At 41.6% G+C, this 57085-nt stretch overlaps 1 protein-coding gene across 2 annotated transcripts; it reads right to left on the minus strand.

Annotated features, from left to right (window-relative positions):
• Positions 1-4764: 4764 nt before the first annotated feature.
• Positions 4765-52502, minus strand: TSNAX (translin associated factor X). Of its 2 annotated transcripts, none has more exons than XM_077175603.1 (6): positions 52377-52502; positions 26595-26702; positions 24415-24529; positions 22640-22770; positions 8145-8272; positions 4765-6552 (listed from the first exon to the last, which is right to left on the minus strand). In XM_077175603.1, the coding sequence occupies exons 2-6, from the start codon at positions 26608-26610 to the stop codon at positions 6178-6180; spliced, it is 765 nt and encodes a 254-aa protein (XP_077031718.1). In that variant the 5' UTR covers positions 26611-26702; positions 52377-52502; the 3' UTR covers positions 4765-6177. The 2 variants fall into 2 exon arrangements, with proteins under 2 accessions (XP_077031718.1, XP_054485237.1); XM_054629262.2 differs by lacking the exon at positions 52377-52502 and adding an exon at positions 28461-28544.
• Positions 52503-57085: the final 4583 nt, after the last annotated feature.

The following is a 57085-nucleotide window of genomic DNA, read 5'->3' on the forward strand; positions in this document are numbered from 1 at the left end:
TGCATTTTCTTGTATAGGCAGCATGATTAGAACATAAATCAAGGAATTTAGGACTTCAGTCTATAAATTTTTATAGACTCCTTCAACGTACTAGTTCAAATAAGAACATTTGTGTAATTCACAAATCTGGTGAATCACATGTCTGCTCAAAGTTTCTCATGGCTTTTTTTTTATTTGTCTTCAAAACACCATATGCGCATATGATGAGATATAAAATAAAAATATGCTATTCTCTGGTATTCCCGGATTTCCAAATAGTAGAATATGCAGAGAGTAAAAATTATTACTATCAGAGACCTACCTCAGTCTAAAAATGAAATTTACACCACATCACTAATTGTGTTTATAAGCAATTAAAGAGAAAACAATAATTAACTTGTAACTCACGGCCAAAAGCTTGAGCACTCCAAAGGCTGGACACTAGGTGGCAGAAAAATTATATGTTCTCCAGTACCTGACAAATACTCATCCTTCTAGTAAGAAGGCAGGCTCATGGAGTTATAGGATGTATCTCAAATAAATTGAAGGTTTATAGCTGTCCTGCTTTTCCTGATCAGTTCAAATGAGCACAGATTCTGTTAGAGTTGAGCTTTTTTGTTCCTGCAAAGCAACATTTCTCCAACAGCCCATCAACCAGGAGCTATTACAGGCAGAGGCTATGCTGGAAAAGCTGGAAAAAAGGCTTGGGAAGGAGGCAAAGGAAACAGGTGTTAGTACACATCCTGCCCATACCCTGCCCTCCTCTTTGTGCCCTCCAGCAAAGATATTGAAACCATAAATAAAATAAATAATAAAAATAAAATAACAGGCATCAGGACTTTATCAAGGCAAGCAGGAGGTTCTACATTGGTGTCTCCAACATCATCCCCTGCTCATTGGGCACATGTAAATGCAGGCCTGTGGCAGGTCACAGACATGCCCGTGTGAGTGACCATGGCATTTTGGTGGTGCAGCTCCGGGCCTTGGCTGGTTCTCAGGAGCAGAAGGAGCTCAGGCTTGCATTGGTGGGTGCAGGGCTGGAGGTTAAATAGTCACACCTTATTGCAGGCTTCTGGCTGATTTACTGAGTTATGGCTTCATCCTACTCATCTTCTCTCGCAGCCCCAGCAGCTGCTGCCTGTCACTTTTACTTCCAGGTACGAGGTGCAAAGTAAAACACACCTGCCAACTGCCCCTGCTGCAAGGAGAGAAACACCCCCCACTCCCTCCTAAAAGGAGACTCCTGGGACTTCATGTTCCCATGACACCCAAACTCCCAGAACTGACTATTCAAGCACATCCTTCGCCATGCTGGGGCCTGTCCCTGAGCACAAAAAAGGTTCATTTTAACAAAAACCTGGGCAACTTCCAGACCAGTATTTTCAGCTTCTTTTGCTGGGATCATCTGAAGAGAGGACCTTAAGGAAGAATTTGAATTTAATGGAACTAATAGGACCCTTCTGGATTAAAAGGGACTTGCAAGCCTGCAGGAAAGCTCAGGGCTGTGGGAGAAGTGCCCAAAGCTAGATGTACCCCAAAACCTACACTGCAACTGTAGCCAAGAAACATTTATGATGGGCTCAAGAAGTCATCTGACCTTTTGTGGCAGTGTGAGTAGAGCACGCACAATAGAGTCTTTCTTTAGGAGGAATGAACATCTGCTGACATGAAAACAACAACACTAAGGAAAGAAAAAAAAGAGGATAAACCCACATGTCACTGGTCTGCAAAATCCAATAGTGGAGGCTCAGAGTTCAGCCCCCCCCCCCGGGTGGCTGAAGGGACACCAGAGCCAGCCTGCCTGGCCTGTGGGAGGAGCTGAGAAAGGAACCATCACATCACTTTTGGCCAGCGTTCAGGGAGGCACCGACTGGCTCCAGAAGAAGTCATCAGCAAGTCTCTTCTGCTGCATTCTGCAAATAGGCCTTTCAAAGTGGTGATGGGTGAGGTAAAAAGAGGTAGAATTTGTGGGAAATCATACTCCTCAAAGACAACCTTCCTCAGAACTGGAGAAGAAACTGCTTTCACCTTTGTAGGCAATTTTCCTTGGCTCGTGATGATTGCAAACCTCAGAATAACCGAGGTTTGCTCACCTGCAAAAGCAACATGAGATCTGCCCACCCACCCACCCATGCTGACACATGGCACCATGGCTGCCGTAGGACATACGCACCAGGCCTTATCCGAATGCAGGAATACCAGACCTCTCCCCTCAGAGTCACAGCACTACTCCCACATTTGGAGGTGTGAGCAGACAACCCTACCTAAGAAACCCATCGATTCCTCTTCCTGCACGGACACATTTTACCCCAGGATTCCAGCTAAACACAGAAAGGACTGAACCATGGGATGGACATGGGCCATGGCTCAAAAGAACAGTACAGCCTGAGAAAGGATAAGTAAAGAAAGGGAAGAAACAGAGAGGGGTTTGAAGCAGCAATGCCAGCGAAATGGACACGTAAACAGCACACAAGGGGAACTGTGGTCACCGTAAGCATTCCTTTATGTTAAAAACTGTATCTAACCATGTCTCTAACAGCTGCAGATGATGGCAGTTCAAAAGCCAAGGTTTGTGGTTACCAGTGTGGGAGTGAAGGTAATATAAAGTGGGAAGTTGGGTCATATGGGAACTGAGCTTGTTGATTAGTGACAGCACGACTGGAAGCCTGCAAACCCTGCTCAGTCCAGGACCTGCAGGTTCTCAGCTGCTCAGGAAATCAAGTTCCCTTTATTTATGGCCCAAGGCTAGATCAATGCATTGGGGACCTTGTGGTAATTTTAAATTCAGTTCCTTTGGTCAACTCCAAGTCGCTCTTATAGCTGAGTCACTTGGTTTCAAAGTGTTGTTTCCAACTTCTTGCAGGGCTGTCTTCCTGTCCCACGTCCTCCCCAGTCCCACCCTCCTTGCATGTGCACCCGCTGTCCCGTGGCTCAGCCTGCTCTTCCTCCATGCTGTCCCACTCCTTGCCACTCTTCCCCCCTTTGTCTCTACCTCACTTCCTTCCATTTTGCCTCTCCACTGCCTTCACCCTTCCCAACTAACCCTTTACTGTCACACTGCAGACTTCCATAAGTTTGGACAAGTTTCTTTTCCAAAAAGGGAAATGGTAAACCAACCTACTACTACACACTGTCTTCTGGTAAAAATCCTGTCACTTTATCCCCTCCCCTTTCTCCCATCTTCCTTTTGTTTGTCTTGGCTGACCTTTTGCCTACTCTTAAACTGCAAACTCTTTGAGGGCAGTGCCAGAATCTGGTCTGGATTCTATAAAGCACCTAATATGCTAAATATTATAAAAGGTGTGGTTTATTTTCTTTCTTTTTCTTTTGATTTTCAGTAAACTCACTGAACATCCAAGTAAGCAGGAGTTTAAGTGGACAGACATATGTGTCTTATCAACAGGAAGTTTCTCTTGCATAACTTCTCTGGCAGTTCTGGAAAGCTAAACGCGGGTGCGTTTTCCTCACTGAAAATTAACACTCAGGGAAAAAAGTGAACCCGTAAAGAAAAATCATTTCTGAGAAAGGAGATTCCAGAAAAAGAGATGATTTTTAGCATGCAGAGCTGCCCTTGTGAAACATCTGCTATGACGTAGTCCTGTTCTGGCTGCAGACCAAGCGTATCAATAGCTCCATAGAGTAATGGGATAAGAAATGGGAAAATTGCCATTGCTTGTTTAGCAGCTTGTTTTGCTGATAAATGTCTGTCACTTTTCAAATAGCTACAGTGCAATTGTTTTTTGGGGAAAATATTTCCTTTAGCAGGAGGTTTTCAGGCCATTAGCTACTTCCCATCTGTGCTGGTGTTTTAATACACCGCACATACACTTTGCTTCTTATTAGAAATTATTCACAGCTTTTGATTATGGCCAGGCAGCCTGAAGTTTAGAAATCATGCCTGCCATTAAAAAAATTTCTATTGCCTTACCAAAAATTTAAATCTCAAAATCATTAGAGCCAGTGTGTACTTGTTGAAAGAGCATCTACTTCTAAACATTGCTGGGGGGAAAAAGTACTCTTTTTAGACATCTGTAGTTTTAAAATTATGAATGACTGTATAAAAGCAGGAGCTGACTAAAGTGGTGGCCACTGTGTGCTCATTCCATGGCTAGAGGCAGAATGTCACTGAGCCAAGCAGTGCAATGTGCTGAAACTCATCTCATCCGTTTCAAACTGTGCCATGAACATTTTTTAGTTCCCCCTGATAGCTGCTAGGACAGACAAGAGACAGATCTCTGCTTAATATCACACACTATGTCTAACAGTATCTGCTTTCACTTTGCACACTTACACTAAACAAGCAATGACCTGCAGTAAATTTAGTGTGCCAAAAGAGGCACAACCGCACCGTAGCTGCACCAACTGAAATCCTAGATGTATGCATCTCAGGGAGAGGGTGACACCCCAAAACTATTCCTTTTTAGCAACTAGCCTTCTTTCTTTCCCCTCCTCTCATCAGGAAAAAAAAAGCAGAAAACAAAGGTAAGATGTAGAAACATGGGTACTGTTTCTAGAGCTTTGTTCCAGAGATATACTTGCTTTGTCATCTGAATCCTTTGCATTTTTTTCATTCAAAAGATTCACATGAAGTTTCTATACAAACAAGTTATCAGACATTGCAGAATAAAGTTAAGGGAGAAAAAAACATTCAGCATTAGAAAGTGCCCATGGAAGTATGAATATAGGAATGGATCAAAACTTCCAAGTGAAGTCCATGGTGGGAAACATGCACCATAATTTACCACTTGGACTGACAGGCAAAAGGACCAACATAGAGACAGTGACTACTTTTCAGAATTTATTGTAAAAAATAGTATTAAACAATAGGAAAAATACCACTCCTTGTTCAATCCACCCCACACTACTTTATGTGGAAACAATGGAAAAATTTGACAGAAATGTATTTACCATTCCTATCCATATATCAGATGATTCCAGCTACTCAGGACATGCTCATGGGAAAAGTATTGGCAGTATCACAGCAGATGGAAGTGGAAATAAAAAACATGCAGTATTTTCAATTGCAGTTGGGAGGCCTATTTCCTGGAGTCTAGAGATCATGTTGTTTTATCTGTTTTCCTTTAGCATTATGTACATTATCAGACCTTCATAACTTCAGACACCAGCATAAAGCCCTGATTTTTTGCCAACAGTGACATACCCCCCTCAAAGATAAATGTGGAAACCAGAATGCCTGCCTTACTTCTGTTTGCAATTTCCTTTCCACAGGAACATGCACATGAAATAGTTCCTGCTAACATATATTTAAAGCTTGGCTAGCCCTTTTCCACTTATACCAGTTCAATCCCACTGGAGGTCCTCAGGGCAGCACAAACAATGGAGAACAGACTTCCAGCACTGCAACATATTTGTTCTGCCCAAAAACTGCTTATCCTAACACCAAATTACATACTTTGTATGACAATTTCTTTTGTCCACAAACAAAAATATGTCAGATTCTGCATTAAACTGTATTACAAAAAATGTAGAACAATACTTTTCACAATTATTTTCTGTGGATTTCCTAGCTCATCTCAAAACTGTGAAGTACCAGTTTGAGCTCAAACGGAGCCAATTTTTAACAGAGACCCAAAATAACAGGTGACAGTAGTATTTACCTGATGCAATTATCTTCATTATCAATTGGACAAAAAGTTGACTTAGTTTCATAGTTTAAAGCACTAATCAGAGAAAACTTGAATTACATGGCACTGTTGAGACCACCCCAGTCCCAAGTCAATGGGTGCACTTATTCACAGGTGCATTGTTGTAGGTATGATATGAGTACAGAACCCAAATATTCAAAAAATGAGTCAGCAGAAACCTATGGATAATGCTAAATAAGAGCACCTAACCATTTTTTCCACTGCTGTGCTTGATGAAATCTTAGTTTTAGGTGAGTCACACAAATGACAGTCACTGGAGTAGAGTGCAGTGGAAATTTTGGTCATTCTGAAAGAAGATACAATGGAGCAATATAGGAAATTCCATACCAAGAGGCCAAAGTCAAACATTTCTTCTCTTGCACATCATAAAAAGTATTTTTGGTTACAAATTACCACTGCAAACAGCCTTCTCATAGATAAAACTAAAAATGTCTCTACTAAAAAGTTTTGCGAAGGTCACAACCCCACAAACCGTAACTAGAGAGCTTTCTCTATGTCCTCTTCTCTTCTGAGTAACAAGAGCTTTCTGATTTTAAGGAAGCCCCTCCTCTTGGTCAATCAATTCCGTTTTGGTGGAGAAGACATCCGCCAGCATGTGCTTCGGGATTTCGGATCCCCGTACTTTTAATGTGTAGCAGGCATTCTCTACCTTTGCCAGACTCTGTTTCAAGGTGTAGAGCTTCTTGGAGACTTCGTAAGGTCCGGTGTTGCCAATGAAGGTGAAGCCATCGTAAATCTGGCGCAAGAACTGGCTCAGTTCGAAGGGCGTGTCGATGTCCCCGTTGCCAACGCTGCTGATGCACAGCCGCATCAGCTCTCCCGTCAGATCCGCCACTCCCAGCAGGTAATCCACAGGAGTTACCTTCAGGCTCCACCTATGGGGCTGTTTATCCTGGGAATTGGAGGTCTGGAGACAGAATGGAAGAAAGTCCAGCACAGAAAAGTGTGAGAATGCCATCTGTAATGGTTCAACTACACGCTAACTCATCTAACATAACTGGAAATTTAAAACATTCTGGAAAATTAAATTGCATGGCACTTCCACATGGTCTGATTTCAGAAGTACTAATCTCATTCCAGCATATAAAAAGGTAATTTCTACTTGAGATGTCATTTTCATTCTAGCAAGTATGATAAACATACCCTAACTCTACCATTTCTATTGGCACACAGAATTATCACATCTTTGCAGCAACATTTATTTGCAGTTGTTTGGGGTTTTCTTTCATCTGACAGATCTCAGCCTGATAGATTTTTTTCCTAGTCAGTCCAAAGTTAGCAAATCAGTCAAAAATAGTCTGCATTATGAAAACAAGTAATATAATTTCATAATGGTGTCTTGAATTTCAAAATATATTCTCTACAAGTAGCCATCGTATTCTCAGATCTGTTTTATATCAACTAAGCTTATTAAAATAACAAACAAAAATCTTCATGAAGCAAACCCATTACAAAGTTACAACTTTGCTCCAATATCCAAGTTTCCAATACTTTTTATAGCCAGAATATTGGTAACGTGGGAGACAATTCAGGTTTCTTTCTGTTCACTTGTTCCCATAATATGCTGTCTACCCAAATTGACAGATCGGGTCAGAGGCATGCACGCTGGGGTTAACAACTTCAGAGCTGGTACCTCTGGTAAAAACAAATTAATTTAAGCTAAAAATCAGGCTTCTCTGCAAATACCAAGAGAATAAAGAAAGAATGAGAAGTGCTTTACAGCACAATCTCTTCAGCAGAAGCAAACTCAGGAATTCATGTAAAGCAGCATTACTGTACACTGCACCTCAACTGCTTGTGCACTTCTGTAGATTGCTACCAAATCACTGTTGTCCTCTGTCAGCAATCAAACTGCACCCAGTTTACTGTGTTTGGTGACAGTAGTTTGTCCCTATGAGCCATTTAGGGCAGGCTAGGAGTACAGGCAGGTCAAGAAACAGCAGATACGGCATTAGGGCTAAGGTATAATGGGATACCAGCCTGTCCTCTGAAAGGAATCAGCTCCAGGAGAGTTACAAATGATGCAGCTAAGGCATATGCACAAGGCAAATACAATGCCTGCAGTGACTAGTTCAACACCAGCAATAAGATTTCAGTCATGGACCTCATCCTGCCTTGGATTTGTTTGTGTCCTCCAACTTCTGCAACATCACTATACACCAGAAGGTCTTAGAGACAGCCCCAGGCACTAAAAATCCCTCCGCTACATTTGTTAGCTAGCATTTCACTGTCCTGGATCTTTTGCCATATCAGAAAGAGTTCAGTTTGCTCTGCATAAAAAGGATGTGAAATTTATAAACTTGTATCCCACAGATTTAGTTTACTACTTATCAGAATAAAAGGCATGTTTTGAACAAGTGAGTCAAAGCCCACATGTCTATCTAATCCCATTCCACTAACTGGCCTTATTTAATCAGATGCCAAAAATGTGACTAAGCCTTCTCGCTGCATTTCCATCCCAGAAAGATGTTTGTCAACTGAGAAAAGAAAAACTTTTACCATGTTTGTTGTTTCTTCTCTGTCTTCTGCTGTAAATATTAGTTGTTTGTTGATCTCTTCAATGCTGATCAAAGATCGTGTTTTGATAAAATACTGAAACGAAACTGCCTCAACATATTCTTGAAGCCCTGCAAAAACAGCAGAAACAAGCTCATGCTTCAAACTTTCCAGCACTGATCCATGCTCACAATTATTTAGTTTTTAAGAAATCTTTTAAGTGAGACTATTTGAAGGTTACCAGCAAAAAGTGAAAATTAACATAATCCAGAAATAACATTGAAGCATAATCTAACATAGCACGTTTCTGAAGCATGAAAGTCAGACCAAGCACACAGAGAAACACGTTCAAGTTTTTACTCCATCTGCATCTTTCATGCAGAACCTTCTGTAATTTCTAAATAAAGCATCATGGTATTCTCAGAAACATAGTGGAGATCAGCTCCCCATAATATTTCCAAGGGCTCATACTCGGATCCCTCAGCAAATCTGCAGATGACGCTGAGCTGAGTGGTGCAGTTGATGCACCTGAGGGATGGGATGCGACCCAGAGAGACTAGGACAAGCCTGAGAAGTTGGGTCCATGGGAATCCCATGCAGTTTAACATGACCAAGTGCAAGGTGCTGCACCTGGGTCAGGGGATCCCCACTATCAGCAGAGGCTGGGGGATAAACAGATCGAGAGCAACCCTACCCAGGAGGACTTGTAGTAGATATTTGTCTAAAACTGAGCTTCCCACTTCTCTATTTTGTGAGAATCAGGCTCCTTAAAATACGCAGGTTTGGTGAAATTCACATTCAAGGCAAAGCATCTGTTATTACAATTCTCTCCAGATCAAATAAATAAACAAATAAACAAACTAGACATGACTGTGATGCCCAATAAGAAGACCAAGAGGTGATCCTGCTTTGGCAGAAGGGTCGGACTAGGTCATTTCTAGAGGTCCCTTCCAACCCTAACTGTTCTGTGATTCTATGAATACATGAATAACTGCTCTGTCCAAAAGAACTTACACTCTAAAACTAAGGTGTGCAGGGGGACAACAGGAGTCAGTGTGTTGCAAAGGGAATAAAAGATGGGATAACAAATCTAGCTTGTACCAGATTTGTATGCCATCTACAGCTACCTGCCACAATTCTCTCTCACTACCTACTTAGCAGATGGTGGTTTTATTATGCGTTACTGTGGATGTGACAGCCTGGAGAAAGAGAAAGCTACATAAGTTTTCCCAGAATTGGCCTGGGAAGCCTTAGGGAGCTGGAGATAAACAATGATAGCCAAATATTAAAACAACCTGCAGGTGGTGTTTTTCTAATAATCTGTTTTTCTGTTTTTCTCATAGGATTGTTTAACAAGACACAAATGGGTGTCTTTTTAATTAGCCAATCATGTGAAATTATTGATTATATGATCAATCAGGTCCACCTGTAGCAAACTAAGCTATAAAAGAAGAGAGGATGAACTAAATGATGCTTTTGCCACTTTGCCTTCTGATTGGACTATGTGTCATCTCTGACTCAACAGTGACACGTTACAACAAAAGTGAGATCTAAAAAAAAAAGTTTGAATGTTCAGACACAGATTTTACAGGTTGTCAGTTTATGTGCAGAGAGCAAATTTGGGGGAAGCATGTGAGGAAAGTTTCTAAGCAGAAAGCTGAAGCTGGCACTGCTGGTGGAAAAAAACGCAGAAACAACGCTGGAACAAACAGCCACGGCAGTACTAAGCTAAAAAAAGTTGCAGAGACAAAGTCAATGCCTGTGTATATCTGACCCATGAACAGAGAATGCCCAAAGAGGACATTAAAGGAACAGGCACATGACAGAAATGGTTCTAGCAGAGCTATTCTGAGCCATTTTAAGGGGATGACTTCACTTCAAGAGACACTAACAGGTATCATGCTGCAAGAGGGCCAGGATTAGACAATAGTTTTGTCAGTGAGAAAATGAGGATGTAACCAAGGGTACCAGAAGTAGAAGCCTGTTTCCATTAAAATAATCTTAACACCCTCAACTGACCTGTACAGTGCCAGGACTTCAGCTTATGGAAGTATGCAGGAAGAAGCAAATTTAGGCTTCACCTAGATCAAAGAAATAGTCTAAATCAAAAAGAAGAGAACATAGATTTAAATAACAGATGAGTGTGGAAATACCCTAAAAAACTCAAGGGGTGGGAGGCTTTCCATGTACCCACTACAAAAGCATGATAAGTGACCTGCATTTTTTTTTCCCTTTTAAATATGTATTTGAGCAGAAGCAACTCAGAATGGCAATTCCTTTATAGTACTCTACAGCAGCACTGGGAAAAGCAGAATAAATATGCAGCAACCAAACTCACACTCAACAGTGCTGTTCACAAACCAGAACACAAACACAGAGCTGGCAAGGCCAATTAAACAGCATAATTTAATCAACAGAATTCAGGTAAAGCATTCTGGGCACAAGCAATAGAAAAACACACTAGATAAAAGCTACTCAGGATCTTTTAAGACAAATAACTTCACAGGGTGCAGAGAGGTAGATTTCATCACTCACTCTTTCCCTGACTTAACTTCTGATGTAACAGGACCAGTAATCTATTACGAAATTTTGGCTTTTTCTGTGGATAAGCTGTAAGCTACCAGATACAGCAGCACTCAACATGACAACATCTGTGAGAATCTCCCTCTGCTATCTATGGAGAAGACTATCACATATGAAGAATCAACTTGGCATTTTCCACAGCTCTCAGAGAGATCAAATCAGCCCTCAAACTTTTTGGTAAACAGTCTTCTCAATCAGTCAGATCTCCCGCTTTCAACTCACTCCACTTTACTATTTCATACATGTTTTGTCCTTTTCCATTGTAAGTGTTTGGCTCTTCTGTTCTTTTATCTTTATGTACTTTTTAATGAGGGCATATTTATACATATGTACACACATAGATCTTTGCTTCCTCCTGCCATGCCACACTAGCTGACATGTTCCAGCCTTGTGCTCCTGCCTTTTGTTTAACACCACCATGTGAATGTTGCACACAGTCTGTTTGCCATTTACTGTCACCTTCTCATAATTAGGGAATCTATCTCCCACTATTTATAAGCCTTACCAAACTCAATTAAAGTCTATCACAAATAGACTGCTAACAAATCCTGTTCATGACTATTTTGCAAAAAATACTAGTATTTTACTTTTTCTTCTTTTTTTTTTTTTTTTTTGCTTTTAACAAGTCCTTCTGTCAGAAGTGGCTACAATATGGTATTTCAATGAGCCAAGACCTTGAAATAAGGTATTTCCATGTACAGGTAGAAGGATGTTTAAACGTGTTATGTTTTAGCTTAATGGTAGGACATCCGCTATTTTCAGCAAATAATTCCCAAGGTGAAAAACCCCATCCCATTTCACTACACCATCCAACAATACCTTTCCCTTTATGCTCTTGTTTTGGATTTATTCCAAAATTAGCTTATTTATGGATTGAGCTGCCAGTAATAGAATAGTTTTTAAGACTGCCTTTTATGGGTTTGGGTTTTTTTGTAGTACATGGACAAAAATACCAATTAAAAACACTGTATTATTTTTACTAGCACCTCTTAAAATTACAGATGCAAGGTAAAAAATTAACTGCTTAAGTATTTTGATATTTTATTACATTTATTCTATACAAATAGCTTATACTAGACAAGTGACAGTGACCCAGTATAGCAGCTCCCTTTTATGTTTTAAAAAAATTATTTTGTGTACAAGAACTACAGAGTTACACTGAGATATCTTCTGAGCATGTATGTACAAATATAGATTTTTCTCCCTGAAAATTTTAGCACTTTTTGCCAACTGATATTCAAGACCTTTTTCCTTAATTACATATGCAAGATCTGAGAAAGAAGAAAAAGCAGTTACCATAAGAAACTTAGAAAGAAATTAGGTTTCTTAAATGAAAAAATTATTTTAAAAAACATAATTGGAGCACTCAATCCAAGAGTCAAATGAATGCATAAGACAGAGGAAAAGCTAGTTCTATCTAAAGAATGAGTAAATAATTGAAAATACTTAATTGCAGGAGTCATATTAGGGTAAACAGAATTTAATTCCACCTGAGATATGCATGCATCCATGCATGCATGGAAGCTTCCACCCAGAATGACAGATCAAATAAGAGGTGAAAGTTTCCTTCTAAAATTTTGTTTACTTCATTTCCTCCTTTAAATCTCAGTTCAACAGTTACAAAACAGGTTCAAAAGGATTTCATGCTTCTCAGTTGTTAAGGTTAGCAATGCCAGTGCCACCTGCCATCTTCTCAAATAAGCTGCTTCTCTCCCTATTTCTTCCCAAACTCATCTTCTTTCATCCTTTGTCCTGTTTCTCTCTATCTTTTTGTTTAGAGAGGAGCCTGTGCTGATGGTGTGGACACAAGCAGATATACACAAGCCTGTGCTCTCTCACCCAGCTCCTCCCCTAAGCCATACAGCAGGAATACAGGCCAAGAGCAGCCACTAGAAAGATGGTAGGAAGATACACCCAGCAAGCTTCTTCCAGGATCACTGCATGAAGGGTGGGGTACATTATTTACAGGGCGAGTCATGTGAAACTACCCATTTGCTGATTCATTACAAAACCAAAACAGCACTGACAAGGCTCTATCTTATCCTCATGTTTAGGCTGGCAAGTTACATTGTCATTAAAAAAACCCCAAACAAACACAGAAAAAAAACTTCCCTTCTTTCTCCTCCCCCCAAAAAACAAAGAAAGCAACAACAAAAAAATAGCCACCATCAAAACACAGAAATCCCTGCCATAATCCAGGAAAAAAAGGTTATGGAAATCCCAACCAGAGAAATAATTATACAGAATATGGGGAGCATGGTAAACTTAGAGAACTTGTTTCTAGAAGCATATGGATGAATACAAGGGAGAAATAAGTGAAATAAGCAAACAAGTAACCACCAATTGAAACAAGTAGATACAATAAGTTTAGAAGTATTAACAGAAAAACTAATGCCAGTGTCCTATTAAGATGAAACTGGTAATTCACACCTTAATCTACTCCTTTAAAGTTCTCTGCATACTTGACAATGATTCCAAAGATTCAGAGATCTTTTTCTTGGCAGAAGAGGTAAAAACTTTAGTAATTAAACTTAAACTGAGGCTATGACACAATCGAAGCATTTTGTTGATTGTGAGCATGAAGTGAAAGGTTAATTTTGTAACACACACTGAAAGAGGATAAAGCCAGTTCTCCACACAGACAGGAATGCTCTGGACATCCTGTTGTGGAAATGTCTTAAAAGAGTAATTCCAGTCAGGGATGGATTTTATAAAACAATACTAACTAATAAATACAAATAAAAGTATTAGAACAAAAATCTGTATGAGCTTACATATTTGGGAAAACACCCTATTCTATTTGCTCAGTAATAATTCAAAAGCTGAGTAGGTTTACAATTATATTAATAATTAAAATAATGTAAATTTCTTCTGTAAAGCTCCAAAGCTTCTGTAATGCTTTGTTCATTAGTCAACTGCTACTTGACACACCCACATCTCTTCTAGCTGCATGTGTTGAAGCGATGTACTGCAGATACTGAAGTGTTAATATTGTTTGCACTTTGTTTAAAGTTGAATACACACTTCAGGGGAAAAGGTAATACCATTTCAGGGGAAAAGGCAATACCAAGATTAGTCAGTTTTCCCAAAAGCCCCAGAAACAAATATAAGTTCCCTATCAGACAGGTGCCTGTGAGAGTTAAATTATTTCTCCAAACAGGCACAAAAACCCTTCAAAGAACTGCAAACAATATTTTAATCTCTCATTGCAGAGAGCAGGGAATCAAGCAATCAAGCCTTTTTTATACTGTTATTAAAAACATGGACATATGACAAACAATAGGCCTTTTTGCAAGATGAATAATTGTGGGTGAGAAATTCACAAACTTTTATTTTGCTTCTACTTGGAGACCTAAGGGATGTACCACGCTTGAACAAAAAAAACCCCAAAAAACAAAAACCAACAACAACAACAAAAACCAACCAAAAAACCAAAACAAAACAAAACAAAAAAAAACCTTGAACCAAGGTTTTTGTTCTGAAGTTTGGGGTTTTATTCCAACTTGCAAGCCCAAAATGTAGCAACTATGAAGGGCACCCAGTGTTTTATATGAGTTCTTACAAAACTATTCCTGTGACAAGTAGTCTTCCTGACCTCTTTGACCACCCCCAATTGCCTTTATAATTAATACAGAGTTTTAAAAGTCATTCAGTCAGTCAGACACTGCTGGCAGCCTTGAGGGCAAGTGTTCAAGATACCAAAGAAAGGAAGCTCTGACTCAGCCAGGATGTTCAATGATCAAAGAAGAAAGAGCACCTAACACAACACAGCTTCTGCAGTTCAAAACACAGTGAAAGTTCTTCTTGAGGTGATGATGTTTCCATGCAACAGATTCAACTCACAAGCACATCAGAAGAACCAATAGTGGCCATTTGTCCTCAAACACAGATCTGTGAGATGGCACAAAGGTACTTCACCACTTGCCAACCTCTATTTCTCGCCACGTGACTGCAAAACAAAAAACCTAACCATGATGTGCTATCCCCATTGCTTCTTGGAATGGAGTTCCTCTATGACACATTCTCCTGTGTGATTTTAAATAAACAAACAAAAAAGCTTCACAGATTTTTTTTTTAACTTCTCTTATGTTCCAGCTGCACTTGGTTCCTGCAAAGGCTGGAGAGATCTGGGCTGTGAATCACTAATGTCAATAACTGCAGGGTTGAAAAAAATTCCTGAGCCAGAGAACAAGGTCTCCTCCATTTGCCAGCTATGAGACTGAATTAAAAGACAAACGATGTCACTAGTTTCAGGCTGTCATGTGAGTAACCATAGTATTTGTCATAATAGTACAGCAGGACTTCAGGACAGTTAGGTCTTAAGTGAGAAGCAGGAAAGGACAATCTTTTGATCATGCTGACCCACGGCATGAATCTTTAGAAGACTCTACATAGCTTCTCTTATTGACTTCTGCTGCTCTGAATGGCTCCTGCTGAATTTATATCTCATTCCGGGATGAGCTGATAATCAATTCTCACATAGTGCATGCCTAGTTTGTTCACGTCAGAATTTGCATTCATGTTTGCAGGTTTGTTTTAATTTTTGTGTATGGACATACAAAACCTGCATCAGAAAATACAAAGTGAGGCCTTGCAGTCACTGTTTTTTCCTTTTCCTTAGAAGAACTTAGGAAAAAGACATGAAACAAAAATAATAAAAGGGCAGCAAAATGCAACAAACTGAAGGTATCAAATTTCAAATAGGCAACTTGCAGAATGAAAAAAAACCAAACCAGTTTCACCACAGAAAATAACAAAACAGAAAGAAAGAAATTAACAAAATTGCATCTGATAACCATAAGCTTATTCACTGCAAATTCTGTTAATTTTCCAGTATAATAAGGAAACTTTGTTTCCATTTCTGGCATTTTACCCCTCACCTACAACAGCAAGAGATTAATTCTTCAGTCACATCCTGTTCCTGTGTTTTCCCACCATCTTGCATAAACCTGATTGCTTCCTTCATGGTCAGCTTTCCTTTCAAGTTTTAGGTGTATTTAGGTCTCATCCTGGGTGAGACATTTCCAATTCTTGATACCTTCTTCCTGCAGTACAAAGCTTTTCCTTTCTCTTACCAACCTAAAATTAAATATGCCATCTATTTTAATTACAGTTTTTAAGCTTTCTCAAGAAAAAAAAAACAAGTGTTCTACTTATACTGTTCCTGATCTGCAGAACAGCACATTGATATTATATCCTTGATATTGTGCACCTTGATATTATTTCAGAAATACATGTGTGCTTACAAAGATAGAACAATCTGAGTATGTTATTTCCATATTTTGAGTTAAAAAGCTAAGAAAAAAAACCAAGCCAAGTAAAGACAGAAATCATTACATAGACAGTTCCTTTAGTTTGCATTCTAATTAAAATCCTTCATACAATACCTAAAAAAATGTTGTTACTTAAGTCATCAGTAATCTAAAGCTGGCCTGCTTGGACAGACCCCACTCCTCTCCATAGCATTTCTTACAGCATCCTGTCTGGTGGTCCAACACACTGCAGTTAGAAAGTGGCATTCTAGTGCAACTGAAGTATTTCCTTTTCATCCACACAGACTTAACTGGCCTGGTCCAATCGAGCAATGCAGTTTGTTGCTGTATCTTACATGCCTAAAGTGACTCTAAATGGCATAAGGCAGGAGACAGAAATAAGCTTCATTATATCAATCTCTCAGAATACAAATAGTGCCTGCACAAGATAAATGATGTGTTAGACTGCGTCACTGCTGAACTTTTACACAGAATTTCCTGCATCATCATCAGCAGAAGCAGTCACAGAGCAATAGTTTTGACAAGGTGCTGACATTTTACAGCCCCATCATCTAATCCTATTGAGAGCAAGTGCAGACATGATAAACAGCTAATGAGCTTCCCTGTGCACAGCACTCCACTCACCACTGCTGCAAGCACAGGCACACAGCAAAGGTCAGCCAGCAGTGCTCCACTTGCCTCTACCATCATCACCCCACATCACTCCACTTAAGAAACTCCAGAAGAATTATGGGCTCCCCATTCAATATTTTGTCTTAAGAGGCAAAAAACTGAGTAAAGTCCTCAAATAGCTAGAGATTTCATTTAACAAAGTCATGTTGAAAAGGTACTCCATTCAATCCCACACAGAGCCAACTTATTGAGCAGTCCTTAATTTTTCCTCTGCAGTACACAAGTTCTGCATTTATGCAGAGAAGATTCAGCACATGCTTTGAATTACATACATCCTAACATAGAATCATAGAATTTTTCAGGTTGGAAAAGACTTTTAGGATCAACTGAATCCAACCACTAACCCAACACTGCCATGTCCACCACTAAACCATGTCTCTAAGTGCCACATCTACATGTCTTTTAAATACCTCCAGGGATGGAGACTCCATCACTCTCCTGGGCAGCCTGTTCCAATGCTTGACAACCCTTCCCATGATTAAATTTTTCTTAATATACTATATAAACCTCCCCTAGAGTGACTTGAGGCCATTTCCTCATGTCCCATTTCTTGTTACATTGGAGAAGGGAGCACCCCCACCTGGTTACATTCTCCTTTCAGGCAGTTGTAAAGTGTTCTTCCTGAGTCTCCTCTTCTCCAGGCTAAATCTCCAGCTCCATCAGCCACCCCTTAGCAGATCTGTGCCCCAAACCCTTCACTTGTTCCATTGCCCTTCTCTGGACATGTTCCAGAACCTCAGTGGTCAAAGTTCTAGTGATGGGTCCAAAACTGGACGCAGAACTTGAGGTGCAGCCAGTGCTGAATACAGGGGGACAATCAGTGCTCTGGTCCTGCTGGGCACACTGTTGGTGATAGAGGCCAGGATGCCTCTGGCTTTCCTGGTCACCTGGGCATGCACTGGAGGATCATGTTCAGCTGCTGTAGACCAGAAAGCCCAGATCCTTTTCCAGCAGGCAGTTTTCCAGTTGCTCTTCCCTCAGCCTGCAGCACTGCATGGGGTTGGTGTAGTGGAAGTGTGGGACCCTACACATACTGCAGAGCACATCTTTCTTGTCATGAAGTTCCGTACAGATCTTTTCTGTATACTGATGATATTTCCCTCAGTAGTTGAGAGTTAAATACATATATAAAAATACTTAAACACATCTGTATATACAAATAAAAAATCCTGAAAATTTTCTTCCTCCCTTTCATAAATCCATACAATCTTTTTCAGTCCTTTTCTTGCATAATGTCTCTCAACAATTTTAAAGAAAGGGTACATATTTCCTCACAGGATATATAAGGTATACACTGCAAAGTGGGCCAAAGGAGCAGGAATTCTATATTGCAAATAGTAAAGCTTTAAAAATATCAACAAAAGCAGAACATTCTAACATAACAAATGAAGAGCTCTGCATTAAAAAAAGACTTCATTATTTCAGTATCTCTTTGTTTGCTTGTTTAATCATCCCCTGGGACAATCTGTACTGTTAAGAAACGTGTAGAAAACAGTCATCAGTTTTTGTTGTTGTTCAATTAGTGCTATACTCAGTGTTTGAGCTCATGCAAGTGTCCTTTGGGGAAACGTCCTGCGTGCCATTAGCACTATTCTTAATGAGGGAAAGCACGAAACTCCTTTAGTGCTCTGCCAGAATTGTTTTATCTTCGAGTCAAAAGAACAACTGCTTGGAGTAACCCCAAAAAAAGCATTTAACAATTACAAGTGGCAAACAATATTCCCAAGCATAACACTCATAGCATTCTTCTATTTATAGGCTAACAGTTATTATACTGAATAAAATATGTATTAGGCAGCTTTATTATGCAGACAATCATGATTCCCCAGTTAAGGCTGCTACAGCGGTTTCCATTATAAGCTCAATTTCGAACCCTTTTACTCCTTCTGTGAGAGGTAGGGTGGGGAACAGGAGGATGTTTCATGTTTGGTTTCAAGACAAAGGAGAACATTTTTAGGAAGTTTGAGGTTAATTAGACATGCTGCTTTTGAGATATGGGACATAAGCGTTTCTTTATTCTTTTTGGAAGAAAAAAACAGTTTAATGGCAATGTTTTTGTTCATAAAAAGCTTTTTAACTAGTTCTCCAGAATTTCTTTAAAATACAAAATCAGAGTTGAAAACTAGGTTAAAGGAAGGTCAAGATTTACCACCTAAGGAAATACATAAAGACAAAGACCTAGGACTTTTCTTAGTTACTTTTATTTTCAAAAAGACATGCAAGCTTTTTCCATTGAAAAAAAGCAAAGCAACAATTTAAGAACACTAGACTTAAAACCAAAACTAAAAGTAACATTCTTAACTCTAATCATTTTCACCTCCCAATTACAGTTCTTCATAAACAGTGGTGGGCAGGTGAAATAAAGCATTCCCTCTCCCAGTTGCTCTTCATCTAACTGTCCCTTCATTTTCCTGCTTCTAGGTTTTCTATCTCAGCTTCATAATCCTGACTTCAAGCATCTTCCCATCTCTGACACCTCCTTGAAGCCACTTTCAGCACAACCAAGATCTACATGTCTTGAAGCCTGCATATTCCTTTTTTTGCCATCCCAATGACTAACTGGAGAGCAGAGGATTTAACGAAGGTAAGAGTAAAGGTCTAGCTGAAAGTTAGCATTTTATACTTGTTATGCACACAAACTCATTTACACAATGCCTAAAAGCAATCCTTGTCTTCCCAGAAACACACAGGTATATTCTAGCACTCCCTTATTAAACATGCACTATGGGCAACAGCTGGCACAAACTTGCCTTGCAGAGAAGCATATGTAGAAGAGCTAAGGCAACTTATTTCAGTTGGATTTTATAAACAGTCTTCTTAATGAGGTACAGATACCTAATTACAGAAACAACAGGAAGATCTTAGGGCCAAGTATTATACAACTGATGGGAGTGCACAGACTCACCATTTACCTCACCTAAAGAGAGGGGAAAAGTGAAAGTACAGCTATTTCCAGTTCTAACTTCAGAAATGCATTGGGGGGCTGTGTATTTCTACCCTTTAGTTCTGTCCGAAAAAACTGCGAAGTTCAGCTATTTGAGAGATTCCACACCGGACTGCTGGAAAGATAGACAGCAGAGTCTACTTCTTCTCTCCCTTATTTAGCACACTAATACCTTCTTGCCTTCCTTTCTTTTTATCTTGAGAGGTCAGTAAGATTCATTCTCTTAAGTTTTCTTAAGATGGTAGTAAGAAAATTCTTCAATTCTATGACAACCTCGCCCCAAGTCCCATGTAAGCATTAAGCATGTGCTACCATACGTGCAACTGTGTGCAGTTCTGGGTGTCACTCTTTAAAAAGGATGTGAAGGTCCCTGAAGGCATCCAGAGGAGGGCAACAAAGCTGGTGAAATCGTTGGAAGGAATGTCCTGTAAGGAGCAGTTAAGGATTTTGGGCTTGTGTAGTTTGGAGAGGACAAGGCTGAGGGGCAACTTCATTGCTCCCTACAGGTTCCTGAGGAGGGGAAGTGAAGAAGGTGGTGCTGGCTCCTGTCCCATCCAGTGACAGGGTATGTGGGAATGGCTCTGGTGGTTGATGCCCCAAGCCTGTCAGTGTTTAGAGGAAGCATTTGGACAATGCTCTTAACAACTTTTTTTTGACTTTTGGTCAGCCCTGAAGTGGTCAGGCAGTGGCAGGATGATCACAGCAGGTTCCTTCCATCTGAATTTGCCTATTCTGTTCTAAAAGTTTTGCAACTGTGGAGGCACTGAGTCACCATACACATGCATCAGGTCTCTAACTTCCTTTGCTAACTACTTCTACTACTGACCTCCCCCAGAGTAACTCATTCCACTCTAAAATGGACAAATACATCTTAGTCATTTTAAGAGGCTGAGATTTACAACACTGGAAAAAACTTAAAAATTCTAAATTACTCCTGACAGAATACTTGCAGTTGTTTTCTAAACAGTTTATTCAGGTCTATTCTGGTATTAATGAGTAGCTTTATGCAAGTCAGAAATAAATTATGCAGGAAAATCAGTGTAGCTGACAGTGTGTATTTACCAAATACACAAAGCAAAGCTGAACAGTACTTTTTTCATTAACTTCTTTATTTCCAGATTGCTATGGCTAGCTTAAGTTTAGGTATCTTTCATGTAAAAAAGAAATTTAACTTTTGATTTCTGAAAATATTTTTTTTTAAAGAAACAAAAACCATAATTTATTTTACTAAGAGGAGAGACTCTGGATATAGAAAACTAGCATCAGGTTTGCTTACATGTTTTATAAGAACATGTGCAGTAACTTTCCATATGTCTGCCATGTAGGAATACTCTCTTATGTGTGTGATGAGTGAACCTAATTCCAGGCCAACTGCTCCTCAGTAGAACTAGAGGCAGGTAAGCCTCTCTGAAAATGCACAAAGACACATATCAAACAAAACAGAGTCAGTTCAGGTAAGGCAGCTGATGCAGAGTAAGTGGTTACCTTGTGAGAATCTGACTCACATGGCATGGCTGATGGCTTGCACCACGCAGTCTCACAAAGATCCATGAGGCAGCAGAGCTCAAACACTGCTGTTCTATACACAGCATTATATGACTCACACAGGACTGCAAACTTCAGGGGTTATTCAAACAAACTTTACAGGTCACAATGAAGCTTTCAAAAAAAACTGAAATGCAAGGATTCTCAGCTTTTATAAGGAGTACTTAAAATAAAAATCAAAAGACATTTTTAATGTGTTAAGATACTCATAATACACTTTGAATAGTATTGTTCACAGTTTAAGTTCATCTGTAATGTCAGCATTTTGAATTATCTCTTTTCATTATGTCACTACAGTTCTTGGCTATAAATAGCAGCAAGACACATACAAACTAAATGTCCCTAAGAAAATTTGAGCAACCCAATGCATCACAGGTAAGAGGACTGTGGAATCAATCACAGCTATTGAAGACTATCAGGGCAGGCTCCTTCCCATTCCAAATTGCTAAACTGAGACTCAAGACCTGTGTCACTCTTACACCAAAGTTTGTGTAAGACATGAGTACAAGTTACTTTAACCATTGTTTGTCTTGTAAATTACAGACATGTATTTGCTGCTGGTTAATCAAATCAATCTTATGGACATTTTAAACAATTAAATAATTCAGGGCAAATCTTCAGCTCTCATCAGCTGAAAAAGTTTTGCTAAACAAGGAAAGATACACACAATTCCAAATTGTTTAAAATGAGATTGATAAACACAAGACACTTTTATACCATGACTAAGATGTCAAAGAAGCAGTTACATATTTTACTCATGTGTTGCCACAACCAAGGCATACCAATTTTAGGTAATATTCAGATTGCCAACAAGGAGTCAGCAAAGAAATATGGTTTGGCAGCAAGAGTCATGAACAAACTGAGATTTAATATCTCAAGAATGTTAGTAAAGACTGCTGTTTACAGAGAGGAGCAGAAAAAGATGCAACTGAAACACACAAACTAGTTTAATGCTTGTAACAGAGAGGCAGAAGCACATTTTGAGCCTAGAAGAAAGAAAATGCTAAGAGCCTAGAAGAAAGAAATCGCTAAACTAATGATTTAAATTTATTAACTTTATCAACTCGAAATCACTTTATCACTCAAAATGGATAATTTCACAAGACAGTTGCTCCCACACTCCTCTTTGAAATTGCACCCCTTCAGGAGGGGCAAATGAGTGTGCTACATATATTTCTCTCAGTCAGAGAACAACAGCCAGTACATTTGTGAGAAATACTCCCAACTTCAGTTTAGGGCAGGGTCCAAATTGTTCCAGTTGTAGACTCCCATTACTCTTCCTTTAAAGTGCAATGAAACTGTAGGACAATAGCTTCTCTAATACCAGAGCTAACTTTGCTAGTAACAAAGATTAACCTGAGTCCTGATTTATAACCACAGAAATGTAACAAATTCAAACCTGCAGTATGAAGTATTGCTACATAAAGAAAAAATAAACTTAGTTCAAAACTGCACACCTTTCCTCATTTTAAATTATTTACCTGGAGATATAGCTCTGTGGAACTGATACATGTCTTCTCCAATCAGTTCTTGGGCAACCTGCTTGATCTTCTGTCGGACAGCATCTAGCTTGACTTCAGATTCACTTAGTATTTCTTCCCCATTGGGAGCACTGCAATCATAAAACAGAAACTGAAAGAGCAGTTTCCAGCATGAACAAACAGTTAAAAAACATTACACTTTTTCTTTTACTAATCAATACATTTTTACTAGCTTCAAGAAAAAGCAAAACTGATACTAGAATGAGAAACAGTTTAACTTTCACAGATACCTATTGCAGATTCTAAAATTCTGTAGATTCTTACCAAGAAAATAATCAACCAGTCAGGGTCCTGGTAGCATGATGCTTATTCCAGACTACAGTCATGATTATTGTTTAAATAAAAAAAAGGAGAAACACATACAAAGGCTTCAAAAAATATTCCAGGAAACTAGCAGTATTTACAGAAGTCCGTCAACTTCTTAAAAAAAATTAATATTTTGCAATACTTGACAGTATTGCAAAATACAATACATTATGTACTTCTACATGTGATTTTTTTTTTTAAGGAAGTAGATACGGATTGTGCTGTTCAGGAACAGCTGAAATATCTGATTCACAATCACAACATATACTTGGCATTTAAAGTTTCGTTTGTCGAATTTCCTTTAAACTTTCTCCTCCCTTGAGCCCAAATAATCACATGGTATATTAGTTTACAGTCTCTTTAAGGAACTACTGATTAATTGATCTTGGGAAAACATTTAAAAGCAAACAGTAAAATTTACTGAAATTAAAGCCACAATAATTGTGAAAAACGATGAAGAAGGAAATACAAAATACAGCATGGAAAACTTCTGTTCTCACAAAACCAGGAATGCCATATAAAACAGGAATCTAAATTCAGAGTAATGGGGAGTTCTTTGTTGTTCTTCCCTCCACAAGTTCCCAGCTACCAAGCCCCTGCAGTGGGAGTAGTTATTTACAGTCAAGGCTGTAGATGTTACTGGAACTATCACAGTACCTCTCTGCAGAAGAAAACCAAGTTAAAGAGCAGGCAACTTCATAACCTCCATTCGTAACTGCAACTATAAATAGTTACTACTTCAACATAAATATATCAATAGGTAACAAAATGCAAATTAAGATAAATCAAAGTACAAAGAAAAGTAACAGGGAGAGCTGTTATAACATGCAAGACCAGTGTTTGTCACGTACAGCAAACACTTTATACAGCAGGCTATGCAAAGCGTCAAATTTTCCTGTTGCTCTTCTAGTTTGTCTCTGGCTTCCAAAGATTGCTTGAAGGCTCATGAGAACACAAAACATTTGGAAGCTCAAAACTTCACACAGAAGCCTATCCAGCTGTAGTATTTACATAAGCAGACCCCAGGTCACCTCCTATTTGCATTGATGACCTCGGGTGGGGGTGCAACAACCAAAATGGTGATGGAACTGCCCAGGCAAGTAACCTGAAGGAAAGGTGCATAACTCCTCTCTCACAGCTGGCTGAAAGCTGGAAGGCTCTCATCTGCTGCTCACTCTACTGCTTTACACTGGTTTAATAAACCAATAAAACCAACTCAGAAACCTGAACCAGCATCTCTTAACTCTCTAGCTGGAGTGTGCATTCATTAGCTCACACCCACCTTAAAGGATGTTTATGAGAAGTAAATTAAATGCCTCTGAACAGAACACTGCAGCCATTACTGACAGACAACACTGCAAGGCAGCCTGGAGGTTTCTATGAACATTTTCACGCTCAGTGTGACTCACCTGGTGAACCTGTGGAGCAGAAATATTGTTCTTTTGCTTTCAATCGTTATATCCCGACTGAGCTTCACGAGCCGCTCGTATTTATCGTGCCTGGTGTCAAGCTCCAGCTGGAAGGCTGCAGAGTCAATCGTTACAGAAAAACTCAATTGTCACACAAACACAGTGCAGGGGAAGAGAAAAGCACCTGTGCTGCACTAACTCCTGACAGACCCCACCAGCCTTGCCCCTGGGCACCTTTCCCCAAGGTGGGCCGTCCCTGCAGATGCCACCATTGCCTGTCACCTGCCACAGCTGCAAAATTCATCATTAATATTACCTTTGTTTAATAAATCAGGTTAAGTAGATATCAATCCTGATGATGCCTTAAAGCAGTCTAAACAATTCTTAAGGTAAAATATTTGGTTTTGCTAATAAAATCTATTCCACAGTACTGCTAATCTGGAAACGGACTGAAAATTTCACCCCAATTCAGCAAGACAAATCAAAAAATAAAACACTACAAACATTTGTTAATGAGATTCACCAGTGCCTAAACCAATCAAATAAAAGCATCTGGCTAAGGCACATATACTGTTCAAAATGCACCATTTAGTTAAAAGAAAGTTTCCATTTTACATCCCAGCTAGACTTGACTAAAAGTTGAGTATTTTAGAAGTACTAAAGAAAGGTGAGATCAATTACTTAAAATAAGATTTCTGACTTGCTGATATTAGCTGTCTCTAACTACAACAAATACAGAGAAGAGAGGAAGCATATCTGGTTTTGACAGTCAAACATTATGAATGTTTACAAAGAGTGGATCTTTGAAGAACCATGTCCCTTTGAAGAAACCATGTCCCTTAAATTCTTTCTGAAATTAACCAAACACAGATGAATGGATCTCATGAGAAGGGAGGGAAACAACTCTTTTGAAGTGGAAGTAGTAGCAACTTTTGACAAACTGATATTCACAAGAGTGAAAAATTAAAGTAGAAAGTACAGTTGCTCTACTCAATTCAAGAGCAAGTGTATCTACAATACTCAATATAAATGATAGAGTGATTTGGTTGAAAAAAGCCTTAAAGATCACCTAGTCCAAAAGGACACTTTCCACTAGATCAGGTTGCTCAAAGCCCCCTCCAACCCGGCCTTGAACACTTCCAGAGATGGGGCAGCCACAGCTTCTCTAGGCAAAGTTCAGGGGTCATGGTTAATCATCTGCCAAGGTGATTTACACAGAAAAATATAAACACCCATTTTTAAAAAAGCCAGGAAGTTATATGACACTGAAGTACACATTAACCATCTAAAGCTGCCAGCCAGCTCATATTTTACCCTTCTTAGTGTCATAAAAATATGTGGTATGGGGAAAGGTTTACAACAAGAATTAAACTATTTCCCATCTCAAATCTCCTTCATTCTTCAGTCAAGGCTTCTCATTTCTGAAGGTCAGCTTTGCTTTGTTAGGGGTTGTCTAATGAGGTGTCTAATGAGAAAGTTAAATTTACTAGAGTTTAAATCTGGTTTGGTGAAAAATCCTATAAAACAATTTGGCTCAAGGGAAGTTTATACCTGCGCTTTTTAAAAAAAAAGACTTCAACTAACTAATAGAGACCTTCATGTAGTCACTTTATTGACTTTGAATGCCTTTTAAATAGTAACATATATCTTAAGTTCTTTAAAAAGTGCAAGTATAAACAACTACCAATTACTGAAACAATGCATCCAGATTTACATTTCAGTGGCTAAGTCATTTGTGAATCACAGCCAAGGTCAGCGCCTCCTCAGTTTCCCAAAGGTCACCATCTCTTCCTGTTGTCCCTGTGGCTCAGATTTTGTATTACACCTCTGCAGATCCTACAGTTTTCTGCCACCAAAGGGCCCGGTCACCTTTGCCTGGCTGAACACTCGTGCAATTTGTGGAATTTGCTCAGCATCAGGTCAGCACAAATGAGGAGGGCAGGGGGAACAGCAGGTGGGATGGAAACAGGAGCAAGTCATGAACCAGGCAGAGCTGTGCAAAACCCCACTCCCAGGACTTCATTGCACAAAATACAGAACACTAAGCTCTAGAGGTATGGAGTATAAGTCAAATTAGTTTCAAGTTTCTCCCTCAGAGAGAGCTGGTTTATTTCACTAATAACTTCCTATCACTTTCTACACCACATTTTTAAAATCTGGTTTTCCAAATGCTTACTTACATTTAAAAGACTTCATCAAAGCTGAAGGTGGATTAAGATTCTCTTTTTCTTCTCTTCTTTGACCATGTGGAAAATTATCATGCTTTCGTTTTCTGAACCCACCCGATCCTATTAAATAGTAGACACCAAAAAAAAAATTAAAATAGTTTTGCCAGAGCATAAGGAGCACCAGAATGCTGTCTTCAGAGCATTCCTGACAGCAATCATATTCTACAGGACAGAATAAGGTAACTGGATGAACCTTATTATCAACTGATGCCAGCTTCACATTATCATGTTACTTCTTCTACCACATTGCTAGTGAAAATTAGAAAAAATAAAATCCATTTCAATGGATGAGCATGGCAGGAACCTAAGCCTTTTTTTGTAAGGTGTCTGGGTCTTCACACCCTTTTATGTTTTCTTGCTGTAAGCGAATGGTTGCATGGAAATCTGTGATTTATGTCACGGATATTCTCTAACACAGAGAAGAAGTAAGGCACAATTTAAGCAGACTACCCCTATTCAGGTATACAGGTTTAGCTCCTGCAGTGTAGCTTCTCAGGCCCTTACACTCTGCCCATTTACCAGTTTCTTCTCTGAATGTAGCTGCTCACTTCAGCTTCTTCGTGCACCTCTTCCTTAACCCTCCTTTTCACACCCACACCCAGAACTCATCTCGTTTGGACTACGTTTTACTCCCAATTTACACCTTGTATTGTTTCTTCCTTTTATCCTTCCTTCACCTTGGACTAACTCATTGTGTCACCCATGTGTCAACCATTCCTCTCCCTCCTTTTGGTAACAGCTGGACACTGTTCCTCCTTTCCAGAGCCAAAAATTTGGCAAACTAGAATACAGGCATACCTTTTGAATACGTGGAGTTCTCTCAATTTCCTTAAAAGAAGAACCAAGGGAACACTGGATTTTAAAACGTTTCCGCTTAATTGTTTATTATCCCAAACCAAAACAAGAAGTGGGCGTAGCTACTTTCTTAAAGAGGAAAGTGCAAATAATTTTTTTCTATTACGTTGGACATGAGTTCAGGGGTTTGTTTTCCTATAGCAGTTGAAAACATTAAATGCACCCCCTGAAAGAGTGCTGAAGGGAGGTCTGTGTGATTCTCGGTGGCGCCAGGCAATAGAACAAGAGGCAACAGGCAGACACCAATGCACAGGAAGTTCCAATCTTCCTGGCTATGAGGGAGAATTTCACTGTGCAGGTGACCGAGCACTGGAGCAGATTGTCCTGAGAAGTTGTGGAGTCTCCCCCACTGGAGATGTTCAAGAACCATCTGGACACAACCCTGTGCCACATGCTCTAGGATGACCCTGCCTGAGCAGGGAGGTTGGACCAGATAACCCACTGTGGTCCCTTCCAACCTGACCCGTTCTGTGACTGATTCTGTGACTGCCAGGGCTAAACCAACACACAGGCGGCAGAGCAAGCTGGGAAAAATATATATTTCACATATATATTATGCTATATGCATAATATTTTATATATATATATATATATACACACACACACTGTAGTGAACAGTTAGCACAAGTGGTTTACAGGCCTCACACACTCAGCTTCCCTCTGTGGCATCTGCTTTTCCACCCCCAGGGACACAGACAGATCCCTACAGCCAGGTTCTATGGCGCACCCGCGCAGCCCCAGCGGGAAGGCCGGGCACCCACGAAGGAAAGGCCGATGACACCCGTGAAGGAGCGGCCTCTCGCAGAGCGAGTTCCACAGTACAGGGCACCGCTGGGCACGGCAGAGGCCCCGCACCCCCGTCCCCTTCGAGCCGCGGGGCCTCCCCCCGCTTCCGCCGGCTCCAGCTCCTCACGCCGCGGTCTCCTGAGGGTGGGGTGGGGTGGGGAGGGAAGGGGACATCACCTTCCTTGCCGCTCATCCCGGAGCCGCCGCCGCCGCGCCGCGGCCCCCCGGCAACCCGCAGCCGCCCCGCGCGCCGCCAGGACCCCGCCGCGTCGCCCGCCGCCCCCGCCCAGCCGGCGCCATGGAGGGGCGCCCGAGGCTGCCTGACGGCGAAACGCCGCACAAGCGGCAGGAGCCCGGCCCGCCGCCCGCGGTGCGGGAGGCGCGGTGCGGAGCGGTAGGGGCGCGGAGCGTGATCCGGACGTTGCTGCCCGCGAAATCGGGGCAGCGCCGAGGCCGGGCCGTGACTCCGAGAAGGCGACTCCGTGGGCAGCTAGTGTGCGATCCCGTCGTGGGGCCTCAGCGCCCGCGGCATGACGGGACTTGTAGTGCCAGGCGGGACGGCGCCGCGGTCGGAGTGGAGCCGCGGAGCTCCGGGGCTGTGTGGCCGCCGTGCCGCTGGTGGCTGGCGTGTTCCGCCACCGGGGCAACGGTGGTCCTCGGCTTGGACCTGCAGAAATCCTGCGCCATTCCTCAGCCCAGACCCGCACAAAGCAGCTGTCATGTCGCCTTCCCTTCACCCCCCGACTGACTCCTTACTGCCCTTTCCTTCCCCGGCACATCAGGACTACGGTGCTTCCAGAGAATCACAGAATCAGTTGGGTTAAAAAGGACCTCTGACATCATCGAGTCCAACCTGTGGCCGAACACCACCACCGTGTGAACCAGACCATGGCACTGAGTGCCACGTCTAGGGACACGTAAAACAATGAAGCACTTCCAGGGCTGGTGACTCCACCACCTTCCCGGAGAACCCATCCCAATGTCCAGCTGTGACATTCTTTCTGTGAAGAAATTCCTCCTCACGTCCAGCCTAAACCTTCCCTGGCACAGCTTGAGACTGTGTCCTCTGCTTACTGCCTGTCCACTCCTGTGTGCTTAGTGCCCCTTCCCTCCCCATCAGGATCCAGGTGCTCTCCTTCCAGGCAAGGTGACAGCACAGCACCAGGGGCCACGTTGCTCCCCTTAGTGCCCATCCACGTGGTGTGCCAGGGCAAGGAGGCCAGGGGGGATGGCAAACTGACACTGAGACAGGGGCTGGAAACTGGAGACGCTAACTGTACACCGAAAAGATCTGATCGTGAAGCCACCTGATAGCAGGAAAAGAAATCTGAGAAGCAGCAGATGTAGCTGCTGGTACAGGGGAGACAAATTCCCAAACTCAGGTTATTTGCATCCTATGTTTAGTCAGGCCTGGTAAAAATTATGTTTCCTCTACTGGAGACTTAGGGTGAGTGTTCTCAGGACACACTGCAGGACTGAGCACAAAGGAGATGGATGTACACAGTAAATATTTCCCAGCAGAGAGGGCCCTCGGTGATGCTTCACTTCTTATGATGATAAGCTACGAAAAGTCTGCTTGCCCACTAGATTCATACTTCCCTACACATGCACCCTGATGGATTCCTCCGACATGTTTAAAAAAGGGATGGGTCTTGCAAATCCCTAAATCAAAAGGTTTGCAAATCATCAGTCTTGCTGCTCTGCTGCTAGATCTCGTTTCTTGTCACAGCTGTTGCCTGTTTTAGTAGCTGGATTCCCAAGGAAACAAAGCTCATATGAGCACAAAGGCAGAGTGCTTGCAGCCTTTGTGTGTGGGTGTGCATGTGTGCCTGTCCTTCCTCCCCACCCTTAATAATTTTTTAATCTGTTGGTCAACTGGTCGATCTGATTTGACAGAGGGAAAGAGCCTCCAGGAGTGATTATAAACATCCTGAGTAAGGAAAAATTTTTGGGTGGAACTTGCACCTTACTAGAAATCAGATAAGCCCAGCTGTGAAATGCAAATGCTTCAGAGTGGAAAGTTAGCAGAGCCCAGCCTGTGGGAGTTCTGGAAGAGCAGGGACATCAGCCCAGTATCAGGTCTTTTGAGTTTAACAAATAAACAAAGATAGCTTTTGACAAACTTGAATATCAGGTGAATCCATCAACAGATTCAGGAGGACAGTAAATCACCTCACTCAGATAGCAGAGGAGTAAAACTTTGACAGTGAGCTTTAAAGTCTCCAGGCAGCCAAGGAGGAGTCGCTCAAACCTGATATTTTCAACTGTTGAGAACACGTGACTGTCATGCAATGTTCAAAATTATTCAAAAGTGTAACATAAAACCTGTCTTCATTTTCCTAATCTGAGAAAACAGATTTCAATCACTCTTGAAAAACAGAGGACAAAGAGGATCCCGGCAGAACTTCCTCAGGCCTGATCTGCATATTGAGTTGTGCAACAGCTTGATTGCTGCCCTACCAGCTGCACAGGAGATTTCTGCTTTCTATGGGGCAAAATCAGGACATGAAATGATTTGTGTCGGTGTTATCACTGCACACATTCAGGCACAGCCTTTTGTTTTAGAAGATCTACAAAACTGCTTTTGGAAACACATACCTTTTTTTTTTTTTTTTAACTGTGCTATTTCCCTGTTCTTGGCAGCTCTTTGTACAAAAAGCAGAGTTGTTTTGGTTATTTCGATGTTGCAGGAGAGTGGAAAGAGTGCCTGCTTTTGAATGCTTCCCAGCAGTGGAGAATTTTCAGCCAATTGTAGGGAGTGAAGGTCAGGTCTTCAGCTGATTTTTGTTGGATTTAGTGACACTTTGCACGTGCACTGAGATACTCAACTTGTTTGACTTCAACAGGATGCTGTTGTGAAAAAGAACTGGCTGAAGGTTTTCTTCTGAAACAATCCACTTAAATGTGGCAGTGTTAAACCACTTTGGTAACAGGTTAGTTGCAGTATTTTTCATTTTCTTCTAGCTGGTATTTAAACCTTTTCCCTTCCCCTTACAGTTTTATGTTCTTTATGCCTGAAGAGAATGGCACCTGCACCTTCCCAAGTGTGAAGGTGGAATAGCAACATTTTGAAGGAGGAATTGGTAGGAGAAAGGAGTTGTTAGGATTTAGGGTAGAGCAAAACCCTAAATCCCAAAACCCAAACAAGGTAACAACAAACCAACAAGGTTTTCTCAGAGACTTAAGGTCACACTAAGATGCTGTATATGAGTTGCACACAACTGTGCTCCAGATCCTAAGACAAGGTTGGTAACTCAGCTTTCACATGGGAAAGAAGTGTTTTCCAAGACTCAGGGCTGTGAGGACAGTGCATGAGTGCATAGATCAGACAGGATCTGTGCCTTTCTGAGTGGGGAAACCAACTGAAAACAGCCACCGTAGGGGGTTGGAACTTCTCCATTTATTTTATCCCTGAAGTCTGCTGCTTTGAGCAATGACCTGCTTCAGCAACACTCCTACAAAATGTCCTTCAGTGAGGCTTCTGGTCCTCTGCAGCACTATCAGCAGAGACCACCTTGACATGACACTCAAGGGAGCAGGAAAGGAATCCTTCCTTTCCTGTAAAAGCCCGAGTTTAACACTGACTCAGCTGAACTCTGTGAAGGGCAGACAGAGGAGTGTGGTGGGTCCAGCTCAAGAACCACACTAGTGAGGCTGCTTCAATACCTACAGTTTCAAGTAATGGAGCTGCACAGAGGTAGGACCCAGGTGATTTGTCAGACACATGAAATTACCATTTCTTTCTGCCCTCAATCATTTTGATGTAGCTCCGTGGAAACTGTTTAAGATCTCTGGGATCCCTGGCAGAGCTCATGGTGTAGCTCTTCATGCCCCTGTATGGTCTGTGTATCTTTAGAGACAAATGCTATCTTTGTGGTGCCCTCCCATGTTTAAATAACCAGCTTGGGAATGTTTCCTAAAGTTCCTGCTAAAGCAGAATAGCACTATGGATAGTTAGAGCTGGAATTATCCCGGCGTATCCTTTTGGGTTTCATTTTATCTCATGACATGGTGCAGTACTCCTAGAGCAAGATTGTGAGGTTGCCTTGGAGATGGAGGGCTTAGCCACGGGGCAAGCTGTCACACCGAAACGTTCCCATTAGCCAGGGTGACCGTGAAAGCTTTCCACAAACAATTGAGTGAAGTGAAGTGACAAAAAGCTTATGAAACGGTCACAGGGGAATTGCATAAACTGGGGTCAGATGTTCACTTTGAGACTGTTCCATGAGCGAGGAGTTTCGCAGCTGGTTGATGAAAGGAAGGGGGAGGTCAGCTGGTCTCTAGCTGTTATAACAACAACCTGTTATGTTTCTCAGGCAACAGAGATGCCCACAGCAGTGGCAGGATGGATCAGGAGGATGATTTCCTCATTTCCTGGAATAAGGTTTGAAAGCTGTGAATATTTTACTGCTGGTAGAATTTGAGATTCAGGATACAAGTGTTAATACACCATGGTGCAGCCTTTGAGTGGATCAGCAGGAAGACTTTAGGAATGCACCATCAATTTAGCTGACTTGTAAACGAGTGAGTGGAAAAAAGGACAGAGAAAACCCACAGATTTGCTGTAACATCCATCTGAAAAAAAAAAAAAAAAAAAAAAGAGAGCCCAAACTATGCATCGTCTTTACTCCTAATGTTTAGTTTATATCTTCCAAGGGAAAACTGGCAAGTGACCGGCTGTGAATAATGTACCCATGGGGAAAGTTTGTTTCTAAACATGAACAGTTAGTGCCTGGCTTATGTCTGGGTGGGTGTGCTGGCTATTTCATAAAGATTTCATTCTACTGAGGCAACCACATAAAAGAATTGCTTTGGAGGAATTCAAGGTGAGAATATCTTTATTTTGCATCAACACCAACACCCTTAATGCAGTAGAAGTGAAATGCAGAAATTAACCTTTCTCCTTCATCTCTCCCATGCCCTGCTCTGTGTCTGAGCCCCTTGCAAAGTCTAACTGAAATGATATGATCCTTTGTATTTCTACAAGGAAAATGTAGAAATGCTCCAGATTGGCTTGATTGCTAAATGCTGGGCTTTTCTGCCACAGCATGGAGGCAGGACACAGAAAATGTAAGAGCTAAAGTTATAATGTGTTGTAGTTTTGGAAAAGATGTTGGTGGAGTAAGAGCTGCAAACGAAGAAAACCTAAAATGTTTCCTTCAGCTTTGGGAGTCAGGAAAGTGAGGGAACCTGAGGGTATGGCTCTCGTCAGAAAAGGTAAATCCAATTACATAACAGCAGAATTTGCTTGGGGTTTTTTTGTTTGTTTATTTTTGGTATGCATGTCTAGGTCTCTCATATCTGAACCATATGAACCTTAAAGAATCTCAGATGCTTTTCAGTTCCTACAGCCCTCAGGACCCCCTGCTGCCCCTGCACTGCAGTGCCAAATACATATTCTCCTTCACCCTCTTGGTCCTCTCCAATGCTGCAGCTTGGAAGTAATGGCTTTTGGCAAAGGAGTTAATCTGATTCATCTGCACTTAACTCTCTATAAGAAGGAATCTGAGAATTGCCTTTGTGTCTACATCTGAGAGAGGCAATATATTATATTATATATGGAAAGCCCTTATTCACGCCTATGTAAATCAGGAATAATTATTGGGTGCCATTGAGATGACTATCAATTCTTGAGAATTCCCAATGTACAGAATATTTTATGCTGCGGTTTAGGTAGGGCCAAAAAAACACAGCAAGGCTTAGGTAGTTAGAGAAATGCTTTCCTAAGAATTCCCACCAAAAAGTTCTGTTAAAAAAGCAGTTAAAGTTGCTCCAGGGCAAAACACACCCACACAAGAAATGACAGGTTAGGGGAACCTTCCCTGCATAAGCTATCCTGCACACCTCACATTAACCACTCCCAGCGACAGACTCCAAACCCCAACAAGAAGCTCCCCTTGCTCTGCAGGATAAAGAAACAAACCAAACACCTCCTACATGCTCCAGTGCAAAACCCTCTGGCTTTTGGAGCACTAACATTAGCAGCTGGTGCATGTGGAGAGTCTATGGTGATTATAGGGGGAAATGGAGATTAAGTGCCCCCTGAGCATAGGCTCTGTTGGTACTGCTGGTCTCTATGACTTCATCAGACTGTTTTTTCTGTGGTTGGCCACTCCACTTAGTAGACTCCTTCCATAATGCAGAGCTGAAGAGCCATCTGTTGCTTTTTATTACACTGGAGAATGAGCTATTTGATATACTTACACCAGAATAAATATATTCTCTTGCTGAAAAAAATAGCTACATCTGCACCAGGTATTTGTATGCAGCTTCTTCTAAGTGCTTTATTCCCCGTTGGGCCAGAAAACATTTTACATGAAAGCTGTTTTGTCACCCAACACTATGGGGTGGAAGGATGATTACATGAAGTTGTAATTATAATTAAAGCTTTATTTTTTTAAACAGAATTTTATGATTGGCATAGCATACAATTCTGTGACCAGAATCAAACACGATTTTTCTCATTAGAATCAGCATATCATAAGTTTCTAAGTAGCCTAGCTCAAAATTTGTATCACAGGTTGGCTTACAGTTCCTAATGACCTGGATGCTCTGCAGAATGGGTCAAATCTTAAACTTGGCTTGCAGTATCAATATAATAATCATAATATAGAATAAAAACGTGGAAAGATATGAATCACTCAGAACTCTGGGGAAGCAGATGATGGTGAAAGTATTCCTACCACTGGGAGATCATGGGTTCTGCTGTCCAGTGGCAACTGTGGTCCAAGTCCCCCTGTGGTCTCATAAGTGCTTGATTTTATAGACAGTGCTCTGTGTTCTGCCACACCTCCCTGTTTTGTGATGGTATCATCACAGCCTGGGTGCCTGGGACCTTCAAGGCTGGTAAGGAAGGGAGCCCAGGGCCCAGGAACCTTGAGGCTGATAGGGAACAGGGAGAAGAATTCTGTCTGGAGCATGGGACCTTCCAGACCTGATGAGGAAGGGGAAGGAGACTGATCCATGACCAGTTTGGTCACAGAGAATGGCCTTTTGCCTTTTGAACTGGCATTGCTTAAGCTAGCCATATTATGAGGGGTCAAGAGCAGGGGGTGCCACTTACAGATTTGTATTGAAGAAGCCTTTGCTTCAGGGTGGTGCTTTTCCATCTAGTTCCCTACATAGCTTTTTACCTTCCCACACCTAGTGGCTGCTTTCATCCAAGTTTCTTCTGCTCAAGTGGGTCACAGTGACCAGTACTGACAGGTTTCACCTGGTTGTTTAAATGCTAACACAGAGTTAATTCTGCCTTTTTATGCCCTGGTACTCTGGAATAATGTTTTGGCATCATACCAATAGGCTTTGTCTGTTGTCCCTGTGCCACAGGGGGCTTGTGAGTCTTCTCATACTCTGCAGAAAGGTAAATCTGTGTTGGTCCAGGCACAGAAGCCAGAATTTTTATGCTTGGTCTCAGGGGAGGGTTTTGACACAGCTACATCAAAACAAAGAATTCAAGATGACTAGAGGAAGTATTCTTGTGTTACAGATCTTTGTCCATTCAAAATGAGCTGGAGAAGAGGTAGTAGTCTAACAATGTCATTTTGTGGCATGGGTGATGACCTTGAGGACACTGAGAGCTGTAAACCTCCTCACAGAAACTTTCATATGTATGCCAAAGCTGTGACTTGGTCACAGGCTGTTACTTCTGAAGGTGTCTCCAAAACTCAGGCCCACCTATTCCTGAGTGCTGTGCTGTATGATCAGCTCTGACCTGGAAAACTGCAATCGTGTTAAAACTGTGCTCATTACACACTGAACATTTTATAGTTCTGTCACAGTGTGAAGGCCCCAGAGTGCAAATCAATGAAGGTTTTATAAGCATTTATATTTTAAAAATCACCTTTAAAAAGTCATCATGAAATTTTTATTTCCTGTCCTCCAGGAAAATCCACCTATTCCAACAAATCCCAGAGAATCAATACTTGTTTAGAAACTGTAATAACTGAAACATTAATCCTAATTTTAAATGCCTCTATTAGTGGTTTCACAGGCTATGTAAGGGTAACGAACAAATTAGGGTAAGCTTGGAGCACAGGTCTTATGAGGATACCTATAGATGACATGCATATCCCCACTCACTGGTCCAAGAATATGATCTCAAAATGGGTGAAATACTTCTTTTGTTCCCATGACAAGAATACATCCCATATGGAAGTCATCAGTATCAATGCTAAGCTTCCCTGTAAGCCCTTTTGAGCCACTCTTATTAAATACACATTACACATACACCTGTACAAGCTGAAGTCTTGGAAGGACATGTCTATTCCCCAGAAATCAAAGTGCTTCAACGCAGATGCCTGCAGGGGGACAGTGATCATAAAGCAGCCAGAGAGCCAAAGGAATGCTGAGATTTCAGAGCCTGTGTGATTACCCACAGCTGTACAAACAGTACAGTGGAGAAAACAGACTGACCTTGGCCATGTTTTGAGAGTGCCTGATAACCAGGTCCTTCAACAAGCCCTGTTTCAACATGAAGAGGAAAGAAGAGACGGTGACCCTGAGGAAGAGGAGGAAACCCAATAATGACTAAAGCAGCAACATGGCAAGTCAGCAGCTTGAACATCTTCCAGGGACTGGTCTGGGACAAAACTGGTCAGTGATGACAGAGATCTGCCTTAGGTAGCTGGCAGCATCAGAAGTGGATTAAACTAGATATATGACAGCAGCATCTCAAGTACAGCAGACAGCACACTTCAAAACATTAATTACTGTGCTTTGATCATCCCAGAAATATCCATGGCAGAGAAATTTTAGTCTGTTTGCAAGAATTTTGAAATAGAATTTAAAAAGCAGAGAGTGCTTCAGTGTATTTCTAAATCCACAGAGTTGTGGCTATCTTTTTCCAACTTATTAGTGCCTATATCCTACTGTATAGAGAGAACATTGAGGAGGCCCATACTAGCAAATAATTGTAATGCTCATCTCACTGACCTCCCTTTCACCCTTGCAAACAGGTATTTTCCTTGCTGTTTCTTCACATGTCTGGGGAACACACCCTCCAACACTTGCAAAAACAAACACTATCACTGGGCTGGCCATCAGGGTCCCCTCTAACTCTTATCTTGGGCTGTGTCTCTCTAGGGTTGTTAAGTTACACGCTTAACCTCAAGGAATCTCTCTCCCCTCCCTGTGGTGGACAAAACACAGTGGATCACCTAACTCATAGAGATGTTTGGCCCATAAATGACAGAGGCTTGATTCAGGATCAAAGCTAAAAACTAACTTCTTCCAGAATATCCCACACCTGGGAGCAGGCTGTGGGGATGATCCTCAGAATGGTTGTAAGAAACAGCTTGAGGTTTGAATGAAACTTTAGCTTTGTTTGAGCTGGAGGACTGAGCATTACACAATACTTGTTTTTCTCACCTTTTGAATTCTGCCCTTGCAATGTGCAAATCTGTAGGCATCCCTGTGTTCACTGCCATCCAGTACCTTGTTAAGAAGAAAATAAAAAAACAAAAAACAAAAAACAAAAAACAAACCTAAAAACAGAACAAGGGCAGTGAGAAGATGGAAGAAGATCAGAAGGTGAAGGTCACTATCCTGTCACTTAGTCATTTCTGGAGAACTCCCCTCCTAGCACAGGCAGTATGAAAGTGTTTCCCTGTTAAGGCTTCATCTATAGCTGCTGCCAGCTTGGCAGGGAAAGCAACTCTCTGATGAAAACAAATTCCCTTGTTCCCATGACATTGAGTTTCTCCTGCAACACTGCAGCTGTCAAAAAACTTGAGTGACTCCAAGGAGAAACTGCATTTACCCTGGCTGTTTTGCTCTCCCTTTTCAAACACTAATTTTATATTCTACAGTCAGCCAAGCAACTCTTTACAAATTTTACAACCCATTCTCCCAAGAGCCCGAAGGCACAAAGCATTCACACAGGGCACAACCTGAGAACTAAAGCATAAAATGCATGAAAACACATAAAGCCCGTATGGACAGTCCTGAATAAGGTCAGGGAATCTGCCTACACCTTCATGAGCAAGCGCTCACCTGACTAATAAGAGTTAAAACCAGACCACGTTAAAAGTTGATGAAAGCACAAGAGGATACAGCATATTAATCTGCCACACAGTAATCCTGCATCTGATTTACAAGCAAGTGTATAAAGCATGTCCTCACCAGATTATCCACCAGCTGCATATCAAGAGCTTTAGAACAAATTTAGAGAATGAATAACTACAAATTGTATGTAATGAGTAGCTGGGAAACAGGATAAGATGCAAGATGAGTCTTTTAAAACTACATCATGCCAAACTAAGCAATTACCTTTCTTAGATGTGATTAACTCAGTCCTTCTTTAGGCAGAGGTAACATAGTCTGTCTCAGCTATTGGACTTCAACAAAGCATTCGATTCAGTGCCACAACTTTGGTGATTAAAAGGCAAACTGGAGAAGATGAAGATTAGTCAGCAAACTGTAAAGCAGTGAGGAACTGCCTTAAGGGAAGAATACAAGTTGCCTTGGACAGGTGCTGTGCTGGCATGAGGGGGTTCCACAAGTACCAGTCTTAGGACTTTCAATGTTTTTACTGACAGTTCAGATATTTAAAAAAAAAAACAAACCACAACACCAAAAAACCAGGGGTGTTGTGAAACATGACTGATCTGTGATGAAATCTGTCAACAGTAGACAGCTGGAGGGTGTTGCTGGTACTCAAAAAGTCATGGATATCACAGGCAGAAATCTCTCAGAGATGAAATTATACAAATACAGTCAAATGGTGTAGTAAAAATCAGACAGAAAAGCAGTAGAAATTTTTCTAATAACATTGTTGAAAAGACACTAGAGAAACTTCATCTGGAATATTGTATACTATTCCAGTTAGATCTATTTTCAGAAAGCTCTCAAACTGGAACAGGTGCTGTGAAGATATATCCAGGATATCCAGGAACATTACTGGGAATAAACAGCCCGTTCTATAAGACACTGGAAGAACTTCAGAAAAGCAAAGGATGAGAGATCTTATGATTTCTCACCATAAACAGTGTGGGGGGACAGGAGGGAAAAAGTAAAACTGTTCAACTTGAAGCACAATCTGACTCAAAAAATACTTGATTGCAAGCTGGTCATCAGCAGACAAAGTCTTGAAATGAGAGCAAAGTTCCTAGTTACCAGAGGCATGACCAAAAAGACTACTCACAGAGGAAGGCAGCAGCAAACATTGCTGCTTTTCGATATGAGATCTCTAGTTTCCAAAGAACCTCTGCTACGTGGCTGCCTGCAGTGACTCAGGCAAGTGCTCCAAGAAATCAATCCCTGTTCCTGCCCCTGTCCTCACAGCAGTTGCTGGTGGTGTCCCAGGAAGGTGTTCCTCAACTCTGGTCTTACACAAGCAGGAGTTTCACTGGTTGCACAGATTTGAGAGGCAAATCTTTGAACCTCTGTCTCCCAGCCCTCAGGGAAGGTCACTCCCTTTTCTCACAGAGGTGTTCAAAATACAAAATCCTCTTCTATTTCTCCAGCTGCCAGTTTCCCAGAGGCGTTCTTCATTTTTATCTTTGGCAGCAGTTGAACAGCTCATTTCTCCAGCCCAGGTGCTTCCTCCAACACGGGACAGGAAGCGAGCAGGCTCTGAGGCAGGCAGGTTGCTGAGCCCCTGTGTGGTGTTTCTGCCCCTGTTCCAGCACTGCAGTGTGCCCTGCTCTGTGCCCTGCCCCTCACAAGTGTCTGTGGGGACCTGCCTGAGCCAGCACCTGCTCTGTCCAAAACACATGCACTACTGCACTTGAAAGAGAGGGGCACACAGGCTCCTGGGGAGAGGAGAAGGAAGGGGAGGCACACAACTGTTATTGATCATCCATGTTATGGCTACAGATCCATAGGGCCTTTCCCCATAAAGGAAAAGAAATGTGTATTTTGAAAGGTTTTTTCTGGACCCAACTACTTTAAAAACAGCATGTTAACTATGGCAGACAGTCAGGTGCTAAAGAACAACACAGAAGTGCTCTTTCATATTTTTGGACTTCAAAACCTCCTTCATGGAAGAAAGGGCAGAGGAGAGTGAGGGTCAGGCAATAGGACTGTAAGCTCTGTCAATTGTACCAACTCATCTGGAGCACCTTAGATCCCCCAAAGCCATTATCCCCTGGGGACTGCTGTTCTGTGTGATCATAGCGATGCACACTTTCACCACCTGCTCTGACATGCAGCTGCACCTGCCCCTCCTTCCCAACCTTGAGGCTGACCACGAGGAAAATGCCCTTTGTCACTTTGTCATTGCTAGCCATGCCAGGTTTACTAAACCACCCACCTTTTTTATTCAGCATTTTACTGGCCTTGTAAGACCTGGAACTTTTCCAAATACTGCTTGAAGCCACCCCACCTCTGCTCCCTCTCCTTGCTGGCAGGGGCTTTCTGCAGCCAGATGAAGTAATGGGTACCTGCAGGGTGTGAAACCTCTGAGGGCTATTTTCATCCTACTGTAAATCAGCAGAGCTTCAGGGTTGGCATTACAGTAGGTTCTGACCTCATGGGGACTGTTCCAGCACAACCTTCCTCTGGAGCACACCTCTGGGCAGGAGATAACAGGATTTGCTGTACATGCTAACTACTGCTGGCTGTGGCTGTCCCCCCACCAGAGGAATTCTGAGCCAATCATTTAGCATTTCCCTCTTCCCTTCCTTAAGAGAGGCCCCAAACAAGTACCAGTATGTCCCCTTCAGGCAGTACTTCTGCCACCCTGCTACCTCGCTGCAGCCAGTGAGGAGGTGAGCAGTGCAGTTCTCTGTGGTCTTCGGTGGTCAAGAGAGAGGGAGGTGCCTGCAGAAAGCAATTTATCCCTCCTAAAATCTTAACCATGTCTCTCTCTGAGGAAGTACCCAGGACAACTTTGCTCCTGACATTGGTGCTTCATTTAGACACCTAAAATGAGGTGTGGACAAATCCACACCCTTCTGCTTCTCGCATGATGTTTCACAAGCAGAAGTGTTGTAATTCTCCTGCTTGCTGCTCTCAGCCACTAATGTTGGATAGGATGTTAGATAAAATACATCCACCCACGTTCTGGCAGAGCCCTTTCCCCCAAGTGACATAAATGATAACTTTCATCTTGCTTCACTAGATATTCAACATTGTGTAGTGCAAAGCATGCATATTTTCATTTTTGGCTGTGATCAGTAACACAGCTCCTATCTCTGGTAACAACAGCCCAAAACACCGAGGGCTGGATCCTCTGTGGTGGTTGTCAAAATGGCAGTGTTTTGTAATCAATAGCGTGAGAGTCTTTCTCAGGAAGATTTGCATTGCAGAATTAACAGCAACAGTAGTCCAAGCCAAGCTGATGAAAGAGACAGTTAATCCCAAAGAGCCAAGTTCCTGGAATGTGCCCTGCTCTGGGAGGGCATCACTCAGCTACGTGCATATAGCTGGGTATGTCTGGTGTAGCTGAAGCTGGTAATGAGCCAGAGGTCGGGGCTTGGTTGGTGGTTGGGGTTTTTTGCCTTATTTTCGTTTTTTGGTTTTTTTTAAGTAAGAAAAACATCCACAGTTGTTCCACAGGAAAAGAACAAGTAATCTACCCACATGGAATATATGCAGTTGTCCTTGTTTCCTCCTTGCTTACTTTCACCTTCTGCTAGTGTAATTTGAGTGACAAGATTTTTCCAAACACCAAATTAGGATAAACTGCAGTGGCATGCAATAGATGAAGGAGAATAACTGGCAGGCTTTTAACAAATCAGGAATATGTGCACAGGGCAGATACTGAAATGCACAAACTTTGCACTGTTTTACAAAAACAGCCAAAGGCAGAGCCGCACAGGTAGAGTCCTCCAGCTGCAGGGTGTCTGTGCTTCACTTCCCACTCTCTCCTTCCCCTGGAGGCAGCTACTGCTGAGCTGTGACAGCTGAGCCGCATGTGAAGCAACTCTTAAACCACTTGAAGTTTTCAACCTGACATGTTAAAGCAAACTCCCCTTACCCAAGCAGGGGAGTGAAAGGAAGCCCAAGGCATGATTCTTCAGGGAGGTAAAACACCTTGAGTGACACCACATCCCCTGGTGTCTGAGGAGGGCCATTTGCATATATGAATGGTCAGGAAACCCCAAGACACAGTGGTTTGCACCTGCTTTGCCCACATGCACATGCCTCCACCCTGCCCCATGCAGTGAGGGACACACTCTGAGTCACATTCAGTGCAAAGTCAGGTCTGAGCCGACCGCATGTGAACGCCTGCTAGAAGGCAGCCTGTAAAACAGGCTTTCCTCACCACTCATCTTATGGAGCTACACACATGCTGGCAATGAAGCACCATCTCTGGAAAGCATCCCAAACATAAGCAAAAACAACAATGAAAAACAACAGTCAAATGCTAGAACCAATGAAACTACATAGGCAGGCCATATCACTTATGATGTCTGAGCATCACTTGGCTCCATGCAAAACTGCTGACTGGCCAGTGCAAAGGCCTGAATTAAATGAGTTCTAAGATGAGGTCCAGTCACTGACTATCTGCACTTTCCTAGACTGCTGCAACATAAAATGAAACAGGTCTGTGTTGATCATAAGTGAAGGTACCAAAACATGTCAACCCCTTGTGCGGTGCTTGGTAGAGCAGACCCAGGGAATGTTGCACTTCAGGGCCCCTGGTTGCATCTGACTGGCCAAAGCTGTTTCTCTTGGCTCCCCAGCTGAACTGGCAAAGTTGACTTTTGCCACTCCAAGGATAAAAGACCAGGACTGGGACTGGCTCTTACCACTCAAGAGAACATAGAAATGGTCAAGCTGTTACAGGGAGCTGCCAGAAGATCTTGGAGAGCTGGATATGCTATAACACCATCACAGGAGGCAGAAATAGCAGAGGTGGGAGCAGGGCAGTACTTTGTATCCTCCCATTCCAGCTTCCCAAGCTCTGCTCTAAAATACCTAGGAAAGCCACCACCATTTCAGCTGCTTACTTTGCCACCAGTGACAGCCAACTTAAGTGATTGTTCCTCATGTCTTCCTGCCTCAAAGCCCAGAAACTTCATTTCTCCTGGTGGAGGTAAGATGGTGCTTTTATTTCTCTGTCAGGCTTAGATAGGAGAGCCCAGATAAAGGAGAAGAGCACAGGCTGAGTATGGGGCCAGGCACCCGAGCCATCCATTTGCAGGAAACCCAGCATGCCCAGCACAAGGCACCTGAGCACTGGGTGGAAACTAAAATGTGGGGCTGGGAAGTCGTGTAGCTGAGAGGGATTTACATGGCCGTGCCCTATGTGCTGAAAGCTCCCCCTGCTTATGTGCTGGGAGGGACAGAATTCCTCCTGCCTGGCGCAGAGCTGCCTCAGCCCTGGGCTGCGTGCTGCCCAGCTCGCACCTTGGCCCCACTTGGATTCACACACACCACACAATGCCTTCACACAGATATATTTATCAAGCTAAAAAAAGTTCTGGTTAGCTGTTGTGTTGGCTGTGAGGCTGAGTTGCGCTATCTAGGAGGGAAAAAGAGGCCACCTGGAGCTGTAAAAATCTCACAAGCCAGCAAAATAAGGAGGGCAAGCATGCTGGTGGGAGGTTGGATATTTACTGGAGTGGAAGAATTCCAATACAGAAATGATTCATCTTCACAGCACGGTCCCTCCCCCACATTAAAAAAAAAATTCCTTTTACATATTTCCTGGAATATGTGATTGTACTAGAAGAGCATTTTATACTCCTGTTATGAAAGGGAATCCAGTCCAGTGGGAGAAAATCATTCCTGGAATAACTTTCAGTGAAATCAAGAGTTGTAACTGGACTGACTTCAGTGTAACAAGTCCTTGGGATATTGGTGGCTGCTGCAGTCATGTTTTTGTAAGCAGTCTGGATCTACAAGTTTTCCTAGTACAATAATTGCAGTAAGAACTGTGAGGTTTTGTAATCAAACTCGTTTATGCTGGCAAAATCCCTTCTTTGGATGATAGAGAGGTGACTTACATCACTTAATTTCTTCCAGTTTTTACTTTGGAGTTGCTGTTCTGTTCTGTTTTTATGCTGTCTGCACAATAGGTATGAATGATTACTTCTGCATTGTTGTAACAGTACCCTTTTCTAGCATAGACAAACTAAAATGTCTAAACTATTTTATTTTTTATAATGCAAATATTAGGATATGGTTGGGGAAGAAAGAAACTACTATCTTAAAACAAAATAATAGATTGATGACCTACAATAGCCTGCAAGATAAATTCTGTGTGACAGTAAGAGAACAGAATTTACCAAAATAATCTAGATTATTTTCTTTCATTATTTTTATCATGATTAGGATCTTTATTTCCTAAGCAATCTCTATAAACATCTGCATGAACTTATAGCCTGTATATGTCTATTTTCATTTCTAAGATCCAAGTCAATCTTGTTTGCAGCATGCAAAGAACTTGAGCAGGATGTGATACCACTTTATGTCATCCCCACTTAGAAATGCAGTAGCCCTGCAGTATCACTGCCTGGCCAGCCCAAGGGGTAGTGGGACACCCACAGATTTGCCATTGCCAGTTTGACTGCAGATGATCTAAGGAACTTCTGGGAAGCAGATGTTCCCTGGTGCATCTCCTGGAAGCGAAAGGGAGCATGATAAAGAGAACAAAGTTGCAGGGGTAAAAATCTAAGCACGGGGAAATACAGCATCACCTTGAAGGAGGGATTTCAGCTTGTATTTTGTCCTGGAAAGAATGGAGATAGGCTTGGAAGGTTATTAAAGCAAAGATAAGCAGGTGTGTTTGATGGTTTAAAATCAGTGAAACTCAATCTGTGCTTGTAGAGAGCAGCTTTACAGTATTTCCCCATGTATGGTACATGGAGCAAAGTTGCTCCACCCATTGTGCACAGCAAAGCCCATCTGCACGTACAGAAAAATACCATCAGCCACAATATAAATGGACTTGTATAAGTTGGGTTGAATTTTTCTCTTACTGAGGTAAGGAGATCAGTGGAAAGGAGTGACAAAACAGCAAGCAAAGAAAACAAATTTTGTAGCAGCCCTGTGAATGTGTATGCAGCTGCAGGGTCAATGAGTGTGTGTCTCACAACTAGAGAAAGGATGTTGCAGCAATCCGTATAAAAGAAGGAGAGTCTGGCACAGTTTGGGCCACCAGGCTGGCTAAAAAAAAATACTGTATCTTGTAGCTATTACTCAAAAATAGACTGCAAGACTAAAAATAGCATGGATATATCAACATCTAAAAAGAGATCAAAAATGAAGCCCATAAAGATTGTAAGTCATATGAGATGCAGAACTTTAGAGCTTATAAAAGAGAGTGATGAAAATTAAATTATACTAATTCACACTACCTAGTTTCAATCACCAGAGCCAAAACAAGCAGACAGCTTTATTTACTGTTCTTTCATTTTTTCTGGGATGTACAAACTGAAGGTGCTGTATGCCAGACCTCCCGTGTTTCTCATATACAGACCATGTTTCCTGCTTGCACAGGCCTTTCTCTTCTGCCACCACCTCAAGCATGTGCTTTGGTGACTACCTCAAAAAGTGCCTGGAGGACTGAAAAGGTGAGAAGAAAGAAACTGTCTGTGTCTGGAGGAACAGGCTGTGTGAATCCCACTCTGCAGGTTAGACATCTGTCTCAAGTTTGCAGGGTTTTGCAAAGTATTTCACATGCCACCTTCTCTTGCCCATGGGTTAGGATGCCCACCAAACAAAGTTGGTGTCCTGGTCTTGAAGAGACAGCAGCAGATCTGACTGAATAGGGAGCAGCAGCTCACACAGGCTGCTCCTTAGAAAGTCTTGGCACCACCAGGGGTGTAGCCAGCTGCCCAGGGGCATTTTAAACTTTAGTTACAGACTCAGGACCCTTGGTTAAGCATATATCCTGCTAAGATACTCTAATCTTTCATCTGATTTAACCCTCCATCCCTGCTCAGGGGTATTAAGGGTTTAGTTCAGCACTTGCGACAGGACCCAGATAGATGAACAGCTTAAGGTGAAAATACAAGCTAAGCAGAGGGGCTGCAGCAGAGGCTGATTCTTGTCCCATCTGGGGAATACACAGAGCCCTGTCATTTGTGCTGTGTGCTGCTGCAAGCACTGGACACGAGCTGGCTCAGCATGAGCAGTCTCTACATGAGCACACCAGGCTTAGGTGAGACAAGGAGAGACAGGAGAGCCACGGGAGAGGCAGGCAGGCTGCTGGGGCAGCATGGGGAAAGGAAGAGAGGGAACAGCTCTACTCAAAGCCCTGCTTGTGCAGTCATAGCCTGTCTGCAACCACAGCCATATGGAACCTCCAGCCAGGCTGGAGACTCAAGCTTCCAGCTGTGGTTGAAGTGTCAGTACCTCCATCCAATCCCACCCTGGCTGTTACAATTCTCCTCCTAACCATCACTACCCTCCCAGATTTGTCAGCAAAACTGTTTGTATGCTTCCCCTGCTCCTCTGGTATCAAAGTGAGCCGTGCTAGCTCAGGCAGCTGAAACAAAAGGTCTGCCTATATCTAGTTCAATGCTAGTAAATAGGTCAAGGAAAGCTGGCAGGGTGTGTGTGTGTGTGTGTGTGAGAGCTGGGTGAGCAGTAATCTCCTCAGCCTGCAGACCTGGAGTTTACACAGTGACAGGCACCCCCGTGCTGCTCTGCCCCATGCACCCAGGAGCTGGCTTTGGCTTGTGTTCAGTGCAAGCTACACCAAGAGGGTGAATCTGGTCAGAGGAACTCCAGATGTGCCCAACACTTTTTCATCCCTACATTCTCCTTGACTGCCTCTTCCCCCCACTGGCAGTCAAGGAGAAGGTTCCATTGAAGTCCAGCTGGGGTCGAGCAGAGTCACACCACGCTGCACACACTGCCAGGGGCACAGTCCCTCCCTCCTGGAACAACAGGTTGTGAAAGCAGAGGGTGTGGATGGTCCTGGCCATGCAGGGTGCAGTCCCTCTGCCTCAGCACACAAGAGCATGATGCTGCTGAGATGCCTTCTCACCCCAGCAGTTTTCATGCCCCTAGTTGCTTGCAGATAGTGAGACATGGTTTTGGTGATGCTTTAAATGCTCAGATCTTGACTACTGGGGCCTAGCAATGCTCTCCTCCTAGGTGTAATACATGTCCTGTGGTGTGGATGGGTTTGGGGTTGAGCTTATGAGAGCACAGAATTTGCAAGTTCTCACCTCTTCCTTCCTTCCTTCTCAAGCCTCTCAAATCAAGATGCCACAAACAAACCACTTTCTTGCAAGTGCCTGTACTACTGTTTTATGTAATTCAGAACTGCAAAATCACTTTCTCTGGTACCTTAGCAGGCATCAGTGTGAGATTCTCTGACAAGGGATCCAAGGAGACCTGGTGTTGACTTCTCTGTACAAACAAGAACCTTACTCTCTAAATAAGATAATTATCAAGAGGGTGTTTGTGCCCATTCTTGTTTTCGGGGACTCTCCTTTCTCTTTGGCACTATGACTCATAAAACTCATTAAGCCAGAGTATGCCTAGCAGAACATTTAATTACACAGCAGTTGCAGGGTAGTGACAGAATCTATGTTTAACAGGCTGACAGCAAGATGGCTTTATCTACAAAACTGCTTAGATGTCAGTATAGCCAGTGCCATCCATAAAGCTGGGCAAGCCATACCAGGCACCAAACCAGCAAGGAGGAAGGTAAAATTTGTGCCCGGAGTAGGCTCAAGACACTAGAGATTTGCATAAACAGTCTGAAAACCTGCCTGTCATCACCATGTCTAGGGCAATGTGTGGAAACATTATCTGGTAAATCAACAGCCTTGCACTGCACAGTGACCTAGATAGGAAATACGATGCAAGAAGGGAGAAGGTGAGACTGTGCACTGTTGTAACACAAAGATCAGGTTATTTGCTGCTGCATTTACTCTAGCTATGAGTTTCATAGTCAATAAACCACTTGAAAACAACTTCTAGCCTCTCCCTTCTTTCTCAGACACTCTCACAGCAACACAGCATGCAGCCAGACTAATTTATGAACAATGTATTTCAGTAGTTAGCAAAATGTTAACAAAATATTCTTAAAACCACTGCACACATGTCAGCTATGGGTGCACAACTTCAAGAGCACAGCCTTAGGGTGTCTGAGAAGCTGCTCAGAGAGATTACACCAACACTGGAGTGACTACTTCTCTCTTGTGTGTGTGTGAACAGGCGTGTTTACATGAAGAAACTCTTTCTATTGGGGCCTCTGAGATTGCAGTAGACGATTCAGTTGCAGCAGCCTGGGATATGTGAGAATGATCATGCTCACTGGAATAAAAAAGCAAAGGGAAGTTTTTGGGAGTTAATGCATGACACAGTTAGAAATCCCCTCCCATTTGTACATTTTGTCCCGATTACTTAGAAGACAAGCATGACCAAGTGATTTGTCATCAGTTTTGGTTTTGTGAGGTTTTTCTCCTTGTAATTTACCTTACAATTAGCACTTTGTATCATACATTCTAGCCCATTTAAAGGGCTGGTCTTAAAATTCCACCATAAAACCTCAGCACACTGATAGAAGTAAACACTGTTCTGGTACAGAAAACACATCTCCCTCACCTTTAAAGAGATTAAGAAATTGTAAGCTTTTTTAAAGAAATTGTAGCTGGATGATACTTTCAGGAAGGCAGAGGAATGATAGCCTTGTAGGGCAGTGGCTCAGTTTTGCTATATTATTATTATTTCCATATTGTTTTTACATTAACAAAATTAAGGTTTCTCTTAACTCTGAAACTCTGCTGGCAGGAAGAAAAACATTTAAAGATTGCATACAAAAGTCTTCGAGATCAAACAATAACTTATCTATAGACCACCGTTCAATATGCAGTCTGTAAGCAGGAAATAGTTTGCTTTCATTTTTTCATTCTTCTGTAGACAGAATATTGCCTCCAAAATTAGCCTTGTTCACTCCAAATTAGTGAGCTTAGCCAAAATTAAGCCTCTTTTTTATATTTTCAGATTTTTTCCCCCCAAAAGTAACCAAACAAGTAATGGAGTATGCCTCTTTCAAATGTATAATATACAAGACTTTGATATTGCCATGAGGCTGAGCTATCAGAAGTCAGAGCAAAATTTTCGTTTTTCAATACAATTTTTTAAAGTTATTTCTTTAGAAAATAATACATGAAACTTTACCCAAACACAACTTCTCCCCCATATTTAAACTGTAGCTAAATCTTGGAAAATACAGTGTAGCTAAATTTTGGCAGACATGCTTTTTAATCTGCCATCACAATCAAGGAACCTATATTAATGAAAAGGGAGAGTGTTAGGTCAGACTCTTCTGGTTTCTGTAACAGTCACCTGGTTTCCTTCTATATTTACATATTTTTCAGAAACAAAATTCCAAGTGTTTTGTCCTTGGGGCTTAGTCCGGAGTTATGTTTGTGATTACTCTCTCATATATTACCACACTCCTGACAGTCCATCAGAAAAATTGAATAATTTCTACATGGTGAACTACAGCATTTCTTACAGCATGTATTGCTGTATTCACTGGTCCCAGTGAAACCATTTCTCCATTTGTGGTGGGGAGGGAAAGACCCCCTCTTCAGGAGTGTTTCTTGACTGATTGAGGCAGGTATCTTTTTTTGTCATTTCCAGCTGACGGTCACTGTGGCTTCATTTTCCACACTGCTGGCAGTACTTTCTGTATAGCATCTAAGGGAATTTCTCCCTCCAAACACATTTTTCAGAAGAGCCTTATATCTTAATTATTCTCCTCTCAACCTGTCCTCACATCTCATCTCACAATGAAGCAGATCCTGTTCCCCTTCCTGGTTCCACCACACTGCTCCACAACTCTGCTCCCTGTGCCTCCATTGGAGCTCAGCACTCCCCCACACAACATTGCAAAACCTCCTCAGGGATGAAGACCTCCTCTATTTATAGAGCACTGAGGCTAGATTAAACTTTCCAGGGAGTTTTCTGGAAGAGCTCACATCTAGCTGCTCTGAAGGCTTACAAAGGGAAACAAGCTTCCACCTTGCTTTAGAGCTTTGCCCAGCTCTAACAATCACTGAACCTTTGCAGTACAGTATGTAGTACACCAGGCATGTGTTTGATGTTATACATTGGCATTTATGAACCTCTGAAAACTTTTCTTCCTGACATGCTTGGGGCAGATTCTCTACCAGGAACCCATATTCTCAATTGATTTTTGTCCTAGGGCTGTGATTCAGAGCTGTCTTAAGATAACAGAGAAGAAAAACTGTTTTTAGCTTTGTGCTGCGGTTTTTCCTTAAAAGATTGAGGCTGATATTTTAAAATCAAAAATAAGGTTCCATTAACAAATGCACTGCTGCATGTTGCTCCACAAAGATGTGATTCAGCATTTTTTTACTCATGTCACTATTTAAATACAGAATATGCTTTAAAATAGTGGATAAATGGCTGTAGCTGTAGCTAAAATAAGGTAGAAGTCAGGCTGGGTTCACAGGGGGGCAAATCCACAAACACAGTCTGCACATATATGAGCAAGCCATGTTCAACCTCTGAAACTGATAAGTTGCTGTTTATTAAAAAAAAGAAAAAGGCAGCAAGTCTTTGACTACTTCTGCCCACAACACATGGCTTTTATTGGAGGATGTGTTTGCACAGGGAGGAGTGTTGCCTCCTACACAAATTTCAACAACCATTGGAACAATTTGGTAAATAGATGAGTACAGAGTCTTCATCTCTTGTCTGCCTGTCCCCTCTAGTCAGAAGTCAATCACACAGTGAGGAATCTCTAAACTAAAGGAGAAATACTTTTTAGGAATCTGCTTTTTAATGAAAACCCCTGAACATGGTCCTGGCATTACCAACAGTCTGAGGGTAAACACATATACCCTGATACAAACAAATGAACAAACAACAATATACACCCAAAACAACAACAAAAAAGAGAATAACTCCAGGGAGAAAATATAACCTAATGCAACAGAAATGGAAAAAAAGTGAAATCCACCTCCTGACAAGATAAACATTATCATCTTCCCTTGTACTCTAAGTGGATGAAGAAGGAGCGAGTTGCTTCTTGACCTGTTTTTTTGCTTCTGCATAAAAAAGAAAGGCCATTTCTTCTAGTACCAATAAAATGCCACCTTTTCTCTAAGTTGCTAATTAGCTGACTGGAGGAGCAAGGAACAGGTTCAGGTGACTCAAACAGTGACAAGCTGATGCAGAATGACAGCAAGACTCAATCACAACCCAGCATTAATTACAGCTCTGTAGTACATACTTATCACTGTGAACACAAAACAAGGATGTTAATAATACAAATTTAGCTGCGCACTTGCACAAAATCCTTGTAAGCTTAATTTTTCAGTACTTAATATTTCACTACTGCTTTGTAAAAGCTCTCCAATGTACAATTCCAACATTAGGTTTCAGTGGATTCATGAACAGCATTGTGCCATCTGAATGCCCACTGAAAGAGATAAAATGAGTAGTGTCAGTTTAGATCATGCAGGGAGGAGACAACAATTTTCGTAATATGGGAATTTAAATTATTGTATATCCACTACTAGCATTCCTGGTTTGTAAGTATCTGTCCTTGGTATAAGTTGCTTGGGATGTACTTTAAAACATGATGAAATACCTTACTCTGGTATTAGTCAAAGAGTATTTGCACAGAGGATAGGAAGAATAAGACAGAGAACACCATCATAATGAGTGTGCATCAATATCACAAGTTTTAATACCATATGAGTTCAGTTCTAAAATATCAATAACTATTATCATCAACAGCCAGAACCTTTCAACTACTAAAACCTGAAAAGAAAAACAAAGAAACAAAAACTTACAAAATTGGAGTCCCTGGCATGCTGTTTGCACCATCAATAGCCTGAAACACCTCTCCTTGCATCCTTAGATAGCAGTATCAGGTGACACTAGCCATTATCCTGTCTTGGTACAAAATACCCTGCCCTTTGCATCTGCTGATTGCCTCAATACAGTTTCAAAATTAAAAGCTTCTCTTCAATCAGAGAAAAGAGAAAGTAGAAATGGGTCAAGTTACATAATGTGAAGTAAATAAGAGTGAAGTTACATGACATGACCAAGTCAGCTTACTATTCTGACTTGGGTGGTCCTGCTTTTCCCTCCCAAACTCCTGGCCCTGCTGGTCCACACCCTCTCTTACACCACATCAAACCTTTTGGTAAGCTGATCCAACTTGTTAATCCAAAAGAAAACTACTCTCTTGAACTGACTCACCAAAGGGCTTGACAAGAGCGATGCCAAGGAGAAAGGCTCTGGAGGGAGCAGAACCACCCCTTCTGGTGGCAGCAACTCAACACTGTGTCTTAAGCAAACCACAAGTGAAGAAAGCCTTGAAGAAGGGCACGAGAGGAGCACTGAAAGCAAACAGAGGCATAGAGTAAGGGCACTGTGTCTTTGCAAAAACAGACATCACAAAGCCCTTGGGATGGGATAGACACTGAAGGGTGCAATGGCAGAAGACCAACAGGACACTGGATCGAGTTATGCATCAGAGGGGGGTGTGGGAACACAGGCGCTGTCCTGGCAGAAGGAAGAATGGCTAGTGACAGAAAACACAGTACTGAGCCACCTGGATTGCAGTGGCTCTTTGGGGCTCAGCCTCACACTGCTTTTGTCTGTGTGCATCTGTAGCCAGCCCTGGCAAAGGTGAGCTCTTTGGGACAGATGTGCTACTTTGACAGTTTTAACAAAACCTGAGCTGTAATATTGTATCCCCATTGTTCAAGAAAAGAGGGAGGACACCATTGTTCATTTAAAAAACAAACAAAATGAAGCCTGTCCCCATTCTTCTCAAGGAACTGCCTCATCAAAAAAAGAAAGAACAAAAATCAAACCACTAAGTGTTATTGAGGAATACCACCTAGTCAGTCTTATCAGCTCAAAACCTCACTCACTATTATCTTTTCCTTCCTCTCTTAAATTACTGAGACAGGTCTCTCCTTTCATAGCAGCAGATCTTTTAAGATCACCATTTTCTTGGAATCTCCCCTACTTGCACAACTGCCTCTATAAGAAAAAGAGCTTAGGGGTTTCAGAAATTATGCTAGTCATCTGGAGACAGGGAAAAGAAACTGTATCTTCACCCAAAGATAAAATGTCCAGGTTTTTAACAAATTTGTCTTCATAGTTTTAAGGAACACTTCTTGAGTTCCTCTCTTGAGCTCTGGGTAACTGTTCATAGGTAATCAGAAAAATAAATGAAAAAGGTGGAGACTTTGTAAATCATTAAATAGCACGATATATTGCAAGGCATGAACTGAGGTATTCTCAAGCTTCCCAAACCAAGGTACCAAGGGCAAACTGTCCTTGCCTACACCCCAGGGCATCCCTGTTCTCTTCTCCAAGTACAAGACCAGGCACTGGCAGAAGTACGAACTACGTGCCTGGCAGCCGAAAGACAAGGAAAGAGAAAATATGATGTGCAATAAATCAGGTACACACAAAATAATCGTGGCAGGTCACATCATCCTAACACTGCTCGGCATTGTTTCCACCTTAATGATCTTTCAGCATGTCACCATGCTGAATCATGATGACAGAGAGGCAGGAAGCACATATCAGATGCAGAATGAACAGGTCTTTTTGTGATTGTGCTGCTATGAAGCACTGGGCTTTCTTTATGTTGGAGTCCTCTGTTCTCACTCTGGAAGACTTCTCTGCAGAAAAATCAAGAAAAAATTCTGGAGCAGTTCAGATACATTTGACCTACATACAGATAAAACAGGAATCTCTCTTCTTTTTTGCCCCATATTACTTTATCAGTGAGTGAATTTCAAATGGGTTTAGAGAGTGTTCTTTAAAAGTAATTTTCTGTTCATAACTGGACTTTAAGCACCCTGAGGGCCTGCTGGCTTGCTTAAGTTAGAGGCCAAAAATGTACATAATTGCCAATCTTTAGCAAGACAGGGAGTTCTTTTCTAACCAGAGCCAGAAATACTCCCTCTGGAGAAATCTCTTAAACAATGTGAAAAAAAGCTTTTGAACTTTCCATGGTACAAAGTTTAAAATGAGGACAAAACTGGAATGAGTTGGTCTTGAGGATTTTCTAAGCTATGCTGCATTTCCATAGCTTTACAGATACAGACATCTGGAAGCAGAATTTTCAGCTAAAAAGAAAAAAACCCCATTGTTTTGTATTTCACTAGCATAATTAATTTTCCTTAAACATTAATAAAATTATTACAGTAGACAAAAATTTTAATATGTATAAATCTCTCTGGATCAACCCTAACCACATTTTGGTGTAATAGAAATAGGCTATATTCCCAGATATGAAACTGCATATAATTTCAGACAGATTCAGGGACAGCAAAACCAATTTTAGTTAAACAGCCTGGAGGAATCTCATAATATTAAAGACAGTACTAAACACAAGTTTACATAAAGTAATTGAGAATACTCCTTATGATTTAGTCCAACACTTATAAACTCAGATTATAATGACAGGTTTTTTCTTTTAAACATTAGACCATTATGATATTCAGTGATAAACAACTTATTCTATGACTTTAATTTCAGCAAAAGCTTTTAGAGAAACTCTACAATGGCATCAACAAGCACTAAGCAGAATGAAAGATGGTACAGGGTGCTGCAAGATTATTTTCAGAGCTCTAAGCCAAATTCTCTGTTTTCCCAAGGGCCCTATGCCACTTCATACTGTGGAAAACACCAAGTTCCTGGCATATCAAAGCCTGGATCTGAAAAGTTCTGAGACCCCTTTAGTTATGCTGCCCAAGCGACTTGAGGGGAGTCTGTGTTTGGTCTTGTGCTTCTCTGTAATGGCTGGCACTAGTCCTGCCAGGCAATAATCCCACACCTTGCAGATCACATCTACTGGGTGACCCTTTCCTTGCTTTCCAGAAACAGGGGCCAGGGGAGGTATCTGGGAGATGAATAAACCATGCTAACCCTTTGAGTACCTCAGGAAAAGAGGGTGCGTTCAACAAAGGAGCACTTGCATAGCCTTGTGGATGTACTCTGTACACTTTGTCCTGATTAGAAAGGAAGTGAGCTTAACAGAGAATCCAACTCAGACAAACAGTTCTGTCCTTTAATTTGGAAAATCTGCAAACCTGTTACAGTTCACTTGCTAGTATGAAAAGCAAGCTTGAAAAATGGCATGTTGAGACCAGTGAATAATGGTTTAAGTGGAATAGCAGCAGTCAGGGTGAAGAACGTGGTGGAGTGGTCTGGGTGGAGGAGAGCAAATGCTACAAGCCCCCAAGTTCTGACTTTTAATTATGATGCTGTTGTGGACATGCATCTGTCTCACTGATGCCTGACGCTACCACCCACCTCAGGAGCACATACAGTTTCCAAGAGGCCTTCTGGCAGCAATGAAAAGCTTAGCCTGGAGTCCGAGCACTTTTTTCCCATTCACAGTGAAACTATCTCAGCATGAGATTACTTCTCATTTAAACTTTATTTCTGAACTGACTTTGTAACCTTCTATAATCTTGTTACTCTGCATTCCCCTTCTCCCTGGGCTTCAAAGATTCTGTTTTGGTTGCTTATATAATCTCAGTGCTGCAGTACACAAGCTATCTAAAGCATGGTATAAATGCAGCTATTATTACTACTTAATAAAAAAAGTTATTCATTGACCAAACCTTTTTTTTTCCCTTTCTAATAAACATATCAGATCCATATCTAAGTGGTGATAAAAAACTATGACCTTGCACTAAGTTTATCCCATAACATCCTCATCATGACTGGTATTTAATTTTAAAGACTTTTCATTGCAGTCTCTGCAAAGCAGTACAGTCTCATTGTTACCTAGTTACCAGTAAAGCTTTTTTCCAACATTCACTGACACAGACAAGAAATTAGCTATCTTAGAAAGGCCACTTTAGGGGCCAAGTGAAGACCAACCAGCTGAAAAAAAAAAAAAAAAAAGAGGAGGAAGTCCTTTCCTCCTGTTCTGGCAACCATCATATGGATCATTTTACTTAGTATGCCATATGTTGCTTTTTGTTGTGCTTTGTCCTTACACTGTCTTTTAAGGCACAAGTTCTTTGGCAATGAATAGAGTCTTCTATGCTTGGAAAACATTTCTAGCATGTTGCAAACACTATTGTAATATAAATACTCATTGTCCTCCTGAGTTTCTTTACCACCACTGCTCCTCAACACAGCTTTGTCACTTGTTTTACAGTTTTACATTAAGTTTTGTGTCACTGGTGTAGTTTTGCAATAATAAGGCAAATGCTTCATACACCCAAAGATAGATTTTGTTGAAGTTGGTATTTCTGTTAACCATGTTGTGAAACAGTATGATGTCAAGACAACCTGAAGTAGCTTAGCATATTAGCAAATGTGAAAACTAAGACCTTTAATTATATCCCAAAAGACATGTGGAAAAGAGAGGGAAAGAACAGAAGACTTTTGAAGCCAAATTAGCCTGTAAATGAATAACTATCATTAGATTTTAGCCAGGCACCATATTTGTGCCTTGGTCTTTTTCCTAGTTTTTCATGGTTGGATGATTGAGTTTCAAGTCTGTGACTTTCATCTCCATTTTGTTTGCTGAAGGAGTACAAAACAAATGCAAAAGATCTTTAACTCTTGAGTTTCTATCTGGCAGAATACCATTGTTTGCATTTCTCAAGTTTTTGAAAATGACAGCCTTGACTCTCCTCTCATTTAGCCCAGTTTAACAATGCTACAAGTCCAAGGAAATCAGCTGAATTAATCTCTTCTTAAGGCATGCTAGAGGAGTGCCTAAACCTAGTATTTTTGACATACCTCATACACCTATAGTTGAAGGAAAAACTCTCATTACACATATATAAAAATCTGTCCACTTCATGCACTGGATTTAAAACTTGGTTTTAGTCCACTTCCTTCTGCCCTTACCACAAAGAAATTACTAATCTGGAACTTTGGTTTTAGTTTCCATCTTTTCCAGTTCATTTGCCACCTTG

This window comes from Agelaius phoeniceus, chromosome 3 (genome assembly GCF_051311805.1).
Source record: "Agelaius phoeniceus isolate bAgePho1 chromosome 3, bAgePho1.hap1, whole genome shotgun sequence".
Taxonomy (NCBI): domain Eukaryota; kingdom Metazoa; phylum Chordata; class Aves; order Passeriformes; family Icteridae; genus Agelaius; species Agelaius phoeniceus.

Excerpts from the sequence above, each read along its gene's own strand:
- TSNAX (XM_054629262.2), bottom strand. Across the intron at positions 8,273-22,639 it reads CCACAGAGCTATATCTCCAG|GGCTTCAAGAATATGTTGAG; the intron begins GTAAATAATTTA and ends CTGTTTTTGCAG. Across the intron at positions 6,553-8,144 it reads GAGAAGAAACAACAAACATG|ACCTCCAATTCCCAGGATAA; the intron begins GTAAAAGTTTTT and ends TTCTGTCTCCAG.